Source organism: Triticum urartu, chromosome 1, assembly GCF_003073215.2.
Source record: "Triticum urartu cultivar G1812 chromosome 1, Tu2.1, whole genome shotgun sequence".
Lineage (NCBI taxonomy): Eukaryota > Viridiplantae > Streptophyta > Magnoliopsida > Poales > Poaceae > Triticum > Triticum urartu.
In genome coordinates, this window is record NC_053022.1 from 462365204 (window position 1) to 462430080 (window position 64877).

A 64877-nucleotide genomic window follows, 5' to 3' on the forward strand; every position below is an offset into this window, starting at 1 on the left:
CAACTATCGACGTAATCTCTGGAGGCATCGGTTAGTCCATTATAAAAGATATCAAGCCTTTCATTTTTCTTAAGAGGATGATCAGGCAAAGCATTAAGTAATTGGAGAAGCCTCCCCCAAGCTTGTGGGAGACTCTCTTCTTCAATTTGCACAAAATTATATATATATATCCCTTAAAGCAGCTTGTTTCTTATGAGCAGGGAAATATTTAGCAGAGAAGTAATAAATCATATCCTGGGGACTACGCACACAACCAGGATCAACAGAATTAAACAATATCTTAGCATCACCCTTTAATGAGAATGGAAATATTTTAAGGATTTAAAAGTAACGACTTCTTTCATCCTTAGTGAACAGGGTGGCTATATCATTTAATTTAGTAAGATGCGCCACAACAGTTTCAGATTCATAGCCATGAAAAGTATCAGATTCAACCAAAGTAATTATATCAGGATCAACAGACAATTCATAATCCTTATCAGTAACAAAGATAGGTGAAGTAGCAAAAGCAGGGCCAGGTTTCATCCTAGCATTTAGAGATTGCTTATTCCATTTAGCTAATAACCTCTTAAGTTCATAAATATCTTTGCAAGCTAAAATAGCTAAAGAAGCTTCTTTATCAAAAACATAACCCTTAGGAATAACTCGCAAGTCTTCATCATCACTTTCATCAATATTATTAGATTCAATATTTTCATTCTCTCTAACCCTAGCAAGTTGTTCATCAAGAAATTCACCAAGTGGCACAGTAGTATCAAGCATAGAATTAGTTTCATCATAAGTATCATGCATAGCAGAAGTGGCATCATCAATAACATGCGACATATTAGAACGAATAGCAGAAGCAGGTTTAGGTGTCGCAAGCTTACTCAAAACAGAAGATGAATCAAGTGCAGAGCTAGATGGCAGTTCCTTACCTCCCCTCGTAGTTGAGGGATAAATCTTGGTTTTTGCATCTCTCAAGTTCTTCATAATGGTAAGAAGATATAAATCCCAAGTGAATCAAAGAATAGAGCTATGCTCCCCGGCAACGGCACCAGAAAATAGTCTTGATAACCCACAAGTATAGGGGATCGCAATAGTTTTCGAGGGTAGAGTATTCAACCCAAATTTATTGATTCGACACAAGGGGAGCCAAAGAATATTCTCAAGTATTAGCAGTTGAGTTGTCAATTCAACCACATCGGGAAACTTAATATCTGCAGCAAAGTATTTAGTACCAAAGTAATATGATAGTAGTGGTAACAATAGTAAAAGGTAATAGTAGCAAAAGTAATGTTTTTGGTATTTTGTAGTGATGATAGCAATAGCAACGGAAAAGTAAATAAGCGAAGAACAATATATGGAAATCTCGTAGGCAATGGATCGGTGATGGAGAATTATGCCGGATGTGGTTCATCATGTAACAATCATAACATAGGGTGACATAGAACTAGCTCCAATTCATCAATGTAATGTAGGCATGTATTCCGAATATAGTCATACGTGCTTATGGAAAAGAACTTGCATGACATCTTTTGTCCTACCCTCCCGTGGCAGCGGGGTCCTAATGGAAACTAAGGGATATTAAGGCCTCCTTTTAATAGAGTACCGGAACAAAGCATTAGCACATACTGAATACATGAACTCCTCAAACTATGGTCATCACCGGTAAGTATTCCGATTATTGTCACTTCGGGGTTAACGAATCATAACACATAATAGGTGACTATAGACTTGCAAGATAGGATCAAGAACTCTCATATATTGATGAAAACATAATAGGTTCAGATCTGAAATCATGGCACTCGGGCCCTAGTGATAAGCATTAAGCATAGCAAAGTCATAGCAACATCAATCTCAGAACATAGTGGATACTAGGGATCAAACCCTAACAAAACTAACTCGATTACATGATAGATCTCATCCAACCCATCACCGTCCAGCAAGCCTACGATGGAATTACTCTAGCACGGCGGTGAGCATCATGAAACTGGTGATGGAGGATGGTCGATGATGACGATGGCGACGGATTCCACTCTCCGAGGCCCCGAAAGGACTCCAGATCAGCCCTCCCGAGAGGTTTTAGGGCATGGCGGCGGCTCCGTATCGTAAAACGCGATGAATCCTTCTCTCTGATTTTTTTCTCCCCAAAAGCAAATATATAGAGTTGGAGTTGAGGTCGGAGGAGCTCCAGGGGGCCGACGAGGTAGGGGGGCATGCCCTAGGGGGGCAGGCGCGCCCCCCACCCTCGTGGACAGACAGGTGGTGGGCCCCCTGGTCTTCATCTTTTGCAAGGATTTTTTATTATTTCCGAATAGCTGTTCCGTGAAGTTTCAGGTCATTCCGAGAACTTTTGTTTCTGCACATAAATAACACCATGGCAATTCTACTGAAAACAGCGTCAGTCCGGGTTAGTTCCATTCAAATCATTCAAGTTAGAGTCCAAAACAAGGGCAAACGTGTTTGGAAAAGTAGTTACGACGGAGGCGTATCACACATATCATGCAACAACAAAGTATAACTCTCTTCCTATGCATCGGCATGTCATAAAAGAACAATTCATGCACACATAGTAAAGGCCAATGCATAATATAAACAGTTTCTTGCAATTTTATCATATTGGAAACATGGAGAGGCAGAGTTGTAGTTCCTCTCTCATAACAATTGCAAGTAGGAGCAACAAGCACATGCATAGTATATCTATCAAAATCATCACGTGTAGTAGTAAAACGCAGCCCATCAATATAATCCTTAATAAGGGCAAACTTCTTCGATATAGTGTAGTCAGGAGAATTCAAATAGATAATACGACTATCATGCTTGGGTGCAATAGCAACAATTTCATGTTTAACATAAGGAACTATAGGAAGTTCATCTCCATAAGCATAATTAATATTGGCATCTTGGCCACAAGCATAGCAAGCATCATCAAAAAGGGATATTTCAAAAGAATCAACGGGATCATCACAATCATCATAGCAATCATCCTTCGGTAAGCATGAAGGGAAATTAAACAATGTATGAGTTGAATAGTTACTCTCATTAGAAGGTGGGCACAGGTAGCTAATCCGCTCTTCCTCCTTTTGTTCTTCGCTCTCCTCATCATTTTTTTCATCCAATGAGCCCATAGTGTCATTAATTTCTTCTACCATAGACTCCTGCAAAATATTAGTCTCTTCTTGGACAGCGGAGACTCTCTCAATAAAATCATCAATATCGGAATTGAATTCATAATTCTCATATCAATATTTAAGTATAGCAAAATTTCAGGTCTATAAACTGAATCATCAAAATCTTCAAACTCTTTAAACAAAGATTCAATTTCATAAGCACCCATAAAAGCAACGAATTCTTCTATTTGTTCCACATCACAGTAATCATATATACTATTAGCATAAGAAGCCAAGGTTTTATCATCATTAAATTCACATGAAAAGGGAAGGTGTGGAGCCTTCATCCTAGAGCAACGAGTATAATCATATCTCGAGCATAGTTGCCTAGCATACCAATACAACATATAAATTTGATCCCATAATAATTTCCCTTTTTGAGTCAAGCGATAATCCCTAAAGTATCCACATTGATCCAACGTGTCTCCCATTATATAATTGAATGGGGTTTTCTCAGGATTATCAAAGTAGTACATAATATCTTTCATATAATGAGCATCGAGGGTTTTAGGAGGTTCCCCATCTCCATGAGTAGCAAGTAAACCTAATTTTTTTGGTATTTCATGTTCCACATCCATAACTAAAGATAGATAACAACTTAGGACAACAAAATAAAAAATTACTTAGTGATAAAGCAAACAAGCACACAGGAGAATATTCACCCCACGCTATAACTCCCCGACAATGGCCAGAAAAAGGTCTTGATAACCCACAAGTATAGGCGATCAATTGTAGCCTCTTTTGATAAGTAAGAGTGTCAAACCCAACGAGGAGCTAAAGGTAGAACAAATATTCCCTCAAGTTCTATCAACCACCGATACAACTCTACGCACGCTTAACATTCGCTTTACCTAGAACAAGTATGAAACTAGAAGTACTTTGTAGGTGTGATAGGATATGTTTGCAAGATAATAAAGAGCATGTAATAAAATCTAGGGGCTGTTTAGATAAAGACACAACTAAGTTAGTTTTAGTAGAGAGCTTTTTGTCACGAGAAAGTTATTTGTCCCTAGGCAATCGATAACTAGACCGGTAAGCATTATTACAATTTTATTTGAGGGAGAGGCATAAGCTAACATATTTTCTCTTCTTGGATCATATGCACTTATGATTGGAACTCTAGAAAGAATCCGCAACTACTAAAGATCATTAAGGTAAAACCCAATCATAGCATTATAAGGCATCAAGTCCTCTTTATTCCCATACGCAAGCAACCTGCTTACTCAGGACTGTGTTTCTATTACTCACACCACCCACCATAAGCAAATCATGAACATATTGCAAACCTTACACCGGGGATCCCTCACGCTTGCGCGACACGGAGAGCACCATATGACAGCACCAATAATAAAACATGCAACTCAAACCAATCACGATCATCAATTAACCCATAGGAAAAAACGGATCTACCCAAACATCATAGGATAGCCATACATCATTGGGAAATAATATATAGCGTTAAGCACCATTTTTAAGTAGAGATTATAGTGGGTAAAAGAGAGGTTACACCGCTGCATATAGGGGGGAAGAGTTGATGATGACGGCGGTGAAGTTGTTGGTGTAGATTGCGGTGATGATGATGGCCCCGGTGGCATTCCGACGCCACCGGGAGAGAGGGGGAGAGAGCCCCCTTCTTCTTCTTCTTCTTCCTTGACCTTCTCCCTAGATGGGAGAAGGGTTTCCCCTCTGGTCCTTGGTCTCCATGGCATGGAAGGGGTGAGAGCCCCTTCGAGATTGGATCTGTCTCCCTATCTCTCTGTTTATGCGTTCCCAGATCTGGCCTTTCACCATTTCTTATATTTCCGGAGATCCATAACTCCGATTGGGCTGAATTTTGGACACGATTTTTATCCAGATATTGGCTTTCTTGCGGCGAAATAAGGGCACCAACCGCCTTACAGGGTGGCCACGAGGGTCAGGGGCGCGCCCCCTGCCTCGTGGGCCCCTCAAGCATCGTTTCGTGTTGATTTCATTTCCCAAAATTCACATATATTTTAAAAAAAATCTCCGTCAGTTTTTATCTCGTTTGGACTCCGTTTGATATGGATTTTTTGTGAAACAAAAAACATGCAACAAACAGGAACTGGCACTGGGCACTGGATCGATATGTTAGTCCCAAAAATAGTATAAAAAGTTGCCAAAAGTATATGAAAGTTGTAGAATATTGGCATGGAACAATCAAAAATTATAGATACGACGGAGACATATCAGTATCTATCGCAAGTCGATCCTAAACCCTAGCCGCCGCCGCTTCCGCACTTGCGTGCCTCCCCCGGTGCGGTCGGCCTCCATGGCCACCACCGGGGGCCACGCCGCCCGTAACTATGGTTTGTCCGCCGGCCGTGTTGGCCGGCTTCCCTAGAGAGTCTTTTTCTCGAGCCCTTACTCCGGGTTTATCGCTCTCTTGCCGGTCGTTTTGATCATCGTTTTTCTTTTTGAATTTTCGATCTAATCTTGATCGTTTTGCGTCGCCCACCGCCGCCGTTGACCCCGTACGCCTCTACTCCAACACCAACGCGATCGGCTGGCTTCTTCATCGACTCGGTGGCCTCGCGCGTCGTCCGCGCGTCTGCCCATCGGTCGCCCCGACCCAGCGGCCTCGCGCGTCGTTCGCGCATCTGCCCGCCGGTCGCCCCGACCCGGCGGCCACGCGTCATGCGGCGGCCCTTCTCCACTGCCGTTCGCGCGCCGGCCCGCCCGTCGATCTATGTCGACCGTCACCGTCCTGCTCCGGTTGGGACTCCTGCATCACCCCGACCCGGCGGCCTTGCGCCATGTGGCGGCCAATCATAGCCGCCCTGCCGCCCGCCGTCACCGGCTTCGTCTCGGACTTCGTCGCCACCCCGCCTCTACCGAGCGGCGTCCCCGACCTCGCGCGTGATCGGATTGATCATCCGCCCGCCGTCACGGTCCACCTCAGCTATGTAGTGCGACCGACTTGGCCCGTCAGTTGCGCGCGCCTTCGCAGGCCCCGTGAAGATCGTCCCCAAGTTCAGCGCGCCTCTCCATCGTTCGAGCATCGGGCTGCCGCTGTGTCGCCCCATCGGGCCACAGCGCCGCCGCCATGTGGTTCTGCCCACGGCTGCATTGACCCACGTGTTGCCGTTCTGTCGCCCCTTTGGGTCGTACTGCCGCGGCCTGCGGTCTACCGCCGCCTCAAGTACGTCTGTTTCCGGACGTCTCCGTGGCAACACCGACCCTCGCGCTACCGCTGCATCGCCCCATCGGCCGTAGCGAGCGTGGCAAGCGGTCTCCGCCGCCACCCGAGGCCGTCCCCACGGCTGCACCGACTTGCGCACCGCCGTTGCGTCGCCCCTTCGGGCCGCAATGCCACGGCCCGCGGTCCCAGCCGCCGCCCTGAGGTCTTCCCGCCGTCGCCCTGACCTGCCCGCCGCCCCTACATCGCCCCTTCGGGCCGTAGCGTCACGGCCTGCGGTCCACTCTGCCATCACGCGCGTCGACCTCCCATGGTATGCGCCGCGCCGTCTCCCTTGGCGTGGGAATGCCACCGTCCACACCGGTCTTCGTCACGCTGTCGGGTTCTTCGCCTCCTTTGAGCATCGCCGCCGCGCTGCTAACCTAGCCGTCGCAGCTGCTCTTCTTCGGCCGCCGCCGCGCCTACCCCCGTAGCCGCCGCTGCCTGTCCAACCCCTTCGTCTTCGTCCAACACTAGCATGTCGCCAGCGTCGCTGTCATCTACCCCGACCACTTCGTCTACTCCGACAACCGCGGGCGACATCGGCCCCGTGCTGATTGGCGCTGCAACCGTCGTTGAGTCCTTCTCTGTTGGCTTCTCTGTAACGCCCCGGATACAACTTTCCATATTTGTAACTCTGACTCTTGCCTTTTCCGGAGATGCGATAAGAGATTCCCTTCGTGGTTGGGTTTTTGTCTTCGTTTTGCATTTTGTTGATGTCATGCATTTCATATCATGTCATCTTGTGCATTGCATTTGCATTTGTTATCATCTCATGCATCCGAGCATTTTCCCCGTTGTCCGTTTTGCAATCCGACACTCCCTCATGCACCCGGCGCACCCCTCTTGTCTCTTTTCATGAGCGGGTGTTAAACGTTCTCGCAATGGACCGAGCTTTGCCAAGTGGCCTTGGTACACCACTGGTAGACCGCCTGTCAAATTTCGTTCCATTTGGAGTCCGTTTGATGCTCCAACGGTTAATCGGGTAACCGCGAAGGCCTCTTGTGTGTTGCAGCCCAACACCCCTCCAAAACAGCCCAAGAACCCATCTAAACTATCTCCATGTCCTCCGTCGTCGGATCACGATCGTGTGGGCGAAAACTACACCTCATTTGGACACTCCTACCTCCTACCTATATATATGTGATCCTCCCCCGAAATTCGCGTCCAAACCTTAGCCTCTTCCTCCTCCGCGCGCCGGACATGTCCGCCCTGCCGCCGGACATGTCCAGCCGCCCACCTCGATGAATCGGGTGCCGCCACGTGTCCCCTACGCCCCGCCTCTCTCTCCTCCGCCGCCGACAGCCCGCGCGGCCCGCAGCCGGCCCGCGGGGCCCATCCGCCGCCGCCGCCCGAGCCCGTGCGCGTGCAGTCGCGCCTCGCTCGCGAGCACTCGCAGGAGTGCTCTGCCGCCGCGCGCCCGCGGCGCTCCGCCGCTCCCCGCCGCCACTTCGGCCGCCACGTCCATAGGGCCGCGCCACCGTCGCCCAGCGCCGCCACCTCCACATCGCTGCGCGCCGCTGCCTCCCACTTCCTCGCCCGAGCCGCGCCGCCCTTCGCGTGCCCCGCGCCGAGCTCGGCGTCCCCCAGGACCTCGCCGCCGCTGCCATGGATCTTCGGCGAGCCCCGCTGTCTGGATCCCGTCGTCCACGTCGCCGCCGTAGGGCCCTCCCGCCGGATCCGGTCGGGAGGTGACCGGATCCATCTTTCCCCGCCGTCCACGACCTCCTCCGGTGCTTCCCCGACCTTCTCCGGCCATCTCCGACGAGATCCGCCGCCGTTGACTTTTTCCCCCTCGAGGTCAAAATTTCTCTAAGTCCCTAAGTCTGTGACATTTTGTGCCCCTGTTCATTGCATCGTAACTCCATGACCATAGCTCTGTTTCATGTGTATGAGATATCAAAATGTTCCTTGGGAGATGCTCCTCATTTCATTCCATTGTGGCATGCTTGTTTGAGTCAATCGTGATGCCCAAATCATTGATGCAAGAGTGCTATAAAATGTTTACTGCTGCTACTTATCAGTTTAGGGTGATCTATCATTTTTGTCACATTTGTTGTGTGCGTCATATGGGAATGAGCTCTACATGTGTTTTGAACTATGCCATGCCATCTTCACAGGGGTGCTTGCCATATATTTTTGTGATCTATGTGGTGACTAGCACAAGCATGCAAAGTAGCCTTCGTGATATTGCTGATTTCAGGGACTTAGGATTTTGCTAAGTCCTTGTTCTGCTGTTATTTTTATGCCATGTAAACATGATGCTACAGTGAGAACCATGCTTGTTTTGAGTATCTTTAGTAAGGATGTTTTGAATATATGGTTATGCTCTATCCATCCATGGCCCTTTTTGCAATTAGGAAGTGCCCTAGCATGCCTTAATCTTGCTCTACTTTTGCTATAAAATGTTCCTGACAGATTGTTTACATGTTAATCAATTTTGCCATGGTTATTGCTATTGATCGATGCGTGCTATGAACTTGCTCTTGCCATGGTTAGCTTCATGAACATGTCATCTTGTTTATGCTATGCTTATCTTGTCATGCAATGTCTTTTGGTGAGTGGTTTGAGCTCGCAAAGATGCCTTCATAATTCTGTTTATGCCATGCTCTATTTTCTGGTAAGTCTGAAACTGTTGATAAAACTGACTATGTTTACATGGGTGCTATCGTATCTTCTGTGCCTTTTTGGCTCATGATTAGTAAGAGACTTTTGTTCTATGCATTTAGTATAATCATGCCATGCCTTTGTTTGCTATGATATGTTCCTGTAGCATGTTGTTTTCTAGCTCTAAACATGGCTTCCTGATTTTATTTCTGGCATGTTAGTATTTTCACCAAGTCTGTGAAGCTGATATCTTTTGCACTTTTGCCATGCTTGTTTGAACCTGCTCTTGTGTGATCTAGCCGTAGCTCAGTGTTCATGTTTTGTCAAGCATCTTGAGTACATCACGGCCATATGCTTTGTTGCTAGGTTGGAGTGAAGTAGCTTAGTTTCTTGTTGCATTTTAGATGGCATCATGCTGTTAATCGCGGAATTGTGCCATTCTTGTTTTTCTTGCCATTTGCAAACCGTGCACCCTTTTTCGGTAATGTCTATATCGATTTCGACCAAAATCATCTCATCTTTCCAGCGTCACACTTGGTTTGTCAAGTTGATACCTTGATCATTCTTTCCCTTCCGAAGCACGCATATGCATTGCATATCTTGTGTTGCATATCATGTCATGTTTTGCATCATGTTGTTTGTGCATTGCACCGTGATTGATTGTTGGTCCTTTTGCTTGTGTTCTTGCCTTGGTTAGAGCCGGGAGACGAGTACGTGATCGAGGAACCTGTTGAGTACGCTAACGAGGATCAAGCTTTCGTCAACTCTGAGAACTTCGCAGGCAAGATGACCATACCCTCGAAATTACTTCTATCTTTGCTTGCTAGTTGTTCGCTCTATTGCTATGCCGCGATACCTACCACTTGCTATATCATGCCTCCCATATTGCCATGTCAAGCCTCTAACCCACCTTTCCTACTAAACCGTTGTTTGGCTATGTTACCGCTTTTGCTCAGCCCCTCTTATAGCGTTGCTAGTTGCAGGTGAAGTTGAAGTTTGTTCCCTGTTGGAACATGGATATTGTTGGGATATCGTTATTATATCTTGTTTACTTTAACGCATCTATATACTTGGTAAAGGACCCCACTGCAAGTCTATAGTCACCTATTATGTGTTATCATTATTATATCTTATTATATCAATATATTGTTGGGATATCATTATTATATCTTATTATATCAGTATATGAGTGTTCTTGATCCTATCTTGCAAATCTATAGTCACCTATTATGTGTTATGATCCGTTAACCGCGAAGTGACAACAATCGGGATACTTACCGGTGATGACCATAGTTTGAGGAGTTCATGTATTCAGTATGTGCTAATGCTTTGTTCCGGTACTCTATTAAAAGGAGGCCTTAATATCCCTTAGTTTCCATTAGGACCCCGCTGCCACGGGAGGGTAGGACAAAAGATGTCATGCAAGTTCTTTTCCATAAGCACGTATGACTATATTCGGAATACATGCCTACATTACATTGACGAACTGGAGCTAGTTCTGTGTCACCCTAGGTTATGGTTGTTACATGATGAACCGCATCCGTCATAATTCTCCATCACCGATCCATTGCCTACGAGTTTTCCATATATTGTTCTTCGCTTATTTACTTTTCCGTTGCTATTGCTATCATCACTACAAAATACCAAAAACATTACTTTTACTACTGTTACCTTTTGCTACCGTTACCACTACTATCATATTACTTTACTACTAAATACTTTGCTGCAGATATTAAGTTTTCAGGTGTGGTTGAATTGACAACTCAACTGCTAATACTTGAGAATATTCTTTGGCTCCCCTTGTGTCGAATCAATAAATTTGGGTTGAATACTCCAGCCTCGAAAACTGTTGCGATCCCCTATACTTGTGTGTTATCACTCCTATCGAAATTTCTCGGCACATTCGGGCGGCTTTGCTGGTCTTGTTTTACCATTGTCGAAATGTCTTGTAACCGGGATTCCGAGACTGATCGGGTCTTCCCAGGAGAAGGAATATCCTTCGTTGACCGTGAGAGCTTGTGATGGGACTTAGCAAAAATGAATCAACCGCGCATGAACTTAGGGTTTGAACTTTCAAAAGCCGTGCCCGCGGTTATGGGCAGATGGGAATTTTTTAATATCCGGTTGCAGAGAACTTGACACTTAATTAAAATGAATCAACCGCGTGTGTAGCAGTGATGGTCTCTTCTCGGCGGAGTCCGGGAAGTGAACACGGTTCTTGTGTTATGCTTGAACGTAAGTAGTTTCAGGATCACTTCTTGATCACTTATAGCTTCTCGACCGTGCTTTGCTTCTCTTCTCGCTCTCTTTTGCGTATGTTAGCCACCATATATGCTAGTGCTTGCTGCAGCTCCACCTCACTACCCTTTCCTACCCATAAGCTCAAATAGTCTTGATCTCGCGGGTGTGAGATTGCTGAGTCCTCGTGACTCACAGATACTTCCAAACAGTTGCAGATGCCGATGATACCAGTGCAGATGACACAACCCGGCTCAAGTGGGAGCTCGATGAAGATCTTGATCGTTGTCTTGTTTCGTTTCCTGTTGATCAATAGTGGGTCCCAGTTGGGACGATCGGGGATTTAGCATTTGGGGTTGTCTTTTTTTATTTTGGTTCCGTAGTCGGACCTTGATTGTATTTTGGATGATATATGTTTAACTTGTATGGTGTGAAGTGGCGATTGTAAGCCAACTCTTTATCCATTTCTTATTCAGTACATGGGTTGTGTGAAGATTACCCCTCTTGCGACAAGCCTACCATGCGGCTATGCCTCTAAGTCGTGCCTCGACACGTGGGAGATATAGCCGCATTATGTGTGTTACATTCTTCGACTTCTTCGACATGGCGTACAGCTCGTGCAGGTCCCAGTCTACGCATGCCTGGTGCTGGCAACACCAAAGCGTGCCTTCGTCCACGACGTGTCCCCGGGCCTGGCAAGTCTGGTGCGGCGCTTCGTCAACTTCGTCTTCGTCCGTCTACGCATGCCCGGTGCTGGCACCACTGGTGCTTGCCTTCGTCTACGATATGTCCCCGCTCTTGGCAACCCCGGCGCAACGCGTCGTCAACAACGTCTTCTCCCCGGCGCACCACTACTGCGCCCATGACTAACTCGGCGCCTCTTTGCGCCCGCGGCTCCACGGCGACTTCCTCGACACCGGCTACCCCAACTCGACATCGACCATGACATTCTTCGCATGGATACCTCGACCACGGCTCCTCCACCCACGCTCTCGGCTACCTCAACAACGGCACAAAGGGCTACCGCCTTGCTTGAGCAACCTCGTCGGTTGCCACACCAGCCACGACTCCGCGATGCGTCGACCGTTACGACTATGGGGGGGAGGGGTGTCCGTCGGCTTGCCTTCGGATTCTTCTCCAGTCTCACCGTCTGCGTCGTTACCGTTGTGACTGCGGGGGGATGTTGAGTAACGTGATTGTATTAGGAAACATAGGATAAAGTAGGAATATTTGGGCTTGTCTTGTAGTCCAAGTAGATCATGTACTCCTATATATATGCCCATGAGGCTCAAGCAAAAAATAATAATTTCACCAAATCCCTCTCTCACTTCTAACACGCGCCACCTGTCCATGTGGGGCCCTTGGGCATTCTTTCGCTCAAAAATCACATATTTTCCATAAAAATTATATTAAATCATCGGGGTGTTTTGACCTTCCTAGGTATTGATTTTCTGTAAAGCAAAAACCATGCTGAAAACATGAACTGACAATGGGTACTAGATTAATAAGTTTGTCCACAAAAATAATATAAAGGTGCATCAAAACTATATATAATTGATGTAAATATAGTATGAATACTTCAAAAATTATAGATATGTTGGAGACGTATCAGTCTCCAGCCACCGCGCGCGGGTGTGGTGGTGGTCTTCCCCACACCGCCCTTACCCCCGAGCTCACCACCACCTCTAGCGCGGTGCGTCGGCCGCCGTCGCTGGGCTTCCCACCGAGGTTGAGTGGGCGCGAGGAGTCATCGGAGTGGGGCTCGTCGCCGTCCGCGGTCGCCACCAATGTCGCGGGCCACCGCAACCTCTCTCAGATGCATCAGTGGAGCCCCCTTGTCGAGCGTGGAATACGTTGAGTCCGACAACGCGAGCGTCGGCAGGTCCCCGACACGGTCGCGAGGCCGCCGGAACATCCCCCCTCTCTCTCTCTACTCCCTTGCCACTTTCTATGGTCAACCGAGAATGGAAAGCGAGTTGGGGGGGGGGGGGGGGGGGGGGGGGGGGGGGAGGGGGGCGTTGGTGAGGAAAGGTTGTAGACGCGGACGCATTCATGGTCAGCGTGTTCCCGACGAATGAGTTTGGGCTATCTGACTTGCCAACCTAGAGCGCTTTAAGATTCATGTTTTTGAACTGACAATCGTTGGGAAGTTCGCCGCGAAACGTACAATATCTTGCGTTCACCAGATAACATTTCCGTTAATCAATCTAGACGAATCGTAGAGAAAAGGAGAGTCACGTTTATTACAAATTAGTAAAGGAGACCGGAGCAATGTGCTGGTTACTCATCGCTCGCGCCCACTGTGTTTTTATGGCTTTGCCTACTTGCCTTCGTCTCTCCTGTATGTGTGTGAACACCAGCGACGCTTTGTTTTAAAGGCGAACAGTCATGTGTCCATTCTAAAAAAAAAATAGTCATGTGTCCGACACGTAACGAAAAATCGAGAACCGTGAGCTGTAGTAATGAGTGGTCCTGGTCCTCCTGGACATGTGAAAATTACATGCATGTCGGCCGGTGTCGCTTGTTTTAAAGGCGAACAGTCATGCGACAAACAATTGTACGTACGACTGTATAGCTATTCATCTTCACATGATACTATCTTTTCCTTTGAACTTGCCCGGGTTCTACAAAATGCATCGCTGCAGCACCAAACGCACACCAACCAAACAACAATCCAATTAGCTCAGAGGGAACAGCTCCAAATGAATCTGGCGACGGGCGCCATGGGCTCCCTGCTCCCCAAGCTGCTCGAGCTCCTCAAGGAGGAGTACAAGCTGAAGAAGAAGGTCAGGGAAGGCGTCGAGTCTCTCGAGAAAGAGATGAAGAGCATGTACACTGCCCTCCGCAAGGTGGGCGAGGTGCCACGGGACCAACTCGACGAGCAGGTCAAGCTCTGGGCGGACGAGGTTAGGGAGCTCTCCTTCAACATGGAGGATGTTGTTGACAAGTTTCTGGTGCGTGTCGATGACGGCTCTGAGCCTGCCGCTAACTCGAACAAGATTAAACGGCTCACCAAGAAGATGGCCGGCTTGTTCATCAAGGGGAAGACTCACCATGAGATCGCGAACGCGATCAAGGACATCAATAAGCAAGTCCAAGAGGTTGCTAGCAGGCGTGTGCGGTACAATGTCGACAATCTTGTCGCTATGCCTGCAGCGGTGGCTCCCATCGATCCTCGCCTTCGGGCTCTGTACACCGAAGTGACAGAGCTTGTTGGCATTGCTGGGAAAAGGGATCAAGAGCTAATGAAGTTGCTTTCAGAAGGAGACAATGAGTCCAAGAAAAAATTGAAGACTGTCTCTGTTGTCGGATTTGGAGGATTAGGCAAGACCACTCTTGTCAAAACGGTTTATGACAAGATTAAAGGAGAATTTGATTGCCGAGCTTTTGTTTCTGTTGGTCGAAATGCTAGTGCAAAAAAGATTTTGATGGATATCCTTCTTGCTCTTGACATGTACGAAAGCCATTTCACCATATTGGGCGAAACGCAACTCATCGACAAACTCCGGGAACGTCTCGAGAACAAGAGGTATCACCTGTCACTCACTTTATGATGGCAACTAGCTTAAGCTGATAATTTCTTTCAATTGGTGCTTGTGGAATAATATGCAAGTTATGAGGTTTAAAAGTATTGAGGATTTTAGAGTAACTTCCACCATTTACTTCCTAACTGTCACCATTTTGTGTATTTTCGTACTAAAAATATTATTTTTAATGCACAATGCATACAAAATATTACAAGGATAAAAATACTAATATTTTTATATGAAACTAGAATAAAAAAATGCTGGTCATGAACTCTATATAGAGATAGGTTGTACATAAACCACAATGAGAAGGAACGGAAAAGTGACAAACTGAGAACGGAAAGAGAATTTATGTGTTGAAGCACAAGTATTGACTATGTAGTCTTGTCAAAGGATAAACATGAAATATGCATTAAAAATATCAACTTGAATGGGTTTAGTTGTACAATAAAAGAGTTCATCCTCTGTAGAATGTAGTTGAGCAAAAGTATCCATGTACCATCCATTACCGCAAACCCTAAAACAACTAGAAGTGATGAATAAGTGATAGATTGAGACGAAGAACCAAGTATATACATGTATAAGGATCGTTTAAGGGCTTGCATGGCATCAGCTAAGAATACTTTTTCTTTGTTAACACCATGTGAGAATAATTGTGGGTTAATGTCATTGTGCTGTGTATGTGTGTGAGGGTATCACATGAAGGAAAGTAGTCAAATAGTTTATATTACTACATAATGCAAACTTTCCGTGGAGAGTAGAAAATGACATAAATGAAAAATGATGCGGATTAATGTGGATGAGTTTTATGAATTAAATTAATTTCAATTCGCTTAGAAATAAGACATATGGAGAACAAAATGGTCCAACATTTATGTATAAGCCATCAGTATTTAGATTTAGTTATTGATTGAAAATTGTCCTAACCTCCTTTTCGAGAAGAGAAAAAAATCCTACTAAAGGGATATGATCAAATTTATAACTTTGGGTATTAATACATATAAAAAGAAATAGACAAGAATGGAATGGATTGAACGATATTCATTCATGTTTACAAGACGAAATGTCTTATCGAATTGAGTTGTTTCTTGGTATATCGTACATTCATGATAGATCAGGGTATTTATGCTAACCAGATTTAGGTTCGTGGTTTGTAGTCTCTATTCAAGCTCAATTGTTGGTAATAGTTCAGGTGATGTATACATGATCAAGGAGAACAAACGGTCCCCACTCAAAAAAAGGAGAACAAACGGTCACCGTCAATAGGTGAAGATGAAGAGATATATAATGTTGTTGCATATTGGAGCATGTGTCCAAAAATCAGAAATTATGTTTATAAAAATGTATAGTAAATCTAGCCAAGCAAATGCTCGGGTCACTCCGCTAGGTATTTATAGTGGAAGGTGTGGTGCTCTACCAATTCATAAAGATGGACAAATAGAAAAGGTCTACATTAATATTTGGTTGAAACATGATCATTTCAATCAATAATCTTTCTGTCCTAGCTGCCTGTAGTTGGTAGTATCATAAAGTATCAAGTACCATGCATATGATACTAGTGTATGGTACTACCTTCGTAATGCATAGTATTATAAATTACTATCTTTTTTCACTAATATATTAGTATCTTAGATGACCTTATTTGTCCTCATGCAATATATATAGCACAATATATATTATGATATGGTATCATGATATGATGCTCAACTCTCTCTTTTTTCATTTAATTCTATATTTGGCATGCATAATACTAGTTATGATACTCCCATTACGGGCAACCTAAGAAAAACTGATGGACAAATAGAAATTGTGTACATAAATTAATGTACGTCGATTGAAACATGATCATTTAATTTAGTAATAGGTCCGTCTTTTTATCCTTCCATAATCTTATCTCCGGGGCATATTGCTATATTATCTTTAAATTTTACCATGTGTATGATTATTAAATTAATGATCTCATAATTAATATAGGTACCTCATTGTAATTGATGATATATGGGATGAGAAATTGTGGACAATTATCAACTGGGCCTTCTCTAAAAACAACAATTTTGGCAGTCGACTAATCACGACAACTCGTATAGTCAACGTATCTAAATTCTGCTGCTCATCTACTAATGATTCAGTCTATCAAATGGAACCTCTTAGTGATGATGATTCCAAAAGGTTGTTCTATAAAAGGATATTTTCTCAAGAGAGTGGGTGTCCTCGTGAATTAGAAGAAGTGTCCACATGCATATTGAAGAAATGTGGTGGAGTGCCATTAGCCATAATTACTATAGCTAGTCTTTTGGCTAGTGATCAGCATCCAAAACCAGAGGATGAGTGGCATGTTTTGCTAGAGTCTATTGGCCGTGGACTTACCAAAGACCACGGTGTAGAGGAGATGATGAGGATACTATCAATTAGCTATTATGACTTGCCTTCTTATCTGAGAACATGTTTATTATATCTAAGCATGTTTCCAGAAGATCGCGAGATTATGAAAGATCAATTGATATGGATGTGGATTGCCGAAAGTTTTGTCCAATGTGAAAAAGCAAAAACTAGTCTCTTTGAGATCGGGGAGACTTACTTCAATGAGTTGGTGAACAGAAGCTTGATCCAGCCGGTATACAATTATCGCGGCTTTGTATATGCTTGTCGTGTGCACGATAGTGTGCTTGATCTAATTTGTTCATTATCAAGAGAAGAGAATTTTGTTACCATATTGAATGGTACCGATGATGGCATTTCTTCTCAGAGAAATGTGCGCAAGTTGTCCCTCCAAAATACAATCAAAGAACATCAAACAATGCCTCTTATTTCTAAGAGTATATTACAAGTGAGGTCCATTGCCACATTTAAATCTGCTATTGGTCTATTGCCGCCTTTGTCGAGCTTCGTTGTTTTACGTGTACTGGATTTGACTGGATGCAATGTTGGTGATCATAGCCATCTAAACCTTCAAGACTTGGGGACTTTATTTCACTTGAGGTACCTAGGTCTAGCCGATATAGGAATTTCTGAGGTCCCAGAAGTTGGAAAGTTGCAGTTTTTACAGGTGCTGGATTTGAGTGGAAATTATGATATAAGAGAACTTCCGTCGAGTGTTACCAGACTGAGAAGATTGATGTGCCTACTAACTGAGCCTCTCTGGAATCTTCCAGATGGACTGGGAAAGCTGACATCAATGGAAGTGCTGGGTGAAATCTGTGGTGACTCTTTATGCACTGTGAAAGCATTGGGCAACATGAAAGCATTAAGGAAGCTCCAAATTAAATTTAATGATCTGAGCATGGAGCTAGAGGAAGCTTTTGTGGAGTCACTAGAAGAACTTTCCAACATCCAAAGTCTAGAAATTGATGCCAGCGGCGCTTCCATGGATCTCCTGGGGGAACGCTGGGTGCCACCTAGAAGTCTGCGGGAATTTATCGCAGACAGACATGGCATATTCTCCATGCTGCCAGCGTGGATAAGGAGGAATCCCGCCCATCTGTCGCAACTACACGAGTTGCACATATGGGTGGAGGAAGTGCGGCAGAAGGATCTTGGGTTCCTTGGCAAGTTATCGGCTCTTCATAGTCTCACATTGCGGACCACCCGCCAAAGGCAGCTATTCTTCGGTGCTGATGGGTTTCGTTGTCTGACAACAATCGTGTTGGTTTGCCGATCGCCGGGCCGAATCGTGTTCCGGCCGGGAGCTTTGCCCAGGGCTGAAACTGTCAAGTTTGAAATCAGTTTGCGGGTCGCAAAAGAGGAAGCAGCTAGCAGCGGTGGCGATTGGTTGGATCTGGGCATGGAATACCTGGTGTCCCTTCGGAAGGTTCATGTCCGGTTCTACACCTCCGGGGTGATGGTCGGCGAGGTCAAGCAAGCCCGGGCTTCGCTGGAGAACACACTCCATGCCCATCCTAACCGCCCCGTCTTTGGCGTCTTCTTCATCCCGGACATAGTACACGGTACGTAATTAAAACCCATGATGAGATGTCATTTCCCTGATGCATGTCTTTATACACTGATCGACCTTCCCTCTCTGTTTCTTTCTTCCCGAAGGCACAAGTGATGATGACACCTTCGTATAGGAGAGTCCGAGTGGAGAACCTTCAGGTTACAATCTTTTCCGATAATGAAGGCCAAGTGGTCAACCTTCAGGTTACATGCAGTTTGTTTTTCAGTTGAAAGGAAAACCATTTCAATTTTCAATACTCCAGAGTCCAGACTATGTATTAATGTATACTACGGACATGCATAGGCTATGTTTTCCTCCCTTACTCATAAAGCCATGCTTATATAGTTGGTGACTTTATAGGCTGTTATTATTGTCATTGGAGACGCACGTCGGCGAACCATATGTGTATCAGCAGCTGCATTAAAACCTGCAAAAATAATAAATCATCAGCTGCATTCGAACTCAGTTATTCGTTGAGCTTAGAGCAATTTCAACGGACCGACCCAAATGGACGGTGCTTTTATCCGTTTTTTGTCCGTTTGAAGGCCGCCCGCTCGGCGTCCGTCCTGTTTTAGATTTGGGTCGGTAGTGCGTCCAACGCGTCGATCCATATGTGCCTGCATGGCCGGCTGGCCACCCTATTTCAACAAATAGCTCATTTTTGCATTGTTTCACACACAACTTTTGCATTGTTTTACACACATAGTTTCAATCGAATAAAATATCATAGTTTTACAAGTCGAATAAAAGTAAAAATGTCTCATATAGTTTTGCAAGCCGAATAAAGAAGATACATCTATTGGTTGCCAACATGAGCCCACATATGCTCAACCAAATCATTTTGCAGTTGCACGTGAGTTTCTCGATCACGCATGTCATGATGAAATTGGATGAATTGTTCAAATGTCGCCGCTTCTCCATGCTCAGGCACAACGTTCTCACCTTGAAACTGAAACCCTTGATGTACAGACATTCCGGGCGCTCATCTTCTACGATCATATTGTGCATGATCACACAAGCAGTCATCACCTTCCACAGTTTCTGCGTGCTCCAAGTATTAGCAGGATACCGAACGATGCCCCATCGAGATTGCAAAACATCAAAGGCACGCTCGACGTCCTTCCTAGCACTCTCTTGCTCTTGGGAAAATCTTTTCCTCTTCTCTCCGACAGGGTTGGGGATTGTCTTCACAATAGTGGTCCACTGAGGATAGATATTGTCACGCAGGTAGTATCCTTTGTCGTAGTTGTGGTCGTTGATAGTAAAGTTCACCGGTGGGTTGTTGCCTTCGGCAAGCCTAGCAAACACCGGCGAGCGCTGAAGCACATTTATATCATTGTGTGATCCGGCCATGCCAAAGAAAGAGTGCCAGATCCAGAGATCTTGATACGCCACGGCCTCTAGTATGAATAGTGCAAGCCCTGACATGGCCCTTATACTGCCCTTGCCAAGTAGAAGGGCAGTTCTTCCACTCCCAGTGCATGCAGTCTATGCTGCCAAGCATCCCTGGGAAGTCCCTGCTGGCATTCATCGCCAACAAACGGGTTGTATCTTCAGGAGTCGGCTCTCTCAAGTACTTAGGGCCAAACACAGCAATAGCAGCCTTGCAGAAGTTATACATGGAGTCTAGGCATGTAGACTCTCTCATACGGACATACTCGTCAATGAGATCATCGGGCACTCCGTACGCAAGCATTGGGATGGCGGCGGTGCATTTCTGATAAGAGGAGAAACCAATCTTTCCAACGGCATCCTCTTTGCGCTCGAAATAGTCATCATAGCCGACCACTCCCTCTCTAATACGGTTGAAAAGATGCCTACTCATACAGACACGGCGGTGGAATTTCTGATGTTTGAACAACGGATTTGTTGTATCAAAGTAGTCCTTCCAAAAAAGGAAATGCCCGCTCTCTCGGTTGCGATTCAACGCCAGAAGGTGATCCGGAATGGAGCCACACAACAACGCCCGCTGGCTATTGAGGTGGTGATGGACCAACACAATAACTAGTATCTCCTCCTCGTCATTGGACGACGAATCGTCGGAGTCGCAAAGGAAACTGTGAAAAAAGAACTCGTCGGCGGAGTCCATTTTGTACCTTGACAAATTGTCGAACAACTTGCGGGCGTCGACGAAGGAGACGGCCGGCGAAGGGAGTCGCGGCACGCACGGACCAGCTAGCTGCCCTGTCGGGCGTCCGACGAGCGTGCCGGTGAGGATCTGGCCGGGGCGGCGAGGCGGCTTCTTGGTTTGCGGTCGCGGCTGTGTCGAGGATGAGCGGGGGTGGGAAGCTGTCGGTTCCCCGGCGGCAAGACGGCGGTGGCGGGCGACATGGGAGGTGGCGGCGTTGCATAGCAGATGTTGCGGTGTCGGCAGCTGGCAGAGTCACCAGAAAAAAATGGGCGGCGGCGTCGGCGACGAAGGAGGCGGGCGAGGGTTTGCTGTTGAATGGGGAGAGGCCAATGTGCCACCGACCAGCGGGCCCGGGGGAGGAGAAGGCGAGCGCGCGCGCGTCCGTCTCGTGTCTGTGCCGACTCAAATCCGGCTCAAAAATGGGCCGGGAATGGGTCAGCCGCGGACGAAAAGCGGACGCGCATCCGTCTGGGTCGGCGCATTGGGCCGACTTTTGTGTCCGCGCCGACCTAAACGGACGCCCACGGACGAAATGGGTCGCCACGTTGGAGTTGCTCTTAGTTCTTGGCTTAAATAAAAATAGGAAAATATATTATTATCCTTACAAAAAAGCATTTGCGAGGGCTGCATTTTTTCCCCTAGTTTTACTCATGATTCTTAGTTCTTCGTTTGCTTTTCTGAAAAAAAATGTTGCATATATTTATTGCAACTAGCATAGCGGCCCTCGCAAATTCTTCTAAAATCTCTCCTTGTTGTTCCCTTGTTACTTTGTTAGACATGTATCTATCTCTATGGCACAAACTCTGAAAAAATATATGAATATGCTTCTAGAATTAAATAAATAACTAAGTTCATGTATTATTTTCTTTTAGTAATTTCAATGATACTTCCTCCATCTCATAATATAAGAGCGTTTTTATACCAGTGTAATGTCAAAAACAGAAAATAAATAGACCCTATCTGATGCACCGGCCATTCTAGGTTTCTAAGTGGCCGGTGTATAGGCCCTACCTGATGCACCGGCCACTTAGAAACCTACGTATTGTAGGGGTGTGCGCCATCTACCATTTAGCCTATACGTGGCGCAACAAGAGATAAATACTTAAATAGAAATCAGAAAAAAAACCTTACTATTTTTTAGGTAGTATAAAGATTTGTATTGGGCTTGCTTCTGTCTATGTTTGTCTTCGGTCTATATCAAGAAAACTCCAGCATTACGATGTCATGACTTTAGGTTTCTTATTGAGAATGTAGTTTGACAATAGCTCCTTCTTATAAATATGTGCCCTCTAATGTGATCTCTGAGGTTAACTAGAACCTGGGGACTCACATTTTATGGGCCGGACAGATGAAGATGAAACAGTTACTCCCTCTGTAAACAAATATAAGAGCGTTTAGAAGCTCTTATATTTGTTTACAGAGGGAGTATTATTTTTGTGTGGAACTGTTTCTATATCAACATGTTTCAGAAAGACTGTTGATTGAGAAACACGCCTAATTTATTAGACTTTCACATTTTTAGACATAAATATGTTATCATAAGAAAAAGTTAGTTAGAGCAAAGTTGTTAAATAAAACAAGAAAAGGTTGATTGATGACAATGGACCAAATGATCCATCAAATTTCGAAGGATCATAACTAAGTGTGATGACTCATCAGAAGGCGAGTGCAGTCACAAGAAAAGCATGGTAGCAGTGATAATTAACATTGATTTCCCCCGCAAAAAGAAAAGATAATTAACAATTTGCCCGTGATTTACAGAACTAAGTTGTTAGGCACTGGCTTGGAACCTAACAATGGACATACAAATGATTAACCTTTGTTTTTACATGAACAAATGATTAACTTAGGTAAAAGCTAAGCTTTGCAACCTCCAAAGCTTAATAAAATAAAATTGCTAAAAATCTGACGTCAGATTTTTAGGCATGACAAATCGAATGCTTTTCATGATAATTTATATTGATGCAAGGATGACAAATTTAGTTGCAAGCACGGCAATATTCTGGTAAAAATGAACTTAGGAGTATTTGTCATGCTCGTCAATTAAACTTGTTATACTCTGACGTTCGCTAGATACTCCTGTCCTCGTCAATTAAACTTGTTATACTCTGACGTTCGCTAGATACTCCTGTCCTGATAAAAGAAGACTTTTTTTTTTGCAAACTAATAAAAGAAGACATGACCTTCGGTTGGATCACCAAACCACGAGATGCTCTGTTCTCAAAACGCCGCTACGTTTCTACGGTTTACCTGCCGCCGGCCGGAAACTACAGCCGGTTCCTTTCTCTGATGATAGTTTTCAAGTCTGACAAAAACACAAAGCATGTAACATAGCTTGGTCGACACTAGGGGCGGCGCGGCCGATCAGGCGGCGGCGAAGTTGGAGACGGCTCCGTCGCCCTCGCCGCAGGCGCTGTGGATGGCCCTCATCCTGTCGACGGACTTGCAGATGCCGCTGCAGGACCAGTCGAAGGACGCCGCGCACACGTTCCCGGCCTGCTTCTTCCACTCGCAGTCTGCATGCACGGAGAAGGAGAAGCAGAGCAGATCAGCTTCACAGATTATAACACTGCAGAAGAGATTGGTTTTAGACTACGGAGGTGCTGTACTACGTACCTGGCGGCGTGGCGCAGCAGAGGCTCCGGTCGTCGACGTGCTCCACCTCGAGCCCGATGAGCCACGCGCCCAGCGACACGTCCTCGTTCGCGAACCGGTGCAGTATCGGCCTGCACATCCATCATCGTACGACGAAAATCATCAGCCAACAACGTCAATTTACAAGATCATTTACCCTAGGATGTACTGGAGATTGTACTTACTGGTTGATAGAGATGTAGGAGGCGAGGTCCCTGGAGATGGCGTAGATCTGCCCCGTGGCGTGGCGGAAGTACTTGTTCCCCTCGTCCCCGAACTTCCACGACTCCGGCTCGTGGTACTTGACGCCCCTGCAGCCACCAACACCCACACCCATGGCGAGAGATCAGCGAATGGCATGGCAAAACGATCAATCTATTCAGCTCGGTGCACTAGATTACTTCTGCGACAGCACCGGGCCGGACTTCATGCACCCCACGTACACCCTCGGCGTCGTCCGGTACCTGGCGAGCCTGTTCGTCAGCATCCCTGCACGCACAACCACCACACAACTAAGCTCGACGGAGCCACGGTACGTACAAACTCGTAGCAAGTCCAGTCCACTGCTGCGTGTGGTACATATACGCACGTACCTAGGTTGACGTGCACGTCGTCGTCGACCTTGACGTAGAAGGCGGCGTCCCAGGTGGCGACGGCGGCGGCGAAGTAGATCCTGGTCTTGGAGGAGAGCTCGTGGTAGCCCTCCACGTGGTCCAGCCGCATGAAGTCCCTCGTCTCCGCCTCCTCCACGTCGATGGCCCGGTCCAGCGCGCCGCCGGGCGTGGCGCTGTGCCCGATCACGAACCGCACCACCACCCCCTTCTCCTTCTCCAGCTGCCGGAGCTTGTCGCCCCGGGGCACCCAGGTGTCGCGGAGCGAGTCGCGCCGCTTCTTGCTGCTGAAGGCGGTGTTGATGCCCACCACCACGAACACCTTCGGGAGGCCCTTGGACGGCACCGCCGCGCCCAGGCCGCCGTTCCTCTTGGCGCGCTCCACCGCCAGCTCCATCTCCAGCGACGACACCGACTTGTCAAGAGACCTGCACCACCACATACATACATCCGTAAACAACATCAGTATAGTACGATTGGCACTTGACTGTCGGGAATAAGATAGGTGCTTACCGAATGGCTTGGTGGGTTCGTGTCACCTCGTTCATGACATCGTTCGGGTTGCTCTCTTCTTCCAGCTTCTGAAAACCAAGACAAAATGAACGATGAACCAAGCCGCATGCAGGATCGACAACAATGTATACGTACGTGGTGGTGTGCTTGCGTCGAGCGAACGAAAAAATGGTGTGATCGAACGGTAGTGGCACTTACACGCCTGTGCTCGCAGTCGTCGTCGGAGAAGAGGGCGATCCTGGAGCCGCCGTGGCTGCCCGACGCCGGCGGCGTCAGCACCGTCATCCGGCCGCTGAGCAGCAGCCCCACGAAGAAGCTGGTGGCGCAGAGCACGAAGACGGCCTTTCCCGACATGGGCCTCGCCCGGGGGGCCTTCTTCTCCGACTGCGGCTGCCTCTCGCTCAGCGCCTGGATTAATTCAGACAAAAACACACACGCGTGAGCACTAAACTGATCAATTTCTCAGGACAGCTTCGGCTGCGTAGCACAAACCATCATCGCTCTGCAGGCAGGCAGGCGCTCTGGCTGGATTGGAGGTGGCTCTGCTCAAAGACAGACAACTACTGAAAGGAAGAAGAGCTGCCTCTGTCTCCAGGGCTGAAGACTGAAGAGGCGCTGGAGCCGACGCCGAAAACGCCGGCTATCTATCCCACCCATGCATGAGTCCCAGCGCTGCACCCTGCACGGGCGAAACGGTTCAGTTGGCAGGCAAGGCCCTTTGTGTGAGGGGCCTCATGCTGCCAGTGTGAGCCAGCGGGCGAGGGAGCGAGCAAAAACATGCTGCCGAGCGGGAAGCAAAGCGAGCGCTGATGCCCCGAAGAAAAGACCATTACGCGTTTTTTTTTGGCGGTGAATGATCTGCTGGTTAACGGTGCTCTGTTTGTTATTGATGTATGCTTGGTGAGTGATTCACCTATGTTTTGATTAAGCCTCCCAGGACATCTCCAACGTCATCCATCAAACCGTCCGTAAACGTTCAGATAATGTGGTCCGGACATTTCGTGCAGGGCCAGTCCATGCACGTTGGGGGCCCCAGGGTGAAACTAAAACTTAGGGCCCTCACACATAGATGAATACTTCACTTCTTTTCGTTAGTGTAATTCTTCCCTCTCGTTAGGGTTTCACGTCCTCTCGGTGGCGTTCATCGCCGCGCGTGGAGATCTCTTTCTCTACCTCTGATTGCTGAGTCCTCTCCATCTAACGACGGGTGTGATGATCTGGTTTCGCTCCCCCGTTCTGGGCGACGAACTAGCGGCGTCTGGTTGGTTAGGGTTTGGTCACAGCCCGGTAGAACTCATCTTCGGGCAAGGGAAACAAGAATATGGTGACAGAAGCTTCTGGATCGGGTGATCCGAACGATCTGGCAGCGATGATGAAGGAGTTGGGTCTTTCCGAGGAAGACCTAGATGATGTGGTGGTGGATCAGCAATCTGTGTCGCCCGAAGCGACGCGCTGGATGGCGGTGGCAAGGGTGAATACAGAAAAGCAGTATAGTCAGTTTTGGTTCTATAAAAATATGCGTGCAGCCTGGAACCTTGCGCAGAGAGTCAACATCCGCCCTCTAGAGGACAATCTGTACACCCTCCAATTCGCATGCTTGGGGGACTGGGAGCGAGTAATGGGGGACGGTCCATGGGTGTTCCAAGGAGATGTTGTGGTTCTGGCACCGTATGATGGTTTCTCAAAGCCGTCTTCGATCAAGCTTGACAGGTTGGAGATTTGGGCTCAGATACACGACTTCCCAGAGGGATATGTATCCCAGATCCCATCGTTGGCCTCGAAGCTAGGGGAATTCATCTATGCCGAACCAGCCTCACATGACTTTGAAGGCAATTTTTATAGGACCCAGGTCAAGATCGATGTGGGTAAGCCGCTGAAGAATGCTGTTTCACTCAAGGTGGGCGATAGAAGGATGATTTTCCGTGTGAAATATGAGCGTCTTCCGAACTGGTGTGCGGTTTGCGGGAGACTTGGCCATCTGTATAAGGAACATGGAGACGGTGTGCATCCGCCGTCGGCTTTGGTCTTCAAGAACCGTAAGGCTGACTGGTTCAGAGGCGTGGGACCAGGACCTGGTGGAGCAAGGAACGGCAGCAAGGAGAAAGCCAAAGCTAGGGGACAGCAGGCGCGGAACGGTTCTGATGCAGATTAACAGATGGTCGATGCAGAAGGAAACAGGAAACGCACACAAGTTTCAGATGCAATAGCCAGTATACAGGGCGGATACAAGTTCAAACCGAAGGGAGGTGAGATCCTTGCCCTCCCTTCACCACAGGTCCCATTGAGCCCGCCGCCAAAGCAGGACCCTAAGCGTGCTCGGATGGAGACAGCGGAGGACAAGGGGAACCAATTCCAGAGTAGTATCAAGAGATCAGGCAATGAAGCTGAAACATCATCGGCGGACTCCCGAGAGGAGTACCGCCGGGTACAATGAGTATCTTAAGTTGGAACTGCCGCGGTGCGGGCAAAGCCGCGACAGTCCGAGAACTTCGCGATCTAGCAAAGAAGTTTGTCCCTACCCTACTTTGTATTGTCGAAACTCAGCTAGATAGAGTTCGGGTAGAAAATTTAGCAAGTACTCTTGGTTTTGATAATTCGTTTGTTGTTAGTAGTCAGGGCCGGAGTGGAGGCCTTGGCATTTTCTGGAACAATCCAATAAAAGTTGAGATTTTGGGCTACTCGATGTATCATATTGACTGCTCCATAAATGAACCAGGTCACGAGAAGTGGCGCGCATCTTGTTTCTATGGGGAGGCACGTACACACTTGAGGCACCAGACATGGGACACCATGAAGGGAATAGCAAGTTTGAGTGATCTCCCATGGGTGTGCATGGGTGACTTTAACGAAGTGCTACGTCCAGATGAGCAAGAAGGCATAGGAGAACAAAGCAATGCTCAAATTCAGGGCTTTCGTGAAGCTGTTGATGTTTGCATGTTGTTGGTGTGAGCTATGAGGGCAATTTTTGGACTTTTGAGAAAAGAGTGACCGGCGGAAGCTATACAAGGGTTAGGTTGGACCGGGCTCTGGTGTCAGCCGAACTTAGTGCACATTACCCGGAGGCAAACCTGAAACACTTAACAGCAGCCGGCTTCGACCACTACCCGATCCTTTTCAGCCTGAGAGGTGAGCAGGGGCGCCCGCCGGCAAAACCTCCATTCAGATACGAGGTTATGTGGGAATCACATGACTCATGGTGTGATACTATCACCCAACAATGGAGCCAGGGGCAAGTTTCATCAACCATGGAGGGACTCAAGGAGAAGTTAAAAACAATCTCAAGCAGTTTGGGTCGATGGAACAAAGAGACTTTTGGATGCGTTCGAAAGGAGATAAAACACCCGTGCTCTAAGTTGCACCGCTTGAGAGGTGAGCCAACCAGGGTGGGGCCGTCACATGTTGAGCTGAAAATTAATGAGAGGCTTGTTGAGATATATCATCAGGAGGAGATTATGTGGAGGCAACGTTCACGTATAGAGTGGTTAGCGGCGGGAGACAAGAATACGAGGTTCTTCCACATGAGAGCTAGTATGCGGAGGAAGAAGAACATGATCAAAGCGCTAGCTAACTCCCTCAGAGCCATGATTGATGACCAAGCAGCCCTAAAAGGTATGGTGTCCGATTTCTATCAGAACCTGTACTCCTCTGAGGGCGTCACGGATATCGACCGAGTGTTACAACATGTCCCCGTCAAGGTCACAGATGTTATGAATGAACAACTCACTGCACCGTATACAAATGAAGAAATGAAAACTGTGCTTTTCCAGATGTTTCCCACAAAGGCACCAGGGCCGGATGGATTTCCCGCTCACTTTTATCAACGACACTGGGATCTATGTGGGGAGGAGGTCACTAAGGCGGTATTGAGAATTGTTCGAGGGGAGGAGAGTGCGGCATGTGTGAATGACACAGTCTTGGTTCTCATTCCTAAGGTGATCAACCCAACTCTTCTATCCCAGTTCCGGCATATTAGCTTGTGTAATGTCATTTACAAAATAGCCTCCAAGGTCGTTGCAAATAGGTTGAAAGTGGTGCTACCAGACATTATTTCTAAGGAGCAATCTGCTTCCGTTCCAGGCAGACTCATAATGGATAACATCATATGTGCATATGAGTGTTTACATTTTATGAAGCAAAGCAAGGCAAAGACGAATAGCTATTGTGCGTTGAAGCTGGACATGATGAAAGCATATGACAGGTTGGAGTGGTCTTATCTCCAAGCAATTAAGATCAAGCTTGGTTTCAACCAACAGTGGGTGGATATAGTGATGGGGATGATCAGCTCCGTTTCATTTTCAATTCAGTTTAATGGTGAGAGACTTGAGAATTTTTTGCCTCCTTGTGGCATCCGACAGGGAGATCCAATCTCCCCTACCTCTTCTTGATCGCAGCAGAGGGCCTTTTGTGCCTTTTAAAATCCAGTTCTCGACCATCAGCACTCAATGGGATTAAGGTGGCACCCACAGCTCCGGCTGTTAACCACCTTCTCTTCGCCAATGATAGCATGTTGTTGTTCAAGTCAAGTGTGGAGGGGGCGGTAGCTGTATCAAACCTGCTGGAGTTGTATTGCAATGCTTCCGGACAAAGGGTAAATCACGACAAATCCTCTATCTTTTTCAACAAGGGGTGCCCACAACCTCTAAGGGATAATATCAAGAACACTCTCAACGTTCAGAATGAATCCTTGAGTGACTGATATTTGGGGATGCCAACGGATGTGGGGCAGTCAAAGATGGGTACTTTCAGATATCTTCGAGACAGAGTCTGGGAAAAGGTGAAAGGCTGAATGGAAAAATTGTTATCAGCCGCGGGCAAGGAGGTACTTATAAAGGCGGTGGCCCAAGCCTTGCCGGTCTACTCTATGGCTTGTTTCAGGCTTCCTTGTGGCCTATGTGAGAACATCACACCTATTATTCGCCAGTTCTGGTGGGGAAGCAAAGCTGGCAAGAGGAAACCTAGCTGGGTGGTCTGGGATATCATGACTAGACCAAAACACTTGGGCGGTCTGGGATTCCGTGATATGGAGATTTTCAACCTTGCTTTGCTCGCCAGACAATCCTGGAGAGTACTTACTGAGCCTGCTTCTCTTAGTGCAAGAATTCTGAAAGCGGCTTACTTCCCGGAAACTACATTGCTGAATGCAGAACTTGGTGGGAGGCCGTCTCATATCTAGAGGACGGTCTTGGATGACCGGGACATGCTAAGATTGGGGATAATCCGCAGAATTGGTAATGGGCAATCTACACGCATATGGAGCCATAACTGGTTACCAAGACAGGGCATGATGAGGCCCATTTCCTCGAGGATCCCATCACCGCCGATCATGGTGTCTGAACTTATTTCTACAGCAACTGCCACATGGAATGAAGCACTGGTTCGGTCTGTCTTTTTACCCATCGATGCGGAGGCAGTTCTCAGTATACCGCTCTGTACAAGAAATATTAGCGATTTTTGGGCATGGAGCGGGGAGAGGAAAGGTTTCTTCTCCGTTAAATCGGCATACCGACTGATCATGCATACTAAGATCGCAAGAGAGTCATGGATAGATGAGGAGGAAGGAACATCGGGGGCTGGTCTTGAAAGCAGTGCTCGGTCGGCGCTGTGGAAGGTCAAACTTCCACCAAAGATCAAAATTTTCCTTTGGCGACTAGCGAGAAGCTCCATCCCGACAGCTGACGTGCTTGCTCACAGACACATGGGGGACTCGGCCGCCTGCAAGCTGTGTGGCGCCGTGGACTCATGGAGACACACGATGCTTGATTGCACAAACACCCGGTGTGTGTGGGCGCTCTCGGACGGCGACCTAGTCGATAAAATGTGCCAATATACCACCGAGGACCCGCGCGAGTGGTTATTTTCCCTGAATGAAGTACTGAAGCCTGAGCAATTTATGAGGATGGCAACTACATTGTGGGCAGTCTGGAGTGCAAAGAGGAAAGCAGTTTATGAGGATTTACACCAATCCCCCTTGTCAACACACCTCTTCATACAGCGATACATTGCCGACTTCCAGATACAGACCAACGTTGTACCGACGAGAACTACAGGCCAGCCACAACGTCCGAAACAATGGTTGAAGCCCCCGCACAATATGTCGAAGATCAATGTGGATGCAGCACTTGCAGAGAGGCGAGGGGTTGGAACCATTGCAGCTATAGCCAGAAATGAGGAAGGTACGTTCTTGGGAGCCTCATCGTTGGGCTTCAAAGCGATTACCAACCCTGCTACCTTGGAAGCATTGGCCGTGAGGGAGACTTTGGCGCTGTCCGAGGATCTTCAACTTCAGTCTCTTCACGTGGCCTCGGATTGCAAGGAGGTAATTGAAAGTATCATGCAGAAGAATGGAGCGGAGTATGCAGCGATTGCACATGAAATCATAGATTATTCCAGTAGTTTTATTTCTTGCAACTTTGTTTATGAGTCTAGGAGCTCCAATGTGGAGGCTCACAATTTAGCGAAGCATGCTTTGAATTTAGGGGTGGGCCGCCGTGTGTGGTTAGGCCATCCCAGGAACCTCTCTTTCGTCCCAGTTCAACTGGTGACGACGTAATGAAGCTTCGTAAATTGCCTAAAAAAACTTATTTTCGTTAGTAAGATAAACCAATCCGGACCATGTAACAATTTACATCTCAATGATCTTAGCTTCATCTAAATAATTATTTGGTTGTTCAAATGAAACAAAACCAATATCACAAATTCCCAAGAATAACCACTGGTTCTGAAACGTTAATTGCTCCCATTGGGAATTCCTTTCAAAAATGATATCGTATCAACAAATCTAACCCCATTATTTTCTTTCCTCTAGTCACAATTCACTACTGGCAAAATACTTACTGGAAGACATTCCACAACAAAAATACAAAAAGTGCAATTTTCGTTCAAGATATATATGGTCAAGGAACGAAAGCACCTTAATATGGATGGTTGGATCGGACGTAAGAAAGTAGGAATCCATGGAAACCTCAGCCTGTAATATCTAAAAAAATGTCCTCAAAATACAAGAGACATATCACCTCCAAAAGATAAGCATGTCTAAAGGTTAAAACGTAGAAAATAATGCTACGAAAAGGAAATTATAATTCCTATGTTACCATGGATCGACATTATTTAACATTGAATCGTCAAGCCGAGGAACGAGATTACTAGAAAGAACAAAGAACCCGTACCATCTCTCAACCATATGGGGATGGAGAAGAATGTAAGGGATGAAGAAGAGCTAATTTGGGACTGCAATTGCGCCATTTGTCTCCGTCAATGGTTGGCCGACCTCAAAATCAGAAAGGCATGGGCAGGCGGCGCTGTTCTTGGAGACTGGGATCGGGAATTGGGGAAGAAGAGGAGACGCCCAACAACAGAGAGAGATCCCTGTCGGGATCGATTAATTCCTTCGTTTCTTAGGGTGTGGTGGGCTTTGCCTGACTTGTTGCACTTTGGGCCCTCTTATTTTCCCTCTGTATTTTTCTGGGTATAAATCTAAACAAAGAGAACTATACCTGGGTCGGGGCCCCTGCTTCTAGGGGGCCCGGGGAGGGCGTCCCGTTTGCCCGCCCTATGGGCCGGGCCTGATTTCGTGCCATCCAACATCATGTATCAAACGTCGGTGGACCGGTCTGTACGTGTGAGTTCGGTCTGTATGTGTGAGTTCTGTCAAACGGGGGGGGGGGGGGGGGGGGGGGGGGGGGGCGCAGCTACGTCAGACTTTGACAAACAGCCCACCCAAAACCCTTCACCCGAAGCCCTTTTCTCCCACTTTGTCCCTTCCCTCTTACTCTTTATCCGCATCCACCAAGACCGCCGCAGCCTCTACACCACTCCAGTCATCCCCCAATTCTTGATGGACCGCCGCTCGTCCTCCCAGGCGCATTGTACTTCACCGTCGTTGCACCCCGGATCCTTCCGCGGCCCAGGTATCGTCTGCCCAGAGATGACGCAGTCCGTGGAAGACACCATGCCCGACATGTGTTTGGCCAAATGCCATTGAGATTTTTTTTACTTTCTTCTCTAATATGAAGCAAGCAAGATGGCAGCGTACTCAGTGATGGAGAATGCATTGTTGTGCGACGCATGGTTGGCCACAAGTGTGGAATTTGTAGGCATAAAGCAAAAGGGCATGATATTTTTGAAAATAGGTGCATTCTTGGTTTCATGAGCACAAGCACTACACGCCCTATAATTTGAATGTGATCCATGATCGAAGTCGCTGCTCCATCGATCATACATCAATTTAAATGTCGTCATGAATTATTGCATTGTCATTGTACAAGTGGAAAGAATCTGGCCAACGGGTGCATCAATCATGGAGATCATGAGTTTTGCTTTTTATTAGTCTATGTGTTGATCAATTCTTTGGTTCACTGTAATGTACCAAAGGACTCATGACGCATTTTTTATGAAGCTCGAGGGGAGCCCATCTGGGTGAACATGTGCCAATGAAGAAATTGAAGCTCGGGGAGAGAAAGCTTAAGACGAAGGCCGTTTTCGAGGAGTATGGTCGAATTTGGGATCGATGGATACTACTGTCCGCAGAGCGTTCATTTGGGGTGTTCATTTTGCACTGCATTGGAGACGAGTGCAGGGCGATGTAGGCCAACAAAGAAAACAGCGCATGATTTGCCAAGGACTACTTTGTGGATTTGGCCTGCTAAACGAAACAAGAAAGAGTATCACTTGTCGTATCATTCGATTATAGCTGACTTAGGCTACATGGGGTTCCAAACAAAACACGAAAGAGTAAAAGCACGAATGGGTTCAGCTCACTTCCCTTTTCGTGCGAGGAAAGAGAGATTTCACTTCACCAAATAAAGTTTATTCACACTAAATGACTCAAAAGGACTTTCGAACCTACTTATACAACATGCAAAGTTTGCCAACGTATGGTATGGCTCACCCTATAAGCTTTCCTGCAGCTGCAGCTCAGACGCTCTTGAACAAGGCTCGTGCATCTGATCATATCACTGCCCCGATTCTGATAACATTGAGAAGGATGTGGTATAATCTGATAAGATAATCACTGGTACCTCCATCCATCCCGAGCAGTTCGGCTGGTCCTTCCATGAACATCATGATTTTGAACTCAGCACTGTAAGCAGCGGATGGCATGTCAAACTCATTTCTAACAGCAGATGCATCACCACCACCTCACCAGATATGAAGCGGTCACCAGTTTCGTCTACAATAACAGGCACATCTAGAATGGATGCAGCTCCACACTTTCGCTGCATATTTAGGGTTAACAGTATAAAGGAGCTCACAGAAAGAAAAGAAAGAAGTACCACAAGGAAGTTCAGCGCATTGCCAACAGACATCATCACTGCCTTGGTGAGGTGAAACAATCGCCAGTGAAGTAACTGAGGCGTGCTTCTGCAGTTCCTCTGCATACCAATAGGTAAATAGGAAAAACAGAGCTCGTGCAGGAAAAGAAATAGGAGTATAAGTAAGCCACAACAGGTGACACACCATTTTATAATTGTCAGAAATGAACTATACGATGCCCAACATACTGCACTTTAAGCCACATAGGCAGCATGTATAGCCATATTAACCATTGAGTTCCACACCCCAAATACACCGCAGTCCTTCATGACTCGATAAATTCTACATGAATTTCAGGGGTTTCCTCCATAAACAAGCTACACAAGCTAACAGGGCTAACATCTTCAGTGGTTTCAGACCAACTGGCTCAATGGCACAGCTCTTATCATTATGAATGATGAGTGACTAGCAGATGGTTCTGATATATGTTGTGAAATTCTCAGAGTAAAAACGGGTCACCGACACATTTGTAACTCGGCAAATGCACCACCAATGAATATTACAAATGGTACCGGTTGAAAAATCAAGTAGCAAAACTTGCCCTCGTACAGCCAACAAGAACAGCAAACCATACCAGGAAATCACAGTTGTTGCACCTCAGCAGCAAGTAACCGAAAATGTACAGCTCGATTGCTCGAGAGCAAGAGGTAGCCAATGCTGGATCCAAAGTGAGGATGGATGCACATGGCTGCCATACAAATACTGATCAAGCAAACAAGTCATCAACAACAAGCAATTATAGATAAGTTTAAAGATAGATGGCAGATTTGTAGGGTTTTTTACCATTCATGTCCCAACATAATACAGATCCAACTCACATGACAAACAACAAATAACATACTAGTTCACATATTTTGAACTGAGAATACTGTAACCCCATCCCTATGACTAGGGAAAGTACTACAGCAACATTAGTGGAGGCAATATCCTATCAGGAAGATAAGGCATGGAACCTAACCATCAGCGACAGGCCTCCATACCATGCAGAAAACAACAGAACAACCAGACAGACACGCACATTCACTACCATAAGCCATATTTACATGGATGTAATGGCAAGTACCCAGATGACCCTACGGAAGGGCTGAGACAACAATGGCTGCACTGGCCGATGTTTCATTCATTGGAGCTCAGTATGCTAGTAGGACGGGTATGGAACTGGTTGTCTGTCAGCTCGACGGCTAACATCATTCAGAACAGAACCAAATACACGTCTACTATAATCATATGTACCATCACTTAATCCTCTACTTGCTACCCCACTTGATGCTGGAGAAAAAAAGGAATCATCAGATTTAATACAAAATTCACATGAAATATCTCATATTTCATATGGCCAAAGAAACTCTCTCACCTTGGGAATGGAAATCATAAGAATGATTTGGAGAAACACCATAGCCTGCAATCCTACCATTTACCACTCTATGTTGTGACACAGGAGTATCACCAAATCTCATTGGTTGAGGTGGATTTGGTAGTGGGTTCATTTTAGGTGTTACAGGAACATTGACATTTGAAGAGGCCTTGTCTTGCCCAGAGATCTGTCAAAAATAAAGGGCATAATCTCAGGGTTGTGTCTTTTACTACTGCTTCATAAATAAATATTAAAATATATAAATTGAAATCTAGTAATGGCAAGAACCTCAGCTATTGGGTTGGAGCCAGAATCAACTATTCACAGATAATATAACTCACTATACCATAAGAACAACACACTGCAATCTATACTACAACAAATTAGATAACCAGGGAGAAAAAGGAAACGCACCGCAAATTTAAGTGTTCTATTGTGAAGCCGAACAAGGCCAGAAAACAGCCTAACAGCATACTGGGCAATCTCCTCTGTTTCATACTCAGCAAAAGCAAAACCTTTGGGTCGACTAGTTTCCTTGTCACGGGGTATGTGCAAGTCTACTACACGACCTACCTGAATAAGAATCTCATACAAAACCCTCTCCGAGACCTTTTCATCCAAGTTACCTATTTAACAAATACACAGTTGAAGAATTAATACAGTACTGGTGATTGCTTCGTTATATTTAGGCATGCAAAAAAGAGAGGCAAAGTGGAACAATAACAATCATTGAAAAATAGTGAAACTAGAGCACTGCAACAGTGCCAACAATGAAAAACATATATTAAGGCATGCAAAAAAGAGGGGCAAAGTGGGACAAGAACAATCATTGAAAAATAGCAGAACTAGAGTACTGCAACAGTGTCAACTATTAAAAAACATAGATCTGTCACCTAGCAGAACTAGAGATCTGCAACAGCCTAACAGTAAATAAAACCCCTAAATACCCTGATACAAAAGATGTTCATTTCTATCTTACAACAATGTCTTTCAAGAACCATAGTTAGTGAAGCTGTGGTGAATTAAATAGGCCCTCTATGGCTAGCCCTATAATGTGTGACATTAATCCATGATGGTCATAAATCTCACAACTCTATCATTCACACATCTGGACCCTGGATAACGCATTTACTAAGCAGGCTCAATTTGCTATTAGATTTGGTTTTGCAGGCATATGATTATGCTGGTTTTCACTATGTGCATGCTTACAAATTTTCAATTGAAAGCACCACACAGCCCAGAACACCAAGAAATGATTGTTGCACAAGGAAATCAGCATGTTCAAGTGAATTAATCTGCCAACATACAAGTAAACATAGTACAGCGAACAATTCATATTCCGAATCTAGGAGATAGGTACAGCAACACATAAGGCAATCACCGACTGTACAAGCTTAATAATCAATTACACTACGATCTAAACTAGGGTTATAGAGCGTAAATCTACGCCAGCCAAATCGAAACGGGGGGGGGGGGGGGGGGGGGGGCGAAATCCCGCTTCATCAATCAAAACATCTACAGCGCGCAATCTGGCTGAACCTGCTTGGGAGCAGCGACAGCAATTCCGAAAAGCCACAGCTTAGGGCACATCGCTAGGAGCACCGGCCGCAAAGGCATCGACTATTCGGACCAAACAGAACGAATTACCACCGAATTCCCCCCTCAATCCCAGGCCGAACCAGCAGGACGGCCACAAAAAATTGGGGGAAACTCGCAGGAAGAGCCGCACCGCACGATTAGGGCTGGGATCTCACCTATGTAGACGGCGCAGCCCGGATTCCTCGCCATAGGGACCGGATCTGGGGAGGCGAAGGCGACGGACACGGAGGAAGGAGTCCAGCCGGGGTAAGCGACTACCACACGACGACTGCGAGGCGCACGAGCTCACGGGGAAGGGGGTTGGTGGCTCACGGCGTTTGGGCGCTATTTCTAGCAGGTGGTTTGGAGACGGTACGGTTCGGCTTCGGCTGCCGACGCCGCGACCGAGGCGGGCTCAGTGGACTCGGGCGGCTGAGCAGTGAACGGGCCTAGGTATCGGTGGGCGCTTGTTCGCTGCTGCTTAACGAGATAAAATCTTACCACACCGGTCCTTGTGGAAATCCATGACATCTTCCCCCTCCACTCGGCGGGGGCGCGTCATGAGTGAAGCTCGATGCTGTTTTTGGACCTCTGCTACATCATCATATCCAAGGACACATTGTTGATGCAGCGGTCAGGGAGTCGTCAGTGAAAGCCAGAACATGTCGGCGACAACAGCCTGGAAAACAAACAGACGTTGCGAAAAAAAAGGCGGTGAAGAGGGTTGGATGACCACCCTAGATCCGACCAGAACATATTCAGGAAGAGATAACCAGACATATTCAGGGAGAGATAACCTGACAAGTTCACCGACGACGCCGAAACTATCTGAATGTCGCCGATCAAAGAAGGAGCCGGAGGACCAAGATGCGAAGCGGCAGCAACCACTCCATCAGAAGACAACTTTGAGACCACATGCATAACACGGAGATGCAACCATATGCACTACTATGTAAGAACAATGACTGGATTATCCCCGCCGTCCTCTGTGCCGCCGCCGAGATCATCATCGACGAGTGGGCCAAGAATCAGGAAAATCTTATTTGGATCTGCATAATTCCGCCATCACCACGATAGTGTCACGGTTGTGGATCCGAAATCTAATCCTAAAAGATCTAACTACAATGTTGCAATGGAGATCCAGGGTCCCCACCCCCTCATGCCACCGGAGTGATAAACGAAGGAGGGGACCTGTGGCCTCGTTGGTGAGGGAGCGACGGAGTTGCGGCGGCTAGGGTTTTAATAGTGGGTTTGTTGGAAAAAGAACGATCCCAACAATGCTTACCTTTTTTATAGTTATTTCCTAGGGAATTTAATGGGATCTGAATGTCAGGGCAGCGACCTTGAGCTATGGTAAAGTGGATAAAGATAAAAAACAAAATGGATTTTTTCTGTTGAATATGGAATAAGAGGACAAATATGGAAACAAAAATGAAAAATTATGAAACGTAAGTGAAGCGCAAAGTTTCTTGTATAAAAGGAAATGAAAACAAACGACGTTTTCCCGTGAAACACTGACAAAAATGGAATATCTGTATCCACATTGTTTCTTACATAAAAAGGAAATGGGAGCAAAATGACGTTTTCCGGCGGAACACCAGAAGAAATATTTTTTTTGTATGTGCATTTGTGTAAGTTCCCTTCTTATTTTTGGGATAGCCAGCTCATATACACTCTGCCCAATCCTACCCAAAAACATAAACCCAAACATTCGCCTACTCCGACGATCCTCCTTATGATCTCATTCTTTTTAACATAATACCTTATTATGTTCAAAAAATTGTTGCCAAATTTTGGAACTCATGCACAACAAAATACTTGATTTTGTTGGAATTTAGTCTATTTTAGGACAGCCCAATAACTATTTCAGAAATTTCTAAATAAATCCTAGAGGCCCATTTAGTCTATTCGTGCAAGGCAAGGGATACTATTAAAGTTTAGTCCCACATTGCTAGTTTAGTGGGAGTTGGACCATCTTATAAGGGGGGTTCTTTCCCCACTTGTATGAGCATGAGAACAAGAGGGACATCCACGCGCGCTCCTCCACCGCCGCCCGCCGCGCCGCGTCGATGTCTAAATTTTTGCCAAGCACTACAGGTATACGAAAGGTCACTCGGGAGCTGGAAAGTTTTTGCTGTAGTGGATATTGAATACGAACGCTGCACCCTTCGGCTGCTGTCTGTTCGTTTTGTCTCCCTCGTTTCCTTCAGCTCCCGGCACAGCCTCTCGCCTCCTTCTCTTGCGCCTATAAAAGGGAGGTCGCTCCTCTCAGAGAGACGCACCAGAACTTCTTATTTCTCTCGTCACCGGTTCCAATCTCTGAGCTGCTGCTGTCTTCCTCATCCCGGCTTGCGGCGTGCACCGCGAGTCGGGACAGTAGGCCTCCGAAGCCGCACCTCTTTGAGTCTTGTACGGGTGAAGGGTGATAAGATTTTTGGGGAGCGCTCGGCGCGACTACTGACTTCTTCGTCACGGACACCCCGGACTCCGACAACTACTTCCCCGACGTCGACAACCTCCTCGACGACATGGCTGGCGAGGACACTGCCCCCAAGTCCAGTGCTACTGCTGTTGCTGTCCTGTATGTGTTCCTCTCCTTTCTGTTCGAGGTCCTACCTTAGTTCCTTGTTCTGGTGTTTGCCCTAGATATGCTAGATTCTACTTCATATATGAAACTTGCCCTACTGTCTGCTCTAGATAAGCTTGATTACGGTTCATATATGCAGATGTTATTTACCTTCTCTCTGTTAGATCACATGACTAGTTTTATCCCTGTTATATTAGTCATGCTTTATCTAATATTTCTGTTAATAAAATCATTTGGTAAATTGCTCATATTTTCAGTAGATTTCATACAGGTGCACATGGTTGAGTTGTCAGCCTTTTTGAAGTAAGAATATCGATCCCATAAAAAGACGGGAAATGTATTTGCCTCTTACGAGGTTTATCGAGTTCAAAGCAAAAGCAATGTGGAAGTGAAAATACGACAAGAGTGTTGTGACAAGAATTAAAGTGTGTGGGAATTACTCCTATAAAAGATGTTGGAGTACCCGCCTCCCGGGCTCGTTGGGGGCGAAGAGAATCTCCTAGCCATCTGTTGTGGGGTGGCTTGCGGCGGGAGATTCTCGGGGCGGCTCTGCGCCATCTGATCTGCCCGGATGGCGCAGACTCGAGCGACCCTACTAAAAGGTCCATGAAGGGCGAACCGCTGCTACGTCTCCAACGTATCTATAATTTTTTTTATTGTTCCATGTTATTATATTATCTGTTTTGGATGTTTAATGGGCTTTAATATACCTTTTATATTATTTTTGGGACTAACCTACTAACCAAAGGCCCAGTGCAAATTGCTGTTTTTTTGTCTATTTCAGTGTTTCGCAGAAAAGGAATATCAAACGAAATCCAAATGGAATGAAACCTTCGGAAGAGTTATTTTTGGAACAAACGCAATCCGGGAGACTTGGAGTGGACGTCAAGGAAGAAACGAGGCGACCACAAGGTAGGAGGGTGCGCCCAGGCGGGGTTGTAACATCTCAAAATTCTAAATTTTGGAATGTTATATTAAATAGATAGATTTGATTGTTTGTTTGATTGTTGTGTGATTGATTGACTGAAAGTGAGTGAATTCGAAACTTTTTGAAAGTCAAATGAGAGGGAATAAAAGGACTTTCTCAAACTTTCATTTTTTGCATTTATGATCTCCGTGAATTCAAATTATTTTCATCATAAAACCCTGGAGAGAAGATGACATGACTTCTTCCATTTAAATAAATGAAAAGGGTTTTTGAAAATATTTGAATTCCATTTGGAAATATTTTCCAATTCAGAAACTTTAAGCAACTCAATGATTTTCACGAGCGAAGATAAAATGACTTCTTCAAAACATATGAAATATGAGTTGGAAGTTTCGAAGACCTCAAATTTAAAGTCCTTTTGAAATTATTATCAATTTGGAGTTATTGGATTTTATTCAAATTATTTTTCTCCAAAAATAAAATATACAGAAATTAGGGTAAAATGATTCCCTACATCAGAAAATTGGAGAGAAATAGATTTGAATTAATTTTGGTATTTTTAAAATGATTTTTATTGGATTATATTGCAACAACAACACTCTTGGCTTTATTGAAATTTTTTGGATTTTATTTGATTTTATAAAAATGTTCATGTCGTAGAAAATGTTGTTCTGAAAATTTTGATATATTATATGCCTATAGTTTGTTTTTATTTCATATCATTTTACTATTTCTTTTTGTCTGCTAAACGTTTTTAAAAAAACAGGGGAAAACCCTTCCCTCCGACTGGGCCGGCCCAGCTCCCAGGCCAGGCCGTGGCCCAGCCCACCTCCTCGTCGTCTCCGAGCTCGGGAAGGACTCCCGAGCCAGCACGCCGCCGCGCTGTGACCTCCACGGAAACCGCCGCCGCCTTACCCCTCCCCCACGCCTCCCGAAGCCGCCCCCTCATTCAATAGCGCGCCGCCACCGCCGCGCCGCTCTCTCCTCGCCTCGCCTCGCATCTCTCCCGCATATCGCCGAGCCGCCGGAGCCCGCAGCCAACGCCGCCGTTGTCAACCACCGCCGTCACCGCTCGCAGCACCGCCCCGCGCCGCCTCGCTCCTCGCCGCCCGCGCCTTCCCCGCCGCCGCTTGGAGCCGCCGCACCGAACCCCGCCGCCCGAGGCCGAAGCCGCCGCCGCCATCGTTCGCCTCGACGCCGGAGCCGCCGCTGCCATCCGCCGCCATCGAATCGAACCGCCACCTGAACCGGTACAAAACTGCCCGGTCCGTTTTTTAGGGTTTAGATTTACTTCGGTTTTTCTTAAAAAACGGTTTATTATTTTAGGTTAACTTATTCTACGAGCGTTCATCAGCTAGGGTTTCGTAGCGAACGATTTTTGTTCGTTAGCGATCGGTAACGAACGTTCACTATTTAGTCTTTTTCTTTTATTTTACTTTTCTGTCAGGGACCTATCCACTAGGTTTTATTTTACAGATTAGCCCCTGGTTTTCAAACGACCGCATCTTTTTACTCGTTTATCCAAATCCAACGAAACCAACGCCCACTTCTTCGTTATGATCCCCTTTATCCAGATAATCAACTTAAACATATTTTTGAAAGTTTTAAAATTTGAATTCAAACAGAGTTGTATTTGAACTTCGTTTGATCTTAACTTGAGTTTCGTAGCTCCGTTTGAGTTGATTCTTTTTGCTTATCGAAGCTCTTGACCTAAACTTTCTGATAAGGCCAAATTCATATAATTTTGGTACTGTTAGAAACTGTTTTATGTTGCAAGATTTATTTGCTTGGTTTTGAAGTTTTCAGAATTGTATTGTTCGTTCTTTCCGATCTTTTGAGTGATTGCTTATGTGTGGTTACTATTGCTTGCTTACGATAGATTGACCGGACTGTGACGAGTAGAACTATCAAGAGTTTTGAGTGCGAATCGTCTTCATCAATAGTACAGGCAAGTTCACACTTTGATCATATCCCTCTATTACCCAGTTTTTATGCATTAGTTTCAACCCTCTAACATTGCATGAGTAGGATTGATAACATGTGGGTATTGGGAAGTAGTTGATGAGGTAGAACCTATTGTCCTGCATTCAAAACCTTGGGAGTTACTTCTACGTTATGCTTACACTGCTATGCTATGCTCGTAGACATGGTTTGGTTTGAGTGATTCATGACAGATGTGAGAGTTATTATTAATGGTTAACTTAAGGTGGCTACTTTAATACACATCTGGGTGGAATGGTAGGGGCACCCTGGAGCACCCAGTGGTTTGCCTGGGCACCTGGAGAACCCAGTGCTTGCCCAAGGGGATCCCGGAGGACCCGTGTGATCACCCTATGGAATTCCACCCAGGCTCAAAGGGATCATAAGATTATTCATGCTAGAAACTTTCGTGTGCATCCACAAGCTATTATGGGCTCCAGCATAGTTGAGTATGTTGCATGACCTCTTTCAGTGGTGGGCTAGCATATGTAGGGGAAAGTAGGTGTAACTGTCCACCCAGCGTAAAGAGTTAATGCTTCTGAAAGACTGTGTCTCGGTCATCCGTTTCTCAAACACCTTGTAGTGCGAGAAATCCAACGGAGGAGATCAAGTCTTGTGGGGAAAAGTGCGCAAACCTCTACAGAGTGTACAAACTAATCATGGTTAGCCGTGTCCCCGGTTATGGACATCTTGAGTCTCTGGTATTTGGATTATCATATTGATCTCATCATGTTACTTAAATAATTTGTTGGGTTATTGATGTTAATTTGGGATTGAGTTGGAGGAACCTTCTCAATATTTTATCAACAAACTTTGTAGTTAAATAAAATATATTCCTTTGATGTAGGGAAAATTGGCTTTTCGCAAAAACATTATAACCATAGAGCTTTTCCACCAGCCAAATATGCATGTAGTGATAGCATTTATTCATCATTATCCTATGGTGTGAATTTGCCAGTACGTTCAATGTACTGACCCTTTGTGGCTGCAACATCTCATGTTGCAGGAATATCTTACGACGAGTAAGTGATACGTTAGGGTTATGATTTCTATACTCAACTTTGCCGTTGGTGTTGATGGGAATCCACAACCTTGTTGTTACTTCCGCTATTTGGATTGAGGTAATAGTATTTACGTTACTTTATACATGTGATTTACCTCTGTTATAAATCCTCGAGTACTGTGTGTGTCAGTATATTGATCCAGGGATGACACTTAAGCACAGAGACTTGACTGTATGAGGTCGGGTCGCTACAAGATGGTATGAGCACATGTTGACTGTAGGACATGACCCCTAGAAATTGGCAAGCCTATAGGAAAGATTTTTCTCTCAACTTCATTTTCAAAAAGATCTTTTACCTCTCTTCTCTTCTGAGCTTATTCAAATATTCCCTTTTAGTGAGACCATACCCCTCTTTTCCCCTTTTGACCACGCGAAGATTCAGCTAATGAGACCACTCCGAGAAGGACAAGATATCGGACAAGTAAGATCATTTCAGAATGAAGAGGATTTTACCGTGCATTATAATAATGGAAACTGCAACGGTTGAAGACTCCGAAGACTAGGAGAATTTGGAAGCCCTGTAGAATTTTCCAGATTTGTATGACCTAGGAAGATTACCCTTATGGAACTTGGAAGACTATTGGAGCTGTCAATACCCGAGATCAAGGTGTGTCGGAGAAAGACCGGAACATAGAGCATTAAAACTCAAAGATTTTGTCAAGGAAACCCCAAGGCAAGAGATGGCAATTATGGACTGAAAGCTCATGGCAATGACATGGGCATAAACACGATTATCCGTAGTGTCATCGCCCGCAGATGCATTTCTTCAGAAGGATTGGATGGTAGAAGGCTGATGGAGCACCTATCAGTAAGATGAAGTTTTAACCTTAGCTGGTGTATCACCAAGATTTGGAGTATTACATCAAGAATTATAAGATGGATCTTTAGGAAGACGTATTTGACAAAGAAGCATTTTCGTGAAGAACTCAGGACCCCAGAAGCTGAAAGTAGCCAAGCGAGAAGAGCAAAACCTCGAGAATACCGGAGATTTGTCAGGAACTGGAGGACAGTAGGACCATGGCTCATGTCAAGGGTGTTGAAACCCAGAAGTTTGGAATGCAACTCCAGAATATTCAAGGATGTCACGAGAGACTTTGCTACAACAGAGATGAGCTGGCAAAAAGGATTTGAGAAAGACAAGCATGATCGGAAGAAGCCATCGGAGTCAGGAACAAGACTTGAAGAGTTTGGCGACCTTGAAAACTTATTGACCTTTAGAAGACCAAACCCCTGTTATATACCTACGTTAGATGTGATGATTGTGAGCTGTCATTTGTTTGATGTTTTTCCGACAGCCACGATAAAATCTGTCTTTTCAAAACTGTTGTTTGCATTGTGTGTATCCCTCTCTATCTCTCTTATCTCACCCCAAACCCATGGACCCAACAGAGGATGAATGAAGATGATATTGTATTTTATGGACCGATGATTCAATTGGAGACGGACCGATGGATTTAGAACATGGAGAATCATATGAAGAATAACCCTATAGTTGGAAATGATATGACCCAGCATGCTCTTCAGTGCTTTGAAAGAGGTGTGATACGTCTCCGTCGTATCTGCTTTTCCAAACACTTTTGCCCTTGTTTTGGACTCTAACTTGCATGATTTGAATGGAACTAACCCGGACCGACGCTGTTTTTAGCAGAATTACCATGGTGTTATTTATGTGCAGAAACAAACGTTCTCGGAATGACCTGAAACTTCACGGAGCAACTTTTTGGAAAATATAAAAAATACCTGCAAAAGATGAAAGCCAGGGGGCCCACCACCTGTCCACGAGGGTGGGGGGCACGCCTGCCCCCCTAGGGCGCGCCCCCTACCTCGTGGGCCCCCTGGAGCTTCTCCGACTCCAACTCCAACTCTATATATTGTGTTTCGGGGATAAAAAAACTAGAGAGAAGAATTCATCGCGTTTTGCGATACAAAGCCGCCGCCAAGCCCTAAAACCTCTCGGGAGGGCTGATTTGGAGTCCGTTCGGGGCTCTGGAGAGGGGAATCCGTCGCCATCGTCATCATCAACCATCTTCCGTCACCAATTTCATGATGCTCACCACCGTGCGTGAGTAATTCCATCGTAGGCTTGCTGGACGGTGATGGGTTGGATGGGATCTGTCGTGTAATCGAGTTACTTTTGTTAGGGTTTGATCCCTAGTATCCACTATGTTCTGAGATTGATGTTGCTATGACTTTGCTATGCTTAATGCTTGTCACTAGGGCCCGAGTGCCATGATTTCAGATTTGAACCTATTATGTTTTCATCAATATATGAGTGTTCTTGATCCTATCTTACAAGTCTATAGTCACCTATTATGTGTTATGATCCGTTAACCCCGAAGTGACAATAATCGGGATACTTACCGGTGATGACCGTAGTTTGAGGAGTTCATGTATTCACTATGTGTTAATGCTTTGTTCCGGTACTCTATTAAAAGGAGGCCTTAATATCCCTTAGTTTCCGTAATGACCCCGCTGCCACGGGAGGGTAGGACAAAAGATGACATACAAGTTATTTTCCATAAGCACGTATGACTATATTCGGAATACATGCCTACATTACATTGATGAACTGGAGCTAGTTCTGTGTCACCCTAGGTTATGACTGTTACATGATGAACCGCATTCGGCATAATTCTCCTTCACCGATCCATTGCCTACGAGCTTTCCATATATTGTTCTTCGCTTATTTACTTTCCCGTTGCTATTGCTATGATCACTACAAAATACCAAAAACATCACTTTTACTACTGTTACCTTTTGCTACCGTTTCCACTACTACCATATTACTTTTCTACTAAATACTTTATTGCAGATATTAAGTTTCCAGGTGTGGTTGAATTGACAACTCCGCTGCTAATACTTGAGAGTATTCTTTGGCTCCCCTTGTGTCGAATCAATAAATTTGGGTTGAATACTTTACCCTTGAAAACTGTTGCGATCCCCTATACTTGTGGGTTATGAAGACTAATTTCTGGCGCCGTTGCCGGGGAGCATAGCTCTATTCTTTGAGTCACTTGGTCTTAATTTACCTCCTATTGAAGAAGTACATGGTTTAATTTACCGCCTGTTGAAGAAACATATGATCTTAATCCATTACCTATTAAAGAAACTCATGGTCTTGATAACCCGACACAGGTAGTAAAGGTAAATTCTTTCTATAGATATGATAAAGCTGAAATCCCGTTTACTAAATTTGCTAGCCCATGCTTAGATGAGTTTGATAAATTTATGGATAAGCAAGAAGACTTTAATGCTTATTTTGGTAGACAATTGAAATACAATTCAAATATGCTTTCTATGGTTTGAAAACTTGGGTGATTATATGGCTAATGTCAAAGGTGAACTTAAACTTATTAGTAAACATGCTTCTATGGTTACTACTCAAGTAGAACAAGTACTTAAAGCTCAAAATGATTTTCTCAATGAATTAAATAGTAAAGATAATGATAATGCTGTTAGAGTTATGACTAGAGGTGGTAGAATGACTCAGGAACCTTTGTATCCTGAAGGCCACCCTAAGAGAATTGAGCAAGATTCTCAGAGAAATAATATAGATGCACCTAGTCCTTCTAAAAGGAATAAAAAGAAAAATGATAGGACTTTGCATGCTTCTAGTGAACCTATTACTGAAATACCTGAGAATCCAAATGATATTTCTATTTCTGATGCTGAAACTCAATCTGGTAATGAACCTGAAACTAGTGATAATGTTAATAATAATGTTCATGATGATGCTCAACCTAGTAATGATAATGATATAGAAATTGAACCTGGTGTTGATCTTGATAACCCACAATCAAAGAATCAACGTTATGATAAGAAAGACTTTGTTGCTAGGAAACATGGTAAAGAAAGAGAGCCTTGGGTTCAGAAACCCATGCCTTTTCATCCCAAACCATCCAAGAAAAAGGATGATGAGGATTTTGAGCGCTTTGCTGAAATGATTAGACCTATCTTTTTGCATATGCGATTAACTGATATGCTTAAAATGAATCCTTATGCTAAGTACATGAAAGATATTGTTACAAATAAGAGAAAGATACCGTAAGCTGAAATTTCCACCATGCTTGCTAATTATACTTTTAAGGGTGGAATACCAAAGAAACTTGGAGATCCAGGAGTACCCAATATACCATGCTCCATTAAAAGAAACTATGTTAAAACTGCTTTATGTGATCTTGGAGCCGGTGTTAGTGTTATGCCTCTCTCTTTATATCGTAGACTTGATTTGAATAAGTTGACACCTACTGAAATATCTTTGCAAATGGCTGATAAATCAACTAATATACCTATCGGTATTTGTGAGGATGTGCCTGTTGTAGTTGCAAATGTTACTATTTTAACGGACTTTGTTGTTCTTGATATTCCCGAGGACGATAGTATGTCTATTATTCTTGGAAGACCCTTTTTGAATACTGCAGGGGATGTTATTGATTGCACTAAAGACAATGTCACTTTTCATGTTAATGGCAATGAGCATACGATACACTTTCCGAGGAAACAACCTCAAGTTCATAGTATCAACTCTATTGGAAAAATTCCATCGATTATATTTGGAGGTTTTGAATTTCCTCTTCCTACCGTCAAGAAGAAATATGATATTCTTATTATTTGGGATGTGCATATCCCCGTTGAGGTGACATAGTGTTATTCGAAATTTCTCCAGTTCCATGTTATTCAGAATGAGTTCGTTAACAAGACTTGATCAACCTTGTTAGTGGATTCCTTTTGATGATCAGGAGATGGATGAAACTAGAAGGCACAACCTATTGTACCCTCCTTTTACTTTCTGTTATTTATATTAAATAAAATAAAACTAGTATTTTTTCTGTCTGTTATCTGATTATCCGTGCAATATAAAAATACCCCGAAAATAAAAGTTCTCCAAATGTCCTGAAATTTAAATATGATTTTTTCTGGAATATTTGAGAATATTTGGCACAGAGAACACAACAGGGGGGTCAACCACCTGCCCACGAGGGTGGAGGGCGCGCCCCCTGCCTCGTGGGCCCATGGTGGCCCTCCTCCACTTATTCTTTCACCCACAAACACGAATAACCAGCTCAAACCCGAGTTCTAGCTCATCTTGCTGCCATTTTCGATCTCCTTGCTCAAAGCACCTCTCACAAAACTGCTTGGGGGGGATTGTTCCTTGGTATGTGACTCCTCCATTGGTCCAATTAGTTTTTTGTTCTAGTGTTTTATTCATTGCAAATTTTTGCTGCTTAGGTGACCCTGTTCTTGAGCTTGCATGTCAAATTTATATGGTCAAAAGTAGTTTTGATGCATGATATAGGCCCTAGGCACTTGTAGGAGTAGTTGCTATCAATATTATTGAGTTTGGTGTACTTTTATTTTGAAGTTACTAAAAAATTTCATAATTTTTCAGAGGAAGAAAAATGCTTAGGAAAATGTTCCACGGTGGTTCCTCAAGGAAGCAAGGACCCAGGCTTGCAATGCGTGATGCTGATGATGAGCCAACAAGAGACGCCCCAGTGCGTCCTTGTGAATGGCCTTCTGAGAACTTTATGGATCGAGCGGGAATTAAGGAAGAATTTAACGCATATTTGTGTAACACTAATCTTGCGAGCTTCGAGGAAGAGAAGTGCAGCCAGTATCACAATCTCACTAGTTCCTTTGTGAGGAGGTTTGGATTTTCATCTTCACGTAATTCTCCAACTGTCCTGTTTGATCTTTATGAAAATTCTTATACTATGGACTTAGAGGATTTTACCACTGCTTGCAAACTTCCACAATGGGGTAGTATAAGGGATCCTCGCAAATCTGAATTTAGAGATTTTCTTGCTAGCACAACTGTGCGAGAATCTAGAGATATTACACAAGCTACCATAGGGAGCATTCATTTTCCTGCTATACATTATTTTGCTCTCTTCATAGGTAGATGCATCAATGGTAAAGATGAGGCATGTCACATGTGCGTCCCTGACCTCAGTATTCTTAGGAGTGATGTGTTAGGAGATAAATCCTATAATTTGGGAGCCATTGTTGCACGTAGGTTGCATCTTAATAGATTTAATGGAGATTTCTTTGGAGGAATTTATGCAACCCGCATAGCTAATTTTCTTGGTATAGTTATACGCGAAGATGATATTGAATTACCCCCTGCTTACCTAGACTTTAATGCTATGGTTCACCACCAGTTTGTCGAGAGGAATGAATCACCTCTCCAGTATCGACTAATCTTTGACAAACGCCGTGCTGTCCATATTACTCTCCCTGCTCCTGCCTTCTTTGATCATCAGGCAAAAGGAAGATATGTTTTTACCAGAGAGGAGGCAGATGAGTACGAGAGGAGAGCGGAGCCCGCTCGTAGCCACGCTACAGCTCAGGAGGCGATAGCCGCTGCATCTCAGTACGACCCCAGCTACTATTATGGATATCCGCGAGGCCAGCCGTGGCCATAGACCAACTTAGGCCAGAAGCCTAAGCTTGGGGGAGTACGTATTTCCCATCGACATTACATTTATGTTCACACACTCATTGCTAGATGTCGGTGCTCATACTTTTTCATTTGTATCATCCATGCTAGTTTATTTCCTTTTTATGCTTTCTTCTTGTGTGTTTAATAAACCTTAAGAAAAACAAAAAAAAATTAGTTGTAGCTTTCAATTAGTTTACTTTCCATGCTTGTAGTAGTAATTCAAAAGAAAACCCAAAAAGATTTCCTGTTCTTCTTTTACTTGTTGGGAGCTCTCCCGTGTAAATAATTTTATTTCTTTTGTTTTCCTTGGGGGTCGATAGGAGAAGACCTTAATTAAATTGTTGAAGTGGCTCTTGTATGCATAATTGTTGATCTGACAAAAGAGCCCATATTGCCTTGTCTTCTCCTGTTTATTGAATGCTTGCAGATTCCAGCTTAGTCCAATGCACATGCACTATTATTAATATTCACATCGTTCGGTCGTGCAAGTGAAAGGCAATTATGACGATATATGATGGACTGACTGAGATGAGAAAAGCTGGTATGAACTCGACCTCTTTTGTTTTTGTAAATATGATTAGTTCATCGTTCCTGATTCAGCCTATTATGAATAAACATGTTCGCAATGACAACTAGAGATCATAGTTTCTTGTGCCATGCTTGATTAGCTATGAGTTATAATGGTTTACCTTGCGTGCCAACATGCTATTAAAATGGTTGTGATGTGGTATGATAGGGTGGTATCCTTCTCTGAATGATTTAAGTGACTTGACTTGGCGCATGTTCACGCATGTAGTTGAAACAAAATCAACATAGCCTTCACGATATTTATGTTCATGGTGGATTATATCCTACTCATGCTTGCATTCGGTGTTGATTAATTTTAATGCATGTTCATGACTGTTGTCGCTCTCTAGCTGGAATCTTCCCAGTCTTTTGCTAGCCTTCACCTGTACTAAGCGGGAATACTACTTGTGCATCCAATCCCTTAAACCCCAAAGTTATTCCACATGAGTCCACTATACCTACCTATATACGGTATCTACCTACCATTCCAAGTAAATTTGTATGTGCCAAACTCTAAACCTTCAAATAAATATCCTGTTTTGTATGCTCGAATAGCTCATGTATCAACTAGGGATGTCTGTATCTTCCATGTTAGGCGGGTTATTCTCAAGAGGAGTGGACTCCGCTCCTCACTCATGAGAAAGTGGCTGGTCACCGGGATGCCCAGTCCCATGCTTTATGCAAACTAAATCAAAATAATTGCAAACAAAACTCCCCCTGGGACTCTTGTTAGTTGGAGGCACTCATTGTTTCGAGCAAGCCATGGATTGATGCTTGTTGGTTGAAGGGGGAGTATAAACTTTACCATTCTGTTTGGCAACCGCCTATAATGTGTGTAGCATGGAAGATATCGCCATATCTTGGTTGTTATGTTGACAATGAAAGTATACCGCTCAAAATATTATTCACCTCTATTTCAAAACCGAGCTCTGGCACCTCTACAAATCCCTGCTTCCCTCTGCGAAGGGCCTATCTATTTACTTTCATGTTGAGTCATCATCCTCTTATTAAAAAGCACCAGTTGGAGAGCACTGCTGTCATTTGCATTCATTATTGTTAGTTTACATTGGGTATGACTTGACTGGATCTCTTTTACCATGAATTACAATGTCTAGTCAGTCCTTGATCTTTAAAGGTGCTCTGCATTTATGTTTCGCGGTCTCAGAAAGGGCTAGCGAGATACCATCTTGTCATATCATATTATGATTGTTTTGAGAAAGTGTTGTCATCCGAGATTTATTATTATTGCTCGCTAGTCGATTATGCCATTGATATGAGTAAACTTGAGACCTAAGCGTTATTGTGAATGTGGTTAGTTATAATCTTTGCTGAAAACTTGAATGTTGGCTTTACATATTTACAACAACAAGAGCAAACAAAGTTTGTAAAAGTTTTTCTTTATCACTTTCAGTTTGTCAACTGAATTTCTTGAGGACAAGCAAAGGTTTAAGCTTGGGGGAGTTGATACGTGAGGGAGTCTTGGATTAGGGGGTATCCGGACAGCCGGACTATAACCTTTGGCCGGACTATTGGACTATGAAGATACAAGATTGAAGACTTCATCCCGTGTCCGGATGGGACTCTCCTTGGCATGGAAGGCAAGCTTGGCAATACAAATATGTAGATCTCCTTCCTTGTAACCGACTCTGTGTAACCCTAGCCCCCTCTGGTGTCTATATAAACCGGAGGGTTTAGTCCGTAGGACACAATCACAACAATCATACCATAGGCTAGCTTCTAGGGTTTAGCCTCTCCGATCTCGTGGTAGATCTACTCTTGTACTACCCATATCATCAATATTAATCAAGAAGGAGTAGGGTTTTACCTCCATCGAGAGGGCCCGAACCTGGGTAAAAACATCGTGTCCCTTGTCTCCTGTTACCATCCGCCTAGACGCACAGTCCGGGACCCCCTACCCGAGATCCGCCGGTTTTGACACCGACATTGGTGCTTTCATTGAGAGTTCCACTGTGCCGTCGCCAGAAGGAAGGATGTCTCATCTCGTCTTTAAATACGGTACTACTGTTGGGGGAGCTTTGGATGTCGGCCAAACTCTCCGGCTAGGCGGTTTCATCATGACCGCCTGTTCGGCCGCCGCACCGATGATGACTTCTCGGGTCATCGAAAACAGCCTCCACGTCAAATCGGCACTCGCCGAACAGATGGATCCAATGGAGCTCGCCTCCTTAAATGAGCTCTTGGATCGCATCGCCGCCTTGGGAGTCGCTACGGACTATGATCGGATTGGGCTTAAACCCAATCAAAGGAAGATCAACTCTCCACCAGTCACCCATCATATTGTAGTGGTGGAGGAACAATGCAGCGAACTTTCCTCTATCTTGAGGACCAACTATGTCCGGATTCCCGAGCTCTCCGAGCCGGATGCCCGTTCGCGGGAGGACAACATCCAATCCCTGAACTTAGAGTCAGGCAGCGGGCCAGGATTACCGGGTAACACCCCGGAACCGGAACTTCCAAAATTGGAAACTCCTCGGCCCCTGGATCCCAGATCGGGTAAGGGTTCGGATTCAATTCCACCCACCCACCCAAACATAAGCGATCTTCCCCACATCAGGCAAGAGCCACAGGAAACAGTACATCACTATTGGGCCAGATTCCTCCTTGCGATGAACAAGGTTAAGGATTGTCGCGAGGAAGACGCAATCCTATTTTTCTGCAATAATTGCACGGACAAGGGAATCCTTAACGCCATAAATCGCCGTGAGATAACACGCTTTGTTGACTTGGCGTCCATAGTACGAAAGTACTGTGCGATGGAAAGTGCCTGGAAAACCGAAACAAACTTTTGGGATAATCCGGCCCTGAATACAAACCCAGCCCGAAATAAAAGGGTGCATTATCACAATACACCCGGGTCAACTACCAAAAATAAAAAACCCTCTACAGGGCATGGAACCGTACTGGAGGGATGGCTCAACAGACCTTGCAAAATTCATAGTACAAAAGGCGCCACACCAACACATAGCCTTAGAGCATGTTGGATACTCCGGCAGGTAGCCAAAAGTGGCGAGGATCTTCTCATCCCAGAGTCCACAGAGCACCATCCCAGGGATAACAATACGATATTATCAGTCTTTGAGACCTTCACATCAAATAATAGGCGAAAGAGAACGCTCCGCAGCCTTGCCGAAATCTACCATGTGGCAACAATAAATCCATGGAGTGACACGGCTATTACCTTCAATGCCAGTGATGAACCTAAGTTCCGAACGGCCCGAGCACCAGCTGCATTGGTTCTCAGTCCAATCGTGGATGACTTTCGACTCACCAAGGTGCTCATGGATGGCGGCAGCGGATTAAACCTCATCTATGAGGAAACCCTTCAAAAAATTGAAATAGACTGGAACCGCATCGAGCGAAGCAGCACAACCTTTAGAGGAATAATCCCCAGTCGAGAAGCGCGCTGTACAGGCAAAATCACACTAGATGTGGTGTTCGGCACGCCGGAGAATTACAGGTCCGAAGAGATTACGTTCCAAGTGGCCCCGTTCAATAGCGGATACCACGCCCTTCTAGGGCAGGAGGCGTTCACAATCTTCCAAGCCATACCCCATTACGGGTACATGAAGCTCAAAATGCCCGGGCCCAACGGAATCATCACTCTCACTATCGATCCGTACACAGCACTCCGCGCCGAAAACAAGATAGCCGCATTGGCCCTCGAGGCATTATCCGAAGCCCTCACGGCCGAGGAACTGACTGCGCTGCACTCCACGGTAGATAGGGACGACGTGATACTTGATAAGAGATCCAAGTCTACCTCCTTTGAACCAGCGGATGAAACAGTCAAAATCCAAGTCCATCCAACGGACCCTATAAAAACAGCCACTATCGGGGCACGGTTAAGCCCCGCTGTGGACGCTGCACTATGAGATTTCCTGCGCGAGAATTGGGACATATTCGCCTGGCATCCCTCAGATATGCCAGGAATCCCACGCAGGCTGGCCGAGCATAGCCTCAATATCCTAAAAGGATTCAAGCCGGTCAAGCAGGCTCTTCGGCGTTTCTCTGAACCTAAGAGACAAGCTATGGGAGAGGAACTAGCCAAGTTATTGGAGGCCGGATTCATTAGAGAAATAAAACACCCAGACTGGCTAGCAAACCTGGTGATGGTACCAAAGAAGGATAAATCCTGCGCCTATGCGTCGATTTCAAGGACCTCAACAAGGCCTGCCCAAAGGATCCCTTCCCCCTCCCCCGCATCGATCAAATTATCGATGCTACCACAGGACACGACTCATTGTGTTTCCTCGACGCATACTCCGGCTACCACCAAATTAAGACGGCGGAGCCCGACCAAGCCGCAACGGCATTCATCACACCATACGCCCCCTTCCGCTTCAACACAATGCCCTTTGGGCTCAAAAACACCGGCGCAACATATCAACGCATGATTCAGACATGTCTGGCAAACCAGATCGGCAAAACAGTGGAGGCATACGTAGATGATGTGGTCGTCAAAACCAAGCATGTCGACTCTCTAGTAGACGACTTGAGACTCACATTCGATAACCTCCGAACATATGACATCAAGCTCAACCTGGAAAAATGCGTTTTCGGCGTGCCTGCCGGAAAGCTCCTGGGCTTCATTGTATCCGGCTGAGGAATTGAAGCAAATCCGGCCAAGATCCAAGCTCTGTCACAGTTGGATATCCCAACAGACCTCATACAAATCCAGAAATTAACCGGATGCGTGGCGGCTCTAAGCCGCTTTATCTCCCGCCTGGGAGAAAAGGCATTACCCCTTTATCGCCTCCTATGGCGCACCAAACACTTCGAGTGGACGGATGCCGCCACAGCCAGATTGGAAGAAATAAAAGCCATATTAGCAACCAACCCAGTCCTGGCCATGCCAAACATTGGCGAACCAATGCTGTTATACATTGCGGCAACCCATCAAGTTGTGAGCGCAGTGCTCGTCGTCGAACGAGAAACGGATGGACATAAATTCCCCCTTAAAAAGCCGGTCTACTATGTATCCACTGTCCTTACTCCATGCAAGTCATGGTACCCGCATTATCAAAAGATAGCATACGCGGTATTCATGGCATCCTGGAAAATGCGACACTACTTTCAAGAGTGTTCGATAACAGTAGCCTCGGAAGTGCCACTTAATGATATTATAAACAACCGCGACGCCACGTGCCGGATTGCCAAATGGTCCATTGAGCTCCTCCCGTTAGACATAAATTACAAGCCGTGGCAAGCCATTAAGTCGCAAGTACTGGCCGACTTTGTCGCCGAATGGACGGAAGCCGAACTCCCTAAATAGTACGACGCGTATTCCAACTGGATCATGCACTTTGACGGCTCCAAAATGTTGGCTGGTCTGGGGGCTGGCGTCGTTTTGACGTCCCCAACTGGAGATACAGTTCAATACGTACTCCAGATAATGTATACGGACTCCAACAACGCAGCCGAATATGAGGCCCTTTTACATGGTCTCCGGATGGTAGTATCCATGGGCATTCAATGCCTAGAGGTGCGGGGGGATTCGAACCTTGCAATATCCCAAATAAATGGAGACTTTGATGCCAAGGATCCAAAAATGGCGGCCTATCGCAACGCCATCCTAAAAATGTCAGCTCGGTTCGAGGGGCTCGAATTTCGCCATGTAGCCCGGGAAAACAATCAGGCGGCAGATGTCCTGGATCATGAGCGGCATCAAAACCCAGACTAGTGCGGTCCCTAAAGGAATCTAACACGCACTGGGTAGAGGAGCTCGACTCCGTACTCTGGGGCTGCGGACCACGCCGAATCGCACTACCGGATACACACCATTCTTTATGGTATACGGCGCAGAGGCGGTTCTGCCCTGCGACATAATTCATGACTCACCTCGAGTGCGCATGTATGAAGAAAGAGAAGCCGAGCTCGATCAGCAAGACAGTTTGGACGCCCTGAAGGAGGAGCATGACGTGGCAAAAGCCTGTTCCGCATTCTATCAACAGCAGGCTCGAAGATACCAAAGCAGAGAAGTACGGGCCAGAACTTATAACGTTGGCGAGTTAGTTCTACGCCTGCCGGAGAAGAAAAAGGACAAACTCAAGCCCAAATGGGAGGGTCCCTTCATTATTGACCAAGTTCTGACTGGTGGAGCGTACCGTCTGCGGGATGCATCGGATAATCGACTCGAGCCGAACCCATGGAACACAGCCATACTCCGAAGATTCTACGCCTAGCGCCGGACTCTGTGTTCGTCTCCTTCCTCTGTCCACTTTTTACTATCTATCTTTTATTTCTCTCCTTCTCCCCTTCTTTTCTCTCACAGCCTTTAAGGGCCAATTTGTGCCTTATTTGCGCACAATGGACGCGCTATCCGCGCTCATTATACCTGGGGGCTTCTCTCACAGAAGCTTATTTATCTATACGGGCTTCATGCCCAGCACATGTGCCATTCTTTCGCATGTACCTTTTATTCACCATTATATGCATCGATATGACTTAAGTTTTGGCCAAGCTAGGTTGCCTGGCTCTTGTATTTATGCCCTACGTTCCCATTAATTCGGCTAGGGCATAAGGGGAGCACCTCTACGATTGTTACTGCCGGGTCAGCCGGATGTGTACCTTAGACTAGGTGAAGCCGAGAGCTGGCGTTCTTAAGGGAATATTCGGTCGGTGAACAAAAGATGATTTTTTACGTATTTATATATGTGCCCCCAGATGCTCTTTTCTGCGTCTCTTTTCGCAGTCCGGACATGCAATTTAGGGCATGCGAACCCAGGGAAAGGAACCCCTAATGGAACTATTCTCCCTGGAAGATGTTTCTTACTAACCATGTAATATAACATAACTAGTTGGGCACTTGTCTGTTCAAGCACTAATGACCCCTACGCCTGGTTTCCATGCATGCCCCGGTTCTTACATAACCGAGAGGGTATTCGGATACACTCCGGACTATCAGGTCCCGAGGTTGAAGCGGAAAGGTCCGCCATGACAAATGATCTACAATCCGGCTAGAAGGCATTATACATGTCACTTTAATTACATAGTCAATTTAACTGGTTAAATTCCTCTTCTATACCATCCAACAAGCTGTCTAGTCTACAGTCCTGTTGGGAATACTTTGCGGCCAATTCTACTTGCCCGTACACTAAGCTCACGGGGATCTCTTTCCCATCGGGCCCCACAGGTCCGACCTTGGCCATGTGGTTTGGGTCAGCCTTGGTATACCGCGTCTTCACCATGGCCCAGGCTTCCCTTGCACCTTGACAGCAGGCCGTTGTCTTCCATAATCGGAAGCGCCGCCGCGCTCCCTTAAGCTTCTCCGCAAGCTCTCCAAGACCTTCAGGCAGGGAGACGGATGGCCATAAGGCCTGGGTAACACCTCGCATCACCTGCCGAACTCATTCGTGCAGTTGCGACAACTCTGGTAGAAGATCACCCGCAGACCCGGGCATCTCATCCACGGGACGACCCGTCAGCATACCTACAGACATAACTCTGTTAGCAGGCTTCTTCGTCGAACTCTTTTTAACAAGTTCATTCAAGCACTTACTGAAAATGCCGCGTCGAAGACGCTGATTCTCCTTCATGGAGTCTGACAGTTGGGCACGAACGTCCTTCAGTTCCACGCCCAGCTGGGTGTTGGCATCCTGGAGATTATTTTTCTCCTGCCTAACCCTCGTAAGCACGCTCTCGCCGGCTAAAGAGATGTTGCTCATCCGGATTTCCTCCGATGTCATCTGCAATATTTGTTGTCAGATGTGCACATATGCCGCACCCTATATGATATCTATCATTTTAAATATGTGTTACCAGAGGGGGTCTTCTTGGACTTCTCTTCGGCGGCCAGTGCGGCCTGAAGTTGGGCCTTACACTCTTCAAGCTCATGGGACAATTGGGTATTCTTTTCTGTAAGAACTTGCATAACAAATGATCCTTAAATCAGTTATTCTAACAGTTTCAAGTCTCAGGGGCTACTACTATATATAATCATCAAATTCTCTCACCCGTATATCCTTTACATATTGGTCCGTGGCTCTGGCTAGACCATTCTGAGCAGCACGGAGGTACGCGTCTCCCCAGTTGAAGGCGTCAAATGCCTCTTGGGAGAAACAAGCGTCATGGAGAACGGCTCGGCGACGCCTGTGGTTCATGGCGCTCTCCACCTCAGAATTTGTGGCGGACATTCTGTCCGCATCCTCTGTCGGAGGAGCATCCGGCATGCGCCTCGTATTCGCTCCCGCTTCTGGGTCCGGCCTTGGAGCCTGACTGGTGGAGGCATGATTGGCGACCTCTCCGGATATAGTTCGGCGAGCGTTCTTCTTCCTAAGAAAGCACGAGCGTTAATATGCCTTTAAAAATGATACCATGGAGTGAGGTGGCGCGCCATACCACTGCGCCAGTGTCTCAGTCCGGACTGCATTTCTTTTCAGCCTGCCCGGCCTCGCAGCCCCTTGCTGGCTAGTCGCCGCGGGCTCGGCATGACGTCCCGAGGGCCTCCCCTGTAAAACGCCGTTGGTATACGGTAGGAAAAGTGCACAAGGATGAATCCTTTTCAAAATGTTGGGACTTTGGTCTCAGTTACCTGCGAAGCTGGGAGCAGCCCAGGGTAATCGGCCATAATGGCCACCAAGGCCTCGTCGCCGCTTAATTGGTAAAACACCCTATCAATTAGTTCCACAGATATGTCCGGATCCTCTTGGGAGGTCGGGTCGAGGGATCGCTCCGGATCCTCTAGTTGTGGAGGCGTGCTGTTGATCTCCCTTACAGCCCTACGCAGCTCCTGCGTTGAAATCGCAAGGTAAAATACTTAACTATGGGAATATGGGAACAGATGGACATGAAAGGTGTTGACTTACCCAGCTCGGAGGATTATACATAGAGAATCCACCCTGTGGATTGACGCGGAGGAATTCCTCCTCTTCTCCCTTGTACAAATCGGACAAGATTTTTGCTAGAGCAGCGGTCGAGTCCGGCCCCTTGCGGCCGCAGCGGGTGGCGTCATCCTCCCCGTTGAAATCCCACATGGGGTGGCCTCTATATTGAAGAGGCTGCACCCCCCGCATAATGCACATTGCCATGACTTCGATCATGGTCAGTCCGGATTGAGCCAACAACTTTATCCGGCTCATCAGGTAAAGGATGTCTCCGTCATCTTCTTCCTGGGGGCTCCGTGGGCGCCAGCTCAGGCGTTTCTTCAAAGGAGCATTATCGAACTCAGGAAGGCCGATCCGAATAGGATCCGGAAGGGGGACGTCTTCTATATAAAACCACTCTGAAGGCCAGTCTTCGGACGCCTTCTTCGGGGTTCCGGATAGATATCCGGTCCCGGCGATGCGCCATACTTCAGCTCCGCCAACTTGATATATTGACTCCCTCTGAGAATGGGGCACAAGGCAGAACAACTTCTTCCACAGTGCGAAATGAGCCTCACAACCCAAAAACAGCTCGCAAAGGGCTATGTAGCCCGCGATATGTAGTATGGATGGAGGGGTAAGGCTGTGCAACTGGAGGCCGTAGGACTCCAGGAGCCCCCGGAGAAACGGATGAATTAGAAATCCGAGTCCTCTTATCAAATAGGGGACGAGGCATACCCGCTCTCCCTTAGAGGGATTCGGAAAGCTCTCCGCTTGCTCTCCGCCACTCTAGGTGGCGAGCCCGATTCAAACCGGGACCATATACGCTGGGGGGAGAAATCCCTGGGTCTGAAGCTTCACCAGTTGGCTGTACGGGACGGAACACATCTCCCAATCTCCAGGCTTGGGGCTGGGGGAACGAGAGGAGGAGCTGCGTCGATCGGCCATGACGGAATGGATTTCTTTCGGGTGCGCTCCGATGAATGCTCGCTAAGGGAGGATGGTGTGGTTTGGATCTGAATCCCCGTCTCTTTAATAGACAGCTCATTTGCATAGCTAGGGGGGTAAATGTAAAAATACCCTGGCTCTTCACATTCGCTTGACACGTGGAAGGTGGCCATTATTGGGCGTAGAAGCCAAGGAGCGCATCATTTACAAGAAGCCGGACACTATTTAACAGGTATTTGGGATTTGGAGAAGAACCCGCCTTGCAATGCAGAAGACAATCTGCGCGCTGGACTCATCGTCATTGAAGCCTGGTTCGGGGCCTACTGAGACAGTCCTGGATTAGGGGGTATCCGGACAGCCGGACTATAACCTTTGGCCGGACTGTTGGACTATGAAGATACAAGATTGAAGACTTCGTCCCATGTCCGGATGGGACTCTCCTTGGCGTGGAAGGCAAGCTTGGCAATACGGATATGTAGATCTCCTTCCTTGTAACCGACTCTGTGTAACCCTAGCCCCCTCCGGTGTCTATATAAACCGGAGGGTTTAGTCCGTAGGACACAATCACAACAATCATACCATAGGCTAGCTTCTAGGGTTTAGCCTCTCTGATCTCACGGTAGATCTACTCTTGTACTACCCATATCATCAATATTAATCAAGCAGGAGTAGGGTTTTACCTCCATAGAGAGGGCCCGAACCTGGGTAAAAACATCGTGTCCCTTGTCTCCTGTTACCATCCACCTAGACACACAGTCCGGGACCCCCTACCCGAGATCCGCCGGTTTTGACACCGACAATACGTCTCCGTCGTATCTACTTTTCAAAACACGTTTGCCCTTATTTTGGACTCTAACTTGCATGATTTGAATGGAACTAACCCGAACTGACACTGTTTTCAGTAGAATTACCATGGTGTTATTTATGTGCAGAAACAAACATTCTCGGAATGACCTGAAACTTCACGGAGCAACTTTTTGGAAAATATAAAAAATACCTGCAAAAGATGAAGGCCAGGGGGCCCACCACCTGTCCACGAGGGTGGGGGGCACGCCTGCCCCCCTAGGGCGCGCCCCTACCTCGTGGGCCCCCTGGAGCTTCTCCGACTCTAACTCCAACTCTACATATTGTGTTTCGGGGAGAAAAAAAATCAGAGGGAAGAATTCATCACGTTTTACGATACGAAGCCGCCGCCAAGCCCTAAAACCTCTTGGGAGGGCTGATCTGGAGTCCGTTTGGGGCTCCGGAGAGGGGAATCCGTCGCCATCGTCATCATCAACCATCTTCCGTCACCAATTTCATGATGCTCACCGCCGTGCGTGAGTAATTCCATCGTAGACTTGCTGGATGGTGATGGGTTGGGTGGGATCTGTCATGTAATCGAGTTAGTTTTGTTAGGGTTTGATCACTAGTATCCACTATGTTCTGAGATTGATGTTGCTATGACTTTGCTATGCTTAATGCTTGTCACTAGGGCCCGAGTGCCATGATTTCAGATATGAACCTATTATGTTTTCATCAATATATGAGTGTTCTTGATCCTATCTTGCAAGTCTATAGTCACCTATTATGTGTTATGATCCGTTAACCTCAAAGTGACAATAATCGGGATACTTACCGGTGATGACCGTAGTTTGAGGAGTTCATGTATTCACTATGTGTTAATTCTTTGTTCCGGTACTCTATTAAAAGGAGGCCTTAATATCCCTTAGTTTTCGTAAGGACCCCGCTGCCACGGGAGGGTAGGACAAAAGATGTCATACAAGTTATTTTCCATAAGCATGTATGACTATATTCGGAATACATGCCTACATTACATTGATGAACTCGAGCTAGTTCAGTGTCACCCTAGGTTATGACTGTTACATGATGAACCGCATCCGGCATAATTCTCCATCACCGATCCATTGCCTACGAGCTTTCCATATATTGTTCTTTGCTTATTTATTTTCCCGTTGCTATTGCTATCATCACTATAAAATACCAAAAACATCACTTTTACTACTTTTACCTTTTGCTACCGTTCCCACTACTATCATATTACTTAGCTACTAAATACTTTGCTGCAGATATTAAGTTTCCAGGTGTGGTTGAATTGACAACTCAGCTGCTAATACTTGAGAGTATTATTTGGCTCCCCTTGTGTCGAATCAATAAATTTGGGTTGAATACTTTACCCTTGAAAACTGTTGCGATCCCCTATACTTGTGGGTTATCAAGGTGCTGCTACTTGGTGGAGGATGTAACAAACCATCAATGGATGGAAAGGAGTAACCACTTGGAAAGAATTTAAGTTGACTCTGCAAAGATCTCGTTTTGTGTCCCAGAAGTTGAACCCTTATGGAAAGGATATAAAGAAACCTTGTGCATGCAAGATTTGTGGAGAAATGGGACACAACCATAAGGAACACAATGATGAATGCCCTAATTGTGAAGGATGTCACCCAGCTGAAAATGCCCAACTAGGCAGATTACTTGTTTCTTGTGTGAAGGGACTACCCACTACCCTGCTCAGTGTCACATTTACCCCATGGTACAACGAACCATTCAGCAGAAGAAAGAAGCAATGAAAGGAGCCCTCATGGAAAGTTTAGAAGAACCTGTGATGAAGAAAGAGGTGGAGGACACACCCAAAGAAGAACCAATTAAACCCTGTACCAAGTCTTGCTATTCATGTGGAGAAGAAGGACACATCTCCCAGAATTGTATGAATGGGGATCTAGTAGAATTCCCGACAGAGGAAGTAGAGTGTGACCCACAAGAAATAGACGCCATGATTGGAACGGAAAAGTCCAGGAAGAGAAGTAGATTGGATTCCAAGAAGGATCTGAGTCATATCACCTGTTATAAGTGCAAGGAGTCAGGGCACTACTTCAGAAGTTTCCCAAAAAGGAAGCCGAGGACCCAAGGAGCCTATGTAATCATAAGGAAACCGCGAGACTTGTCAGAAGTAATATGTTTTCGTTGTAATGAAGCAGGGCACCTTGCCAGGGATTGTCCCAAGGAGAAGGAGACTTGTGATAATTAGTTGTGTTTGTGAGAAGTAATGTAGTAGTAGTAGAAGTAGTGGGAACAACTCTTTTGTATCAAGGTGTTGAGTGGAGACATGTAATGGAAATGCAGGAGATTGAAATGATTGGAGAAGCAATAAAGTTAGCATCGTTGGAACTGATTAGATTTTATGAGTTGTTACTCTATGAAGAAAGGTTTTGACCATTTTTGAGGATATGAGAAATATGGTCTATGGATGAGTTTGTGCATTTCAAGGGTGGTAGTAATTGTGAGAACCCTTGACCCGTGGAAAGGATAATGATATTCCATGGAGTGGACCTCGGACAAAATAAGTATGACCTTTATGTCGATACGTTGGATACCCCAAGAATATGAAGGGATGAAGTACTATTGGATATAAAGGAGGTAGGATGCTGGTAATATGGAGCAAGTGTAACCCCATGATGAGGCCGAGTAATCCCGTCTTAGTTTGGCACAATTAGAAGGAAGGGAGACAGTACAATTGGATGAATATTAAGTATGCTAGGAAGCTGGAAGTTGGATGTTGGAATAACGATCAGTTGCCCCGAGGATGAGTTCAATGTTTACAAGTGATGAGATGGGCCATAACCCACAGGCTCCAGGACCTTCCAAGAAGCAAGCACACTCTTGCTGAAGGAAAAACCCTGGAAGAAGATATCCCTTTATCATCAGACGATCTTATAGGAGTAACGCAAAAACCTGAGAGTTGTGAAGAAGCGATATATGTTTATTTGGCTTGCAGAATCAATGGATTTTTCCAAACTTGGTTCGTCGACAAGATAATTTTGCAATGCTTGTGAGGATGACCGAGTGTTAGAATTGCGAGATTTGCTAAACCATATACATGGTAATGATTTGGGTGCGGGATGGATTGATTACCATACCGACTTACTCATATTATTCGCCTTGCTATATGGGATGGTAAATCTGAGTGACTTACCTATAGTAGAGAGACGATGATATTAAACCTTGTTTAAACCTTAGAATGGTATGGCTATTTTTTCCCTTGTACAAGGCAGCTGTTGCCAACCGTAGGTTATATGGTGAGATCAACCCAGACCCATTTCCTGCAGGAGAAACCATAATTGGATGACCGCCATGAGATATCGATAGTTGATTAGTATTGGCGCCAGACCCGATAGCTAAGAAGACCCAGTCTCGAAATAACCTTACCAAGATGAAAGGATAGAAGAAATTGAGGAAAAGGTTATGCCACCACCAGAAGAGCCAAGAGAAGGAATTTTCCCGAGAATATGAGAAGACTGACACTGTCAAGAATAAAGGATGGAGTACATAAGTATTGATGGGACCGTCACAATGTTTCTAAGGGTGGTAGCACCCCAGACCTCCTGTGATGATCGATGGATTTTGAGAAGACCCCCAAACCTAACCTATTTCTTTCTAGCCTCTCCGAATCTCGAGGACGAGATTCATTTTAAGGGTGGTAGGTTTGTAACATCCCAAAATTCTAAATTTTGGAATGTTATATTAAATAGATAGATTTGATTGGCTGTTTGATTGTTGTGTGATTGATTGACTGAAAGTGAGTGAATTCGAAACTTTTTGAAAGTTAAATGAGAGGGAATAAAAGGACTTTCGCGAACTTTCATTTTTGCATTTATGATCTCCGTGAATTCAAATTCTTTTCACATTAAAACCCTAGAGAGAAGATGACATGACTTCTTCCATTTAAATAAATGAAAAGGGTTTTTGAAAATAT

At 45.7% G+C, this 64877-nt stretch overlaps 3 protein-coding genes across 3 annotated transcripts; 1 reads left to right on the forward strand and 2 right to left on the reverse strand.

Annotated features, from left to right (window-relative positions):
* The first annotated feature begins 13848 nt into the window (after positions 1-13848).
* LOC125535554 (disease resistance protein RGA5-like) lies at positions 13849-18961 on the forward strand. Its single transcript, XM_048698623.1, has 5 exons — positions 13849-14078; positions 14127-14722; positions 16695-18055; positions 18143-18664; positions 18759-18961. Exons 1-5 carry the CDS (start codon positions 13896-13898, stop codon positions 18785-18787), a joined length of 2691 nt encoding a protein of 896 aa, XP_048554580.1. The 5' UTR covers positions 13849-13895; the 3' UTR covers positions 18788-18961.
* Positions 18962-22802: 3841 nt separating this feature from the next.
* LOC125535565 (probable beta-1,3-galactosyltransferase 8) lies at positions 22803-25237 on the reverse strand. The gene is made up of 8 exons (XM_048698634.1): positions 25036-25237; positions 24742-24951; positions 24544-24611; positions 24013-24458; positions 23821-23908; positions 23605-23730; positions 23402-23511; positions 22803-23301 (listed from the first exon to the last, which is right to left on the reverse strand). The coding sequence occupies exons 1-8, from the start codon at positions 25039-25041 to the stop codon at positions 23150-23152; spliced, it is 1206 nt and encodes a 401-aa protein (XP_048554591.1). The 5' UTR covers positions 25042-25237; the 3' UTR covers positions 22803-23149.
* Positions 25238-34574: 9337 nt separating this feature from the next.
* LOC125519123 (RNA-binding protein 7) lies at positions 34575-37230 on the reverse strand. The gene is made up of 4 exons (XM_048684002.1): positions 36964-37230; positions 35624-35835; positions 35210-35396; positions 34575-35124 (listed from the first exon to the last, which is right to left on the reverse strand). Exons 1-4 carry the CDS (start codon positions 36995-36997, stop codon positions 34994-34996), a joined length of 564 nt encoding a protein of 187 aa, XP_048539959.1. The 5' UTR covers positions 36998-37230; the 3' UTR covers positions 34575-34993.
* Positions 37231-64877: the final 27647 nt, after the last annotated feature.

What these genes read in the sequence shown, in the direction of transcription:
- LOC125535554 (XM_048698623.1), top strand. Translation starts at nt 13,896, where the DNA reads ATGAATCTGGCGACGGGCGCCATGGGCTCCCTGCTCCCCAAGCTGCTC. An exon ending in GGGACCAACTCGACGAGCAG is followed by an intron (nt 14,079 to 14,126) that starts GTCAAGCTCTGG and finishes TTCAACATGGAG; the next exon opens with GATGTTGTTGACAAGTTTCT. An exon ending in GAACGTCTCGAGAACAAGAG is followed by an intron (nt 14,723 to 16,694) that starts GTATCACCTGTC and finishes TAATTAATATAG; the next exon opens with GTACCTCATTGTAATTGATG.
- LOC125535565 (XM_048698634.1), bottom strand. An exon ending in CGAACCCACCAAGCCATTCG is followed by an intron (nt 24,459 to 24,543) that starts GTAAGCACCTAT and finishes GTGGTGGTGCAG; the next exon opens with GTCTCTTGACAAGTCGGTGT. An exon ending in CGACGTGCACGTCAACCTAG is followed by an intron (nt 23,909 to 24,012) that starts GTACGTGCGTAT and finishes TTGTGCGTGCAG; the next exon opens with GGATGCTGACGAACAGGCTC.
- LOC125519123 (XM_048684002.1), bottom strand. Translation starts at nt 36,997, where the DNA reads ATGGCGAGGAATCCGGGCTGCGCCGTCTACATAG. An exon ending in GGGCTGCGCCGTCTACATAG is followed by an intron (nt 35,836 to 36,963) that starts GTGAGATCCCAG and finishes TTTGTTAAATAG; the next exon opens with GTAACTTGGATGAAAAGGTC. An exon ending in TTATGATTTCCATTCCCAAG is followed by an intron (nt 35,125 to 35,209) that starts GTGAGAGAGTTT and finishes TTTTTTCTCCAG; the next exon opens with CATCAAGTGGGGTAGCAAGT.